We start from the raw sequence: 72089 nt of genomic DNA on the forward strand, positions 1-72089 counted from the left end.
ACCAGGAAGCATGATACTTCTAGCTTTGTTCTTCTTTCTTAAGATTGCCTTGGCTATTTGGAGTCTTTTGTGGTTTCATATAAATTTTAACATTGTTCTATTTCTGTGAGATATGCTATTGAAACTTTGATAAGAATTACATTGCAACTGTAAATTTCTTTTTGTAATATGGATATTTTAACAGTATTATTCTTCCAGTCCATGAGCATGGACTATCTGCCCCACTTATTTGTATCATCTTCTATTTCTGTAATCAATGTGTGTGTTTTTTAGTGTTCAGGTCTTTTGTCTCAATGGTTACTTATTCCTAGGTATTTTATTCTTTTTGATGCAATTTTAAAGGGAATACTATCTCATCTAACAAGTTTGGGATAGTTTTCTTAATTTCTCTTTCTGATAGTTCATTATAAGTGTATAGAAACACAACAGATTTCTGTGCATCGGTTTTGTATCCTGCAAAACATTACTGAATTCATTTACTGCTTCTAAGTTTTTTTTGATACTAACAATTTTCTCTCTGTGATGTGTACTTTTTAATCATTGGGTTTAGGGTTTTATATATGCTTATTAGCACATTCATGTATTAGTTCTAATTGAGGCCATCATGCTGGAGATGGTATCTTTGCTACATCAGATTTAATAGGATCTCTGAAACATGGTAATGTGACCACTGAGTTTGGTTGTCTTATCTCTTCCAGAAAAGAAAGAAGATGAGAAACAGTCATGGTAATATAGAACAATCAACAGTACAAATTTAATTTTTCTTCTAGCTGGTAGCTCATTTAGGGTAGACCTCAGCTGCAGAGAGCTGTCCTGACTGAAGTGATACCCTTTTTGGGGCATCCTACATCCAGTGTCTAAGAAAGACAGGGCTCTTCAGACATAATCATTCCAGCCCAACACAGGACAATGCTGACAGCCGGATGCCCTGTCAGGCTGGTGAGGCTCTCTCAGGCCTGCCACTTTGATATCTCTCTGTCTCTGCCCAATCCTGTTTCCTCTCCTTTCCTTTCACATGCACTGATCATGACTCTCATACATTTCCTCTACCCCATCCTCTGTCTTAGCACCTGCTGTTGCATAGAATCCAAACTGTGACACCCCACAAATGCAATGCAATAAACAAATACAGATGTGATACAATTGGAAAGTGGCTCCCAAACCCACAGACCTTTTAACAGGTTAGCTGTTCAAGCTCATCCTAGTCACATATTAAAATCCCAGGAATGCAATCTGGTATTTTACACCAGTAAATGTTTATGGACTCTATTTGTAGTGTCGTGGTGGGTTTTTGTTTGTTTTGTGGTGTTTTATTTTCTGTATTAATATAATCAAAAACAAGATGTTTATCCCCTGTTCCCTCAAGGTCATCCCCAATCGCTAGGACCAGTGACAGATAAGACAACTACCTTTAGGGAAGAAAGAATGGCTGCTACTCTGTTTCCTTTCTACCCTTCTCAGCTGGCTAACTGGAGCTGCAAACCTCCTCCAGGTTCAAAGCATGGGAAGGACCATCCCCAAGGCAAACAGTGCCCTTTCCTCCAACCACTGAAGGAGAACAGTTATCTCCCAGATGCTCACTGTGGTATCTAATGGTAATCATATCTGAGCACTCCAACTGAATTTCTAATTTAAAAACCTGTCCCATACAACTATTTCATCTTTCTTGTGCTTAATATTTGTCTGATATATTCTCTTACATTCTTTTATTTTTAATTCTCTGTGTCTTTATCCCCTAAGGAAGTCTCTTGTGGAAAGCATATAGGTGGGCATATTTAAATTCAGTCCATCAGTGTAGATGGCAAAATTTGCCAGCTTTCCAGGTAATTCTCACAGCAGCATGTGTGTGAGGGCTCAAGAGCCTCCCTGACTGTCTTGGAACTGGCAGGGGTTGCTGGTGTCAGTCTCCACCTCATCTTTCTTTTTCCCTCCATAAATTGCAGGATGCCCAACAAATCAGCCTATATCTTCAGTCTCTTCATTGTCTTTTCTCAAAATTCAGGAAATGACTTGATTGGTTCATTAACACAGAGACATCAAATAAGTGTTCACTTCATGAAAAAATTGCATCCTAGTGGACAAAAGGGTGATTTAAAGCTAGGAGAAAAAAACACCTAACTTTTGACTGGGCAAAGTATTATGGGCCTGTAGAGAGATATTACTCCAGGAATCTGCCCAGGCAGGAAAAGCCAACCTTTTGTTTGTTTCCCCATGAGGGATTTCTACAAGGAATAAACAGATATTTTGAGGTACTGTGAACACAAAGAAGTAGCATGAATAAAATGTTAATATGGAAGGAGTGAAATACACTATGGCGTTGAAAGGCTTTATTTTCTGTATTGGAAGACAAGACTACTATATCCATTAGAATTCTTCTAGCTGCACATAAAAGATTCTCCCACTGACAGTGGCTCAAGTACTATGACATTTCATTGTTTGACATAACAAGGAATCTAGAGGTACCAGTTTTAGGGCAGCAGTTCAAAAATGCCTGAAGTCCGAAGTTCCTTATCATCCTTCTGGTTTACTATCCTCATAATCTGTTTGTTTGTTTTGATCTTGGTGCATATGCCTCATGGTCACAAGACAGCTGCTGTAGCTCCTTGTCGTCATAAATACATTCAAAGGCAAAGAGGGTAAGCTGGTCAGAAAGGCAACAAAAAACAGCTCCCATTAGAGAAGAAAAATGTTTGATTAACCCATCCCTTCCTTGCAGACTTCCCTTTAGCTCTCACTGTAGAAAACAGAATCAGCTTTTTCAAAGAACAAAATTCTGCTCTTATTAATGGATTTTTATAGGGAGATGCTTAGCCAGTCATCAATGTTTGCAACTAAGATGTGCACTGCACTGGGGGCTCACCTGCCTAAAAAAACTTGCTACTGAACAGAGCATTGGGTAGAACCTGTATTTGACGTGGATATGCATAGACAAGAATAACAATTACAGGACCAATGGCTCGATCAGAATCAGCCAGTGGACTCAGAAATCCACTCGAGGATTTCTAAAATAAAATGTTTGCCTGGTTTTAATGACAGTTTAAACCTTAGTAAAGTTAGTTACTTTTCCTCTTCAAAATTCATTCTTCTCCTGTAAATCATCCCCAGAGGCACTACTAACTTATTTCCAAGAAACTACAGATTTCTGACATAATCTGGATATTGTTCCCCAACTCCTGGAACAAGGATAGCACTAGATAGCATTCAGTTTTGGACTGAGATTGCTCTCTCTGCTTGATTACTTGACTATCACTTCAGAATCTCTCTCAACATAGTGATTGGGGTAGCAATTACCAACAGATCAGAGTTTGGCACTCAGGATAAAATGACACCTGGCTTTTTGTATTAATGGTGGTTTTGTAGCTGTAGAAAAAAACAGAAATGGAGTGAGTTGTGATAGACAATGCATTCTTTTCTTCAATTCATTCATTCTTTTATTCATCCATTCATTTATTCAAAATTAATCAGCCTCTTATCAAATGTCTGGTACTTTGTTAAAGCCTGGACATATTAAGTAAATCAGTCATGTAAGAACTGAACAGAAATAAAATTTAAATTTTGGGCTCAACACCACTGCAACATTTAGTAAATCTGAAATAAATAATAAATGTTAACTATGACATTTTATTTGCTTGTCTCTTGGTTCTGAATGCATGAAGCTTTGCTGTGCGGTGATCATTTTCCAATGAAGCCTTTTGCAAAGAAGCTGGAGGGGAACAAGGGTTCCTGAAGCATTCAAATACTTCCCTTGTCCCTTTCACAACAAAGCAAAACCAAACACAGCACCATATGTCAGAAACTCAGGCTACGGAAGACAGGATCATCTCAGGGTGTCCGTGGCTGCCCCAAACAGCAAACCTGGTGACTCCCAGTTGAGCCTAACTGTGTCTGAAGATGGAACATTTGGTTTGTGACAGTTTCACAACAGTGGTTTGGGGTCACAGCAGAAATGCAGGGGAGGTGCACTTTGGTGAGGCTCGTCTCCTTTTTCATTTTATGCCATGCTACTGTCATCATGATTTTTTGGACAGTCCCAGGGAAAATGCGAGCAGAACGTACCTCTCATCGGCAGTGCTGTAACTGTGGGGCTTGTGCAGGCACATTGGCATCTGCAGGCACATCTTTAGCAAGTTGGCAGCCTCCGTGCCCTTTGCAGGTTGCAATCAAACCTGCCTTCTACAGCAGCCTCTTTCTGGTTGATTAACTTTAATGTAATTTTAATTAAAAACCACAGTGTCAAAGGGTTTAGCTACTCGAGAAATGAGCACAGACTGCGGCCCAGTGGCAGCAGTCACTTGGAAAATGGAAATGTGTCTTGACAACGTTGTGCAGGGGCCAGATAAACAGGGTCGCTGCAGAGCTTTGCTCGAGCACAGAATAAAGGGAAGGGAAGATCACAACCAAGAGGTTGACTTGTACATCAGGGACTCTCATGCATGAATTTCAGGTGCCATCCACATTTTTTAGACCTTGTTCAGTCCTGGTCTTGGCACAAAATACTCTCTACAATGGCTGGCTGTGACCATTCTGTTCTCCTCTTGGCATTCTAGGCCTAAATCAACACACAAATCTAGGTTAAATATGAATTAAATTTCAGACAGGAAAGAATAGGTACAGCTTACTGTATTATTTGATTGTAGAATGTCTCTCTTTCTCACTATACATGTTTTGTAGGAGGCTGGAGATTCTGAATATTAGAAATAGACTTTTCTTTCAAGGAAATGCGTCCTCTGGGAAAATGATGCTTTGACTTCTTTACAGATAGTGCCAAGGAAGTAAAACTGAATGACTTTTTAAAAAAAAAACTGTATTACTTGAACTGGAAGAATGAAAGGAAATAATCTTGCAAATATTCATCATGCTAAGCTTAGAAAATGGATTTTATCTGCCTGATCTTCGTGTGCATTAAAATATAAATATTTTAAAATTTCTAGTCAGACTGAAGATCTTACCTTTTTTCAATTCCTATTTTCTTTTAATTTTCTGGGTGATGTTCAATAATGTTCAGAACAGAAGACTGAAATGTGGCCTTGTGTGGGGGAGGTATTTTATTAATGCCAATGGAATGGCCTTTATTCTTCCTCAATGTAGCTAATTTTTCAGAGCATAACTCTCAGGAGAACACCTAGTGACGTCAATTCTTCAGAGGAGAATTTCCTCCACCAGGTTTGTGGGATGCTGGGGCGGCTCAGCTGACAGATGGGGCCGGTACAGGTGGGCCTGGAGCCATCTGAACAGAAGGGGCCCCTGGACCCCGACAGAGAGGATAGACAGAACGGTGGGGGAGAGTTTAGAGCAGTGGACGGGGAGGGGAGAGAGAAGGCACAGAGGATTTCTACACCAAATCCAGCAGAGAGGAAGAAAAGCAAAAACAAGCAGATGGGTGGACAGGGAGAGGTGATTTGAATTGTATAACTTGCTTAAGAGACTAATAAAAAAAACAATCTCTGGGGATAGGACTTCATGGTGGACAGTCTCAGAAAATTGGAAATTTACCTAAGATTACCAAAGCAAAGAAAAACACAAGGAAAACAAATAGGAAATGAAGGTATAACCATGAATTGTGTGTGAGTTTGTAGGATGAATCTTCTGCAGGCCCCTGTATGTATGTAGAACCATTCTCTGCCATTTCTAATGGTAAAGAGCCTCTCTTATTGCTCTCAGCTCCATTGCTTTCTCTATTAAAAGATAAACTGAATCTGGATTGTTAGTGCAGCAGGTGATATATTGATCAAAATGGTTATAGAACAGCTTAGCACATTTGTAAAGTTCCTGTTATGGCAATTAATAAAAACACCCACCAGAGCAGGATCTGAATCAGTTAAACCAGAGTATTTAAAACTGTCTTCCCCAGAACGCTCTTTTTTGCAGGATATTTATATGTGTGTTTTGGAAAAACGCTTCTATGGGGAAACGAATGTGGGGAGGCCTGTGTTACACATCAAATAGATTTTTTTTAATTGCAGGCCTTCTCAGAGCCTTCATGTGCTCTCTTACATATGAAGCCTTTCTTTTCTTTTCGTCAGGGAGCCTTTCAGGAAAGCATTTCTTGGGCTAGTGTACAAAGTACACCCCTCAGGAAACAGAGGTAGACCTTCTTGAACCAGGCGGGGCACACAGGGCTTCATCCTTGCGAAGTCACTTATCCGCATGGGTATACCTATGATGGATGTGAGCCTGTGTTTGCATTGCAGCCTGTTTTCACTGAGGGCTGACACTGCCATTCAGTGGAGGCGTCATCTTGTACCTAATAATATAAATTGAAACACTGAACACACTCTGTTTGCAAGTGACCAAGCAGGGGTGTTGTTTGTATCTATTTTGCAGTAGATATTTTGAATTAAAGACTTTCTACCTGGTTAGAAGCGATAATAAAAAATAATTTCTACAAGTTCTGGCCTAAGCACCAACTGGGATGGATTCTGGCCGTACACACAACTGTACCAGTGTGTTCCCACTGAATGCCAAGCCTGCTCCTGATTTTTTTTTTCATTTACAATTTACAGTGTCCTCTTTTACAGTTATCAACAAGTAGCCCCTAAGCTCTATGAGAGTAGAGATAAATGTCTTTGCTCAGTCTTGTGTCTCCAACACTTATGTAGTCTGAGCTTAACAAATATTATTAGAATTAATGCATTGTCCTGCTGGCTAATGTTGAATACTAGTTAGGAAATATCAGAAAGCGTGAGACTCTAGTAACACACAAGGTTAGAAATAACTTTGCTCAACATTGTCAGCTAAAACAATGTTTTCCTTTTATTTTCTTTTGTTGAAGGTAATATTGAGCACAGTTCTGCATAAGTCACTCTGCTATGAGTCCTTGGAGATAAAAGATGAATATAGCAAGGGAGAGCCTAGACAGCAGATCATCTGATGGTGTGTGACTTTAATACAAGATTAAACCAAATTGGTGGGTGGGAATGGGAGAGTGTAGAATTAGTAAAAAACTAGCCATGCTCAGCCTAAGCTTCCACATGGGGAAAATGCACCACATTTAGAGTCTGTTTCATCCACATGAGCAGTGTTGGAGTTGCCTTGGTGGGGACAGCAGAGCAAACCAGGGGAAGAAGGGAAGACACTAGATGAGAGAACATGTTTCTTCCATGTGAGCTCACAGAGTCCAGGTCTTGGCAGATGACCCAACAGGTATGAAAGAGACTCAGCATCTCCTTCTAGATTACAATAACCCTCACATTTCCACAGTGTATTTTCTCCATACCTTAAAATCCATTATTGCACCTAATCCTCACAATAGTTCTGGGCGAAAGGTATCTTTATTTGAATTTTACAGGTCAGGAAAAAGAGGCTCAGGAAGGCTAATGTCATGGTCTTAGCAGGCTCGGGAGCTAGTAGACTCACAGTGGGTTAGTGTGAGTTTCAATCTAACTGGTGCATCTCTGAGTGCTCTGTCCTGAGTCCTTTCCATCAGTGTAACCACCAGGAAGGCAGGTGGTTTTCTCTTTGTCCCAGAATTCCCACGGTAGCACTGAACAAATGAAGGTGCCCAGTCAATGCCAGTCTAAGTGAATCTTGCTTCGCCTGAGCCCAGGGGCTGTGTTTGATGATATCCCACATGCTGTGAGCATGCAACAAGGCTTAGGCTAGATCCTTCAACTTCCCTATACTTAGTAAGCAGTAATAATAGCATTTTTTTCCATCACTGAACATCTTATTTTGTGCCATGCATTGCTTGGTATGCTTTGTATGTTATTTGCCTATCTGCCCACTAACTAAAAGCTCCTGGAAGGAAAAAGTGTATGTTGCCAATACTTGAACCTTAAAAAAATTTGAGATCTCAATTGAAGTAGAAGTTACACTCTACCTTTCAAAGGCTGTAGGCCATTTCCCACATGTAAGCTTTGTTCAGGACTATGAAGACACTACCACACAAACACTAATTGGATCTTTAGTCTTGAGAAAAGTTTTGGTTTCATAAACAGTTCAATTTAGTACGTCCAAAATAGCCTGACCTTTCGTCTCTGTTGGATTATAAACTTCATTCCTTTATTCCCTTACTGCCAGAATCTTTCTTGCTCTGAATATAATAGGTACTCAATAATCGTTCAGTCAGTGATTAGCATTGCCTTTTTTTCTTTTAGGGGGAGACTGAATTTGGTAAGTGCAGGAGATAGAACATGGCAGTGGGTACTAATAGTAAAGTTTTGTTTTCCCAAATAAATTTGACTGCCAGTCTGATAACGTGCAAATGCTGGGCAAAATCCATCCTGGCACTTCCCAGATACCCAATGAATCTAGAAAGCAGAATGATGTGTTTAATTCTAATTGATATTTGCCATCAGCCAATTTGAGAAGAAAATGGATATTTCTACAAAGTTTGGGGTTCAGCATTCTGAATTCTTATTACATACTCATTAACCTTCTGTGCACTGAGGTTTGTATAATGCTAAGGGTGAACCACTACTACTTTGAGCCAAGGATTCTGAGCTAGACATTTTTACATCCATGATTTAATTTGATTGGTATTATTTGTTCCATTTTTATAGATGGAGAAATTAAGGCTCTGAGAGGCAACTAACCAAAGTACTAAGTATAACTTAGTCAGTGGTAAATCTGCTCAGCAATTCCTTTACTGACAAACTTAACTTTCTTTTTGCTCTGCAATTCTGTATCCTGTATATAATTCTAGTATTGCATACATTATAGTATATTGTACTTATTTATGTATATGCTTATTGCCCCCAGTAGACTGTGACTGTTTCTAGAGGAGGAATTAAGTCACACTCAACATTGAATTCCTCAGCTTCTAGCACAGTTCCGTTTCCATAGATTAAAGCAATGCTTCTGAATTTCTGGCATGCATGAGAATCACTGGAGGAGAATGTTAAAATTCATATTTTAATAATGAAGATTTCTGCTCCATTAGGTCTGGGATGAGGCCTGATATTTTGAATTTCTAGCAAGTTCCCAGGTAATGCTTCTGCTGCTGGTCTAGGGATCAAACTTTGGTTTAAAGCACTCAATAAATATTTATTCATTTTAATTGATTTGAGTCTACTATACAGATTGGGGAAATATAAGCCTCAGACATTTAGCAGTTCCTTGTAGGGATTAACAATCTCCTTGGTTATGACATCCTATCCATCCTAGTTAGTGAAAATGACACTTATGAAATTCGGAAATCTCAAATCAAAATATAAAGTGACAGGATAGAAAGAAATGTTACATTGCCTTTCCCCTCTTCCCATTCTTAAGGTGACCAAGAAGATTATGCCCAAACAAAGGACTTTGTTTTACTGAATGGGATGTTGGCTCTGTCATGAAAGGAGAGGAACAGATCAAGCTGCATGCACTTACATAGGACAAGGATGAATAGAGAACTGGAGAGGACGATTGGCATGGAGGGAGCAGTGACGATGGGGAGAAGCCATGGAGGTGAAAGAAAAATGGCAAAGGAGGCTACAGTGAAAGACAAGAAACTGAGAAAGAATAAAAAAGGGAATGATGCCAGATGACTCTAGGAATGGAGAACATTTGAGGAGAAGAAAGACATTTTAAGAGGCTTTTAAGAAAAGTCTCTGGTGTTACATGTTATATACCTCCTTCTTCTTTCTTTCCCCAAAATTATAGATAAAGATTTCCATGGTGAACTGCTCTTTTAGAATTGCAGTGTGAGGACCTCCATGGGTCCATTTCTTAGAGAACTAAATGTAACTCATGAAATTATATTTTAAAAGGAAACAATTTATGGTGGAAATTGAGGTCATATAGCAAATGAAACGTTTATTCAAGAAAATCTACAAAAACTAAGTAAGAAAACTAGAGTCCATGGCACTTGCACCAGGACCCACCCCTTTCCTACTTGACCCACCTCCCAACTCAGTTTTAAGAATGCTCTGCTCTGAGTGTGATTAAGAAGACAGAGCACCCTCAGCTCTCTATTAAGGGATACAGTATCTTGCCAGGAGAGGAAGGCCCCTAGTATTTCTCATCTCTTTCAACTCCAAATTTCAGAGGTTACATTATTGGTGAATGTAGCCGAGAGGCCAGGGTCTCCCTTCCTCCACCCAGCCCCCATTTTATGGGTTGAAGACTATCAGGTGTGGGTAGAAAGTTGAACCCCTGATCACCCTCGCCCCAGCTTGCTAGTCGAGTAAAAGTTCTAAGCCAGTCAGGAAAACTTAGGAGACCAGAGGCTGTGGTTCTTACTCAGTGCCCAAAGCAATTTCCCAGAGATTTTTCCCAAGTGGAGGGGCATCTCTCAAGCACACAGAGTTCTGAAGTTCACCAAAGGAACTGACTTTACTTGAAATGGAGTATGGGAGACATTTGAGCCTAACAGCCCTCTCAAAAACATTGGAAATTTTGGTGACAAATAATTAAGAGGAGGCAGATGATTCTATGAGAATAACAAGCTAAAACACTGGCCAGCCAATTTACATGAGAGAACCAGAGAAAGAGACAGCTGGGAGTAGCCCTACTGGAGTCAGAAGAAACCTCAAAGATTAGCCTCAAAAACTATCCCTGCTTGAATTCAGACTGTGGACCGATCTATACTTGAGGGCATTGTTGAAAACAATAGAATATTCAGCCAGCGATTAATAGAGCCTAGCAGCTGGGTGTGAGACCATGGGCAGACAACTTAACAGAGAGATCAGGGAAGGGCATGCAAAGTGAGCCCTGCCAAAGCTGGTCATCCCAGGCTGACTGTGTATGTGCTCAAGGCTGCACCACCCGAGAAATGGCAACACTGTAGAGGAAATGGATCTCACTAAAAGTGTAGCTAAGTCACTAAAAAAGCAAACAAGCAAACAATAATAAAAACCAGCCCTGGAGAATGAATGAATCAGTACCCTGAAGGTGAATCAGTACCCTGAGTTGCTGCAACACATTTCTCGTGTTTAACATTGACAACAACAAATCACACGATATGCAAAGAAACAGGAAAGGGTGATGTATAGACAGGAAAGGAAAGGGTGACCTATAGACAGGAAACACAATGGCAACAGACCCAGTGAAAAGACCCAGATTTCAGCTATAATACAGACTTCAAGGAAACCATTACACATATGTTCAAAGAAAACTATAGGAAAATAAGCCTAGAGAAGGTAAAAAGAAGACACAATTTAGACTCAAGACACAATTAGTTGAAAGTAAAAGGATGGTAGAAATAGATCATGTAAGCAGCAGCCAGAGGAAAGCTGGAATGGCAGTAGTAACATAAGACAAAAGAGATGTTAAAATTAAAAAAAGTCTCTAGAGATAAGGAGAGACATTTCATAATGATAAAATAACTGGTACATAAGGGAAAAATATACAACAGTGGTAAACATACATAGACTTAACAGCAGAACCTCAAAATACATGAATCAACCATTGGCAAAGTTTCAAAGAGAAATAGACATTTGAACAATAATAGTTGGAGACTTCAAAACCCTCCTTCAATAATGGATAGAAGAATTAAGCAAAAGATCAACAAGGAAATAGAAAGTTTGAAAAACCCCATATATAAACTACAAGGTGTGTCTATAGAACACTTTATCCAATAAAAGCAGAATACACATACTTCTCAAGTATAAATGGGATATTGTCCAAAATAGATCATATGCTAGGTCACAATACAAACCTTAATGTTTTTAAAAGAATGTAAATCATAGGAAATATGTTCTCTGATAACAATGGAGTGGAATTAGAAATCAACAACAGAAAGAAATTTGATAGATTCACAAATATGTGAAAATTAAATAAGGCAGTCGTAAATAACTAATGAGTTTAATGGGAAATCACAAGGGAAATGAGGCAATTCTTTGAAAAGAGTGAAAATGAATACACAACATACTAAAACTTACGGGATGCAGCTAAAGCAGTACTGTGAAGGACTTTTACAGCCCTAAATGCTTATATTAGAAATGAGAAAGACCTCAAATCAACAACTAAGTTTCTACCACAAGAAATAAGAAAAAGACGAACTAAACTCAAATCTTGATTTAAAAAGTCAATAGTAAATATTAGAATGGGAATTAATGAAACAGAGAATAGAAAAGCAGAAAAGAATCAACAAAACCACAATTGGTTTTCTGAAAAGATCAACAAAATCGAAACCATTAACTAAACTAACCAAGGTGGGGGAAAGAATGTTCAAGTAACTAAACTCAAGAATGAAAAAGAAGGCATTACAACCAACCTTATAGAAGTAAAAAAGAGTATATGGGATGCTATGAATAACTGTACACTAATAAATTAGATAATTTAGATGAAATGGATGAATTCCTAGAAAGCTGTAAGCTACTTAAATTTACTCAAGAAAAAATAGAAGATCTGATAATATTTATAAAAAGTAGAGATAGAACTAATAATCAAAACACTTCCCACAAGGAAAATCCTGGTGCCCAGTGGTTTCATTGTTGAATTATATCAAATGTTTAAAGATAAATTAACAGCAATTTTTCAAAAACTCTCAAAATAGAGAAGAAGAGGTAACACTTCACAATCCATTCTATGGGGCCTGTATTACCCTGATACTAAAACCAGACATAGACATTACAAGAAAAGAAGATTACATATCAGTATCACAATAGATGGAAAATCCTTCAACAAATATTAGCAAAACTAACCCAGCAACATATTAAAATTGATCATACTCTATGATAAATGGGATTTATTCCAGGAATGCAAGTTTGCTTTAACATCTGAAATCAATTAATGTGATACGTTACATTAATGCAATAAAGGACAAAAAACACACCATCATTTTGAAAAATGCAGAGAAAAATATTGTTTTTTGGCCAAAAATCCAGCGCTACTTTAGAGAAAAAATACTCAACAAACTAGGAATAGAAGGAACTTTCTCAATCTAATAAAAGGCAACTACAAAAACTCATAACTACCATCATACTTAATGATGAAAAAGTGAATGCCTTCCTGCTAAGGTCAGAAACAAGACAAGGATATATGCTCTCACCATTTTTATTAAACATTTCCTTGAGTTTCTAGCTTGAATAATAAGGCAAGAAAATGACATAAAAAGTATCTAGATTGAAAAGAAAGTAGTTGCATTGTATTTGTGAAACTATTTTTGTACATAATCTTGTATATAGGAAATTCTAGGGAATTCACTAAAATGATTAGAACTAATAAGTTCAGCAAAGTTGTGGGGTATAATATCAATATACATAAGCAATTATAGTTCTATGCACTTACAATAAGCAATCAGAAAATAAAATTAATAAAACAATTCTATTTTCAGTTACATCAAAAAGAATAAAATACTCTGGAATAAATTTAACAAAAGAAATGCAATACATATTCTGAATACTATAAAATATTTGTTGAGAGATATTCAAGAAGGACTAAATAAATGAAAATACTTTCCATGGTCAAGGATTAGAAGACTTAATATTGTAAGATTGTAATAATCCAAAAAACAAGAGTCACACAATTTCTCTCAAAATTTTACCTGACTTCTTTATAGAAACTGACAGGGTGATCCTAAAACTCATATGAAAATTGATCCAGAATGTTCCTTCCCTTCCCCCCCAAAATCTTGTAAACAAAGTTAGAAGACTCACAATTTCCTATTTCAAAACTTCAAAGTTATAGCAATCAGTACTGTGTGGTATGGGCAAAATGATAGCCACATAGATCAGTGGGATTGATTGAAAGTTCAGAAATAAAACCTCACATTTTTGGTCAATTGATTTTTTTACTAGAAAATGTAATGGGAAGAGTAGTCTTTTATACACATGGTGATGGACAACTGGATATATCTTTGCAAAAGAATGAAGTTGGACCTTACCTCAAATAACTCAAAATAAATCAAAGACTTTGCCTCTGTGATCTTCCTCCTCAAAACCCATCCCCCAGTTCAATCATGTGAAGACAGCAGACAAATTCTAATAGAGGGGCATCTTACAAAATGCCTAACCAGTATTTCTCATAAACAAGGAAAGTCTGAGTCAGTGTCATAACAAGGAGCCTCAGAAGATATGACAACTAAATGTAAGGGGAAATCCTGAAACATAAAAAGGAAATTAGGTAAAAAGTAAGGAAATCTGAATAAACCATGTAATTTATTAATAATATGCCAATACTGGTTCATTAATTATAAGAAATGTACTATGCTAATATAAAATGTTAATAAAGGAGAACTCTGTGAGACGTCCATGGAAACTGTCTATACTATGTGCAATATGTACTATATTTATACCATTTACAAATTTTCTGTAAATCTAGAACTATTTCAAACATAGTAAAAAAATGAATAAAAGATCTAAATGCAAGAGCTAAAACTGTAAAATTCTTGAAAGAAAATATAGGCATAAATCCTCATGGCCTTGGATTAGGCTTTTTTTTTTTTTTTACTTAAGATATCAAACGCACAAACTGCAAAAGAAGAAATAAATAAACAATACATCCACAAATTTTCCTGTCTCATTCCCCCTATTTGCCTGGTTGTTTCTGTGACAAATCATTTATGTATCAATCTTTGTTTCAGGATCTGCTTCTGGAAAACATAACTAAAGCAGACCACCTCTCCTCCTGCTCATTTTTCTCCCTGTCCACCTGGTCCAATTCCCTTAGCCCTGTGGGATCTTTCTTGCTTAACATTTCACTTTGATAACCAATAGATTGAATGTTTGTCTTTGATGTAAAGTTTTTAAATTTATTTAGGTTTTTCTAATTGTAAAAGTAGTTTTCTAATTGAAAAACAAATCAGACAAGTCAAAACCACTGTGTGTTCTGACTCCACGGCTGCTGACTTTCTTATTCCTGATTTGGCATTCACCCTGATACTGCTTCTGCTCTCAGAGAATTGAGGGCAACCCCCATCCCCTCCCCACTTGTGTTCCAGGATTCTCAGAGAGTAACCTGTTGTATAATTTGTGAGGGAGTCAATACTTTTGTGTGTGTGTTCTCTGCTCACAAGTACACTTGTTCCAAAGGCTGACCTAGACTTTACTCTTCCTTGATACAATTCCTTGAACTACCATGATCAGGGATCATAATTCTGGTGCAGTGGGAAAGAGCCATCTGTCTCAAAATCTTTGCCATTTCTCCCAGGAGGTATAGCAGGACTTCTGATGTCTCGGAGGTACAGAATTTTTAGATGGACACAACCTCAGGCTTGCAAATGAGACCTATACTTGCTCAATTTATACTGGCCTGCACTGAAGTTGTTTTCCTTCTAGGTTAAAAAAAAGCTGTTTGCAAAACTACTTCAAGAGAAACCACATCTTATTAGGAATCATGTTGTTAATCTCTAATAAATATGGTTGAATAGTTTGAAGCTTTGGAAAATTGTAAGAGCTACCAATAGATTTCAAGTTCTAGAGTACAGGAGATGTTTATGACTGTGATTCTCATCCTAGTACTGTGTCTGACACATACTCAGTACCCACTAAGTATTAGATTCAAGTCTTTCCACCCCACACTTCCATGTAGTTTCCAAGTTTTATTGATGGTAACTTAGAAATACCTTGAATCTAAGCTCTTTCTGTCAATCAAAATATTTGAATCTAGTCCTTGTTCTGGTAATGTAGTACTGGATGGCTATCCCAGTTTATAGGCTTAAGCACCAACCATTTTATGATGATTTCTTTATTATTATTTTGTGAATCAGGAATTGCACAAGAGTCAGCTGAGTGATTCTTCTGCTCCACTTGGTCAGTCAGTGGTATTCAGCTGACCTGGTCTAGAGGATAAAGAGAAGACTGCTCATATTCTCTGTAGCCTGTAGTTCCTCCATGCAGTATAGCTGGAATTCTTACATGGCAACTGTGGACTTGAAGAGGCCAAGATGACAGTTGCCACTCCTCTTTATGGCTAGGCTTGGAAAAGGTACAGTGTCTCTTTAGTCATGATCCATTAGTCAAAGCAGTCAGAGACTCAGGGGAGAGGCACAGACCCTCCTGCCTATCCAGCAAATTTTAAACTGCTGAAGTCCTCATCTCTTGTTTGACATCTCTCCCAATCCCAACCTATCAACACGCTTTTATGAGATTTTCTTTCTACTGCAGAAAAAAATAAAGCCTTTATTTTTTCCCTCCCACACTTAACATTATCTATTAATCTAGCTGCTGCTTATGTAATTACACTCAGGCTTTGTATCATTACATAAAAAACCTTTCACAATCTGGGATCAGTCTGTGTTCTGAACATCTGTCTTGCCAATGGATTTCAGCCCTGGGCAAGTTTGCTATGGATTCAGTGTGACCAAAGAAATTGACAGCAAAACGCTTTTGGGGTGAAAGGGCTATACCCAACTTTATTTCCAGGTGGCAGGTCAGTCCCTAGAATCCTATTCACTCAAAGCAAGTCTGCATGCAGCAAGCCAGTCTCTGCCTCTGGGCCTCTCTGTCCACACAGCCATCCTCTGGGCCTCTCTGCACAGTCATCCTGCACAACGTTCTCTGGGCCTCTGTCCTTGGCGCTGCCACCACTTCAGCCTCTGCTCTGCTCTCTTGCAGCTGTGCCACCGTGTCACACTCAGAGCACTGAATGGAGCTCTTCATATAGAGTCAACAGCCATGTATTGCCCACAGGTGTGCAGTGAGCTAGTCAACCAGGGCCATGTGATAATCCTGGCCACAGGAACTCTCATTTTATCCACAACGTCATTTTCTAGCACTTCTCTGTAAGAACCTCTATGAGTCACAGAACATACCATATCCTTTCAGGATTCCAAGGCATGCATTCTCCACCTCTCTCCTTGACTTCCCTGGGAAAAGGTGGTATTTACAGAACTCTGAATTTCTAGACAATTCTGTTCAGCATAGTTTTTGTCATATTATATTGCCTGTTTATGTGTCTCACTCTTTTGCTATATCTCTCTCACAGGTTTTAGCAGTGAAACAATATTTTTCCTAACCCTTTGACCTCTGAAGTTCGGTCAGAGTTTTGTTTAACTGCTGATAATGCATCTTTAACACTGCTTCTTCTGCCTTTAATGAATAGAGTCACTTAGTTTTTGAATGACTTCTGGTCAACCCATCAGAAGAGCACTTGCAACTTTTCAAAACAGAAGATGCGAAAGAAGAGAAACAAAATTGTGATGAGATTAAAAAAACACTTTCTATTGAGGTGCAGGGGTGGTGAGGAGATTCATTAAAATAATGAACATGATAGAAAGAGCCTGTACAGCTTCTGCTCTCAAACTAACTGTTTTCACACATAGCTCTTCATGTTAGAGGAAGGACTTTTTTTTTAATTAGCCTTGGGAATCAAACAATAAATGGAACCATAGTTTTCCACGCCCTGATGTGTTTGTTTTCTATTTTAGATTGTGAAAGGGAAATATAATGAGGATTCCCTCATGTATCTGATAAACACATATCATGAGCAATAACAGAAGACAAGAGCCAAGCAAGGGTGTGCTGATGTCCCATTATCCCGAGAGACCAAAGAAGTGATACGGTTAAGCATTCTACCTCCAGGCTGCCAGAATCCAGGCCTGATTCCAGGGTCCTTGGGTTTTTGCTGGATTAAGGTAGCAGTCCTTGGTGCATGGCTCCTCCGCATCGGTTGACATCTGCCAAACCTAGGAGATCACAGAAGGGGGAAGACAAGCCAGCTCCTGTCATCCCACAGTTTGAGCCCCTGGGCCCCAGGCTGGGAGGGGAACCCTTCTTTGGGATGCAGAAAAGGCATCCTATCACTGTGTAGGAACTCAAAGGTCTACTTGCCCCTCATTCTCACCCTGAGTTTTTCAACTTTGCCATGCTCAATAGTGTTTAATCTTGGTGATTTTTTACTCTTCAAGAGGTAGTCTTGCAACAATTTTATAGACAGGGTCCCATTTGTTTTTTTGGCTGGGTGTTCTTAACTCCTTACCTAGTGCTCCCCGTGCAAAGTGTGCTCAATAAATGGTGCTTAAAATTAAGTCATTCACGTGATCAAAACCGAAAGTTTCTGTGATGACTGCCCTTGTACTGTCTACCATGTAAGAACTTATTCACTATGTAAGAATTTGTTCACCATGTAAGAACTTGTTCGTTATGCATCAGAAGATCGGAGACTGATGAGAATTAGGCTTGGGGTGGATTAATGATTGTGCATTGAGTTCCCTGTACAGAATTTTATTGTTGTTAACAACCATTTGATCAATAAATATGAGAGATGCCCTCTCAAAAAAAAAAAAAATTAAGTCATTCACTCACGTATTTATTGAAAATCTGGTGACCAAAACAAGGATAAAGTTACTACTGACCTTCAAATCGCCAAACCCACTGATCATTCCTTACTGCTCGTCCTCCCCTTTGACATCTTAGTGGGCTCCTGTGGCCTGCCTCCACTTTGCAGACCTGCAGCCTGGCCCTTCTTGATAAGCTTTCCCTTCTGCCTTTGCCATTATTCAACAATTGTAAGGAACTGAATTTATCCCCAATAGTGCGTGGCTAGTTTGAGTCAGAGCCGGGATGAGAACCGAGGTCTGTATATAATCAAAGACCAAGAAACAGCCAAATCTTGATGATTCTATTCATGGAGAAGAAACCCAGATGGATCTACTTACAATGCATGCTTCCAAATCAAAGAATATTTTTCCCCCTAGGACATTGTTAGGACATGGTCTAGCCAGAAGATATTCAGGGAAAATTCACCCCTTTACCTGCCCTAGGGAAATGGGAAAATTCAATACTTGAGCCATTGACCCAAGAGAGTAATCCACACTGGAAATTGTGCTTAAAGTAGTCTTTTAAAAGGCCCTTCTGTCTTTATTATGACTGTAAGACTGCTGAGTCTGCCCAAGCATATGAGGTTGCAAAGAATATTTCTTTTTATTCAGACTTTGCATTCTCTATAAAGTGAAAGGGTTCTTGGCACATCGTTGGCAATTACTGTCAAGGTTTTCTGCATAACATAGGTTTTTTAACTAAGCTTTAACTCAATAGACATCAGGCTCCAGTGAAAATACATGTGGACTAACACGAGCAGAAATAAACATAATTCTAATCAATTTAGCTGCTGACAAAAGCATGTGGTTTCATTGCTTGGGGCCAAAGTTTTAAGAGTGGGCTCTGATTTCTCACCGGCACACCCTTCATTTATGTGTGCAAATAGGATAATTAACTATCCAATTACCAGATTTGCATTGGCAAATGGGGGCTTTGTGTGGGTAAGGTTCTCCATAGTTTGGGACCAGCTGAAACTTAAGTCTCTTATTTTTTAAATCAATCCTCCTACAATAACAGTGATGATGAAGTTCCCATTTTGCCGCAATCTGAAGCTGTGGTGGAAGATTTCCCTTTATTTTGGTGATTCAGTGAAGCAGAGAGCCAAAGTTGGAATCTCGAGCTTTTTCATCCATACTCTCTTCTATGAAAAATAATTAAGCATTTCAGATGCTTTCAGATTGAGTTTTTTTCCTGCCAGCTCTGTAGATTATGGAAGATTGTAAATATTCTTTATGAAGATCTAACCATATGTAACCACTAGGTTGAAAAATCATTCATGAAAGAACTTTATTCTTTTCTCTCCTAGTTCATAAAGAAAATCTAAAATACATCGCATGACTTTCTTGAACTTCAGGTAAGAAGTTTTTTGGAGACTCTTAGCCACAAAGCTGGTGTCCATTCAGTAGCTAAGATATTCTTTCTGGGTCCAGTTCCAGTCAAGACGGATCTTGCTCCTTTAAGTGAACGCAGTTAAAATCCCGGATGGAGTGCACAGAGCAGTGCTCTGAGGAGGCTGAAAAGTTAACGGCCACAGGCAGATTGGAACTCAAGTACCACTGAACCAGCTTGGGTTTTCCCTTTTCCCCACTGGTACCTCCTGCTCTAGATGCAGAGAGCTAGAAACCGGGACTATGTGAGGGTACACACAGAAACAGCTCCAAGAGGAACCCTTTCATTTGGGTCTGAGGAGAGAAAAACAGGACTCTTCGGAGTCAAAGAGAGAAGAAGACACCCCCTGTTTTTACTCTTTCTTTGCTTTCTCCACCAGTCCAGCTCCCAGGCAATCCTGTAGCCATGATGGTGGCAGTGGTAGTGGTGGCTATTCAGGCACCAGAAAGGCACCTTATCTCTGACCACAGCAACCATGGACAAATTCTCATTGTGTGTTTTCCTCTCTTTTCGCTTACCACTGGGTCCTGGAGGCAGAGACAGCAGGCCCCTTTCTTTTTCTCCGCTTAGCCTTTCATTTGCAGAGGGCTTGCCTACTTTTGATCACATTTTTTTGTTCTCCTGGGATATTCCTCTTCTACACTGACCACCAAATAAACTTTCATCCATATATTTCTTGTCCATGATAAAGCAACATCTTTGATAGAATCTTCCCTTTCCAGAAATAGCTTTATCTACCTCTGTTATAAGACTTTGTTATCATAGTCTCATAATTCTCTCTAGTTTGTAGGCTGTCGTCTTCATCTGTGGATTCATTCCCACCCTCCAGTGCTTGATTCAGCATTTTCAGTAGGTGTTTAATAAATGATCACATTTATTGTCCTCTAAACGAAATATCCTAAGAAATATTACAAGATATGCATTAAGTTATCAATTAAGCATTGAAAGTGCCTAAACAATAATGAATCTATATAAGTAATTTTTATAGTAAGAACTGCCATACAATTTATGGCTGAAACTGGGAAATATATTTGAGAGTGAAGAAGAAGAGGTATGAAAATACTTAAAATGTGGTATTTGATCTATAACAGATGCAAACTGGAGCGTATGTACCCCTCATTATGGACTTGGTGGCAAATGCCACCTCATCCCTTAATTAGGGTTTCTTCATGACTTCTTCTCTAATCATTGCTCTGGACTTGTACATATCTGGATAGACCTCTCTGGAAATGAACATTTTGACCTCATGTCATATGCTAGACCCAGCCCGCTAAGGAAAAGAAAGAGATGGAAGCTTTAATATTGCTTTTGTAAAATTACTATCTTTATGCAATGTCCACATTTCTTTTTGTCTTTGTCTCTTACCCTATTCCAAACACAATTTTTCCCAAGCAGAAGAGGACAATTTCCTGGACTTTGTTAATGCATTGCCTAGTTAGAAGATATGCAGAGAAAATTCACCCCTTTACCTGCCCTAGGGAAATGGGAAAATTTGATGCTGAGCCATTTACTCAAAAGAGTAATCTACACTGAAAATTGTGCTTCCAGTAGTCTTTTAAAAGGCCCTTCAGTCTTCATTATGACTCACTGCAAGTTTTAATTAGATGGATAATTATGGTTAAACAGGCTTACTTTTAGAATCATTCTCATGGGTTAAGATCTAGGTTTTGCTATTTATTATCCATGCAACTTCAGTTTTAACTCAGTTTCCTCATCTATAAATTGACAACAATAATGGTATGGTCTCTGAGGGATGTTGGGAGGATTTAATGAAATGATGTGCATAAAAGTGCTTAGAAGGGTGCTTAACTAAAGTAAGTAGTCAATGTCAGCTCTCTTTAGAATGGCCATATAACTTATTGTCCAATGTGGACACTTTTGAGATTGAAAGGTGACTCTAGTGATAATTTGTTGGAATAGCAGGAGAAAGGTGAGGTTAACCCAGTCAAATCAGAAAATATGTTTGCCCAGCTCCTGTTCTGTAAATAGCCTTCTATAGTAGCACTCTGATTACCAATTTCCACAGAATGCCACAGAAAGGGAGACGGTTGCCTACTTTACACAAGCCCCAAGGTCTAAGGGAGATTTAAATCTGAGGGACTTTCTCAGGGACTTTATCTCATCTAAAATAAAGTCAAATTCTTGCCAAAATGGGCAAGTTCAGTTTTCCCAACACTGAATTGAGAGATGCTCTAATTAATTAGTAAATGTTGTTTAAACATCTACTGCTTTGTAGGAGGGATACTTCTAGAACAGTCAAGAAGGAAGGATCTGGTAAATAGCTTAATAAATGAGTCTCAAACCAAACCCCTTAAGAAAGTTACACCACCACCACTACAACAACAAAAAAGAAAACATGAGAGAAGCTTGTTGAATCTCTGAGTGAAACTAAGTCTCTTTTTCAAATCCAGAATATTTTCCCCAGCATATGCTCTAATACCAATTCTGGGCTAAGCCTGAATCTAAGTCTTCTACAATTCTCAAACAAGATCAAACTTGGAGGACCATTTACCTAAAAACAAGCCAATGTTTAAATGTGTTTTATTTGCCAGAAAAATGGATTATTACATGGGCACACTTAGTGTCGCAAGTATCAAGGCCCATGAGTTAGACATTTCATGGGATGCACAACAGTATCCTGGGCTTGGTTTAGTTTCCTCCTGTCCTAATTGCTATGGCTTCCATTCTTCCCAGGACAGAATCTTAAAATGACTAGGAAACCTGCAGCTCTTCACCTTTCCATTTAGGACTCAGCAGTCTTATTGCTGAAACGATCTTCCATCCAAAGGCTGACTCCTTATAGTATCATTTGGCTGTCTTGCAGAGAGAACCAAGAACCCGAGAGGGGTCAGTGGGAGATGAAGAAAACACAGAGCTAGCAAGAAAGACACAGAAATCAAAGTTGGGACGACAGGAGGTCCACTGACTGCTGATGGCAGACCAGTGGGGCAGTTTTAATTCTTTGCACAGCTTATATACACAGGCTCACTTCCATATGCTGCCCACAGTGATCTCACTTTGGGGATGTTTAGCTGCCTGCCGCTATTCTTGCATCTCCCCTAAACTGGGGGTGGTGCTGGCAGGCAGTTCCTTGAGCAGAACCTGTGGGATGTGGCGGCCGTGCCTCTACACATCTGACTCTCCACACTCCCTGTTTCCATCAGCTCCTGCTTGACTTTCCCAATGCTCAGCTTCCTCTAGAAAACTAATGTGGGTTGTGGTTCCAGTTCACCTACTCAAACGATCACATGGTTCTCCCCATAATAACAAAAAGAAGTCATCCTAGGTGCCACAGTCTGTACTGGTAATTGTGAACAACCTATCTGAGGAATATTCCAGTTAGTTATATATTCTATTAACTTGCAAGTTAATGAAGCATCTTTCTGCTTCCTCCCTTCACCAACACTGCCTCTAATAATCTTGGTAAGGAGATAGAATTCATTTTTCTGTGTAAGAGAATACTCTAAGCATGTGTGTATGCATTTTTGTGCTGTTGTTCATATTCTGTTTTTTTCCAAAAGTAACTTATTTTTCCTTTGTAAGTACAGTTTTTTCCGTTATATTTTTAAATAGTAACATTCTTACAGTCTCCAATGCAAGGGTTGGAAAATAACAGCCTGTGGGTCAAATCCATCTGTTTTAATAAAGAAAATTTTATTAGAACATGAGTATGATCATTTGCCTACTTATTGCCTATGGCTGTTTTTACACTGCAACACAAGAGTTGAGTAGTTTTACAGAGACTTCATGACCTGGAAAGCCAAAAAAAATTTATTATCTGGCCTGTACAGAAAACATTTGTCAACCCCTTCTCTAATGTAATCATTCTAAACACTGATAGTCATTGTATATGAATGGCATATTCTGCTGAATATATTCTATATCTAGGACATATATATGTATCTTAGAATATATATTCTAGGACATAACTATATCTCTTAGAAATAGGTTTAAGAAAATTTATTCTTGACATCAGCTTTTGTTTTTCTTGCTAGGCTGAGTCCCTCTTAATCAAGATTTCTTATGTAAAACACAATAAATTCCCAGTAATGCATACTTCATGATTACATGTATTCAAATGTCCCTCATGTAAATCATGCCTCCCAGTTGCATAAATACTTGAGGCCACAATTTGGTACTACCACAAGAACAGACCCATAGATCAATGGAACAAAATAGAGAGTCCAGATATAAACCCACACATATATGGCCAAATTTTCAACGAACTAGAAAAAATAGTTCTAAAATTCATATAGAATCACAAAAGACCCCAAATAGCCAAAACAATCCTGAGAAGAAAGAATAAAGCAAAGGGGATTATGCTCCCCAACTTCAAGCTCTACTAAAAAGCCACAGTAATCAAGACAATTTCATACTGGCACAAGAACAGACCCATAGACTAGTGGAACAGACTAGAGAGCCAAGATATAAACTCAAGTATATATGGTCAATTAATATATGATAAAGGAACCATGGACATACAATGGGGAAATGATAGCCTCTTCAACAGCTGGTGTTGGCAAAACTGGACAGCTACATGTAAGAGAATAAAACTGGATTACTGTCTAACTCCATACACAAAAGTAAACGTGAGGAGATTGGAGCCAAGATGGCAGCGTGAGTAGAGCAGCGGAAATCTCCTCCCAAAACCACATATATCCTTGAAAATATAACAAAGACAACTCTTCCTAGAATAAAGACCAGAGGACACAGGACAATATCCAGACCACATCCACAACTGCGAGCACCCAGCACCTCATGAAGGGGGTAAGATACAAGCCCCGGCCCTGTGGGATCCGAGCGCCCCTCCCCCCAGCTCCCGGCGGGAGAAGAATAGGCAGAGCGGGAGGGAGACGGAGCCCAGGACTGCCGAACACCCAGCCCCAGCCATCCGGACCAGAGCGCAGACACAGTACATGCCCAGGGGGCCCTGGATGCTAGGGAAACAGAGCAGCAAGAACAATGAGCAGGTACCGGAGGCCTGGCGCTGGAGGACACAAGAAAAGCGAGCGGCCATTTTTTTTTTTTCTGTTTTGTTTTGGTGAGCACTTTTTGGAAGTCTTAAATGGATAGGGACCCCAATACTAGGGAAACAGAGCAGCAAGACCAGTGAGCAGATGCCTGAGGCTGGCGGCGGAGAATAAAGAAAAACAAGCAGCCATTTTTTTTTTTAATTTTACCATTTTTTTTTTTTTTTTGTGGTCGCTGTTTTGTTTTGGCGGGTGCTTTTTGGAAGTCTTCAAGGGGCAGGGCGGGACACTTAATCCAGAGGTAGAGAATCTGGGGATCTCTGGGCACCCTAACCCCTGGGCGGCAGGGACCAGGGAGGACCCTTATGGAGATAAATAGCCTCCAGGCCGCTCCCCCTCCAACGCAACTCCACCATTTTGGAGCAGGGGCCCGAGCCAGGCCACGCCCACAGCAACAGCGGAGATAAACTCCATAGCAGCCGGGCAGGAAGCAGAAGCCCTGTCTGCGCGCAGCTGCGCAGCACAAGCCACTAGAGGCCGCTGTTCTCCCAGGAGAGGAGGGCCACAAACCAACAAAAAGGGAAGTTCTTCCAGCCATCACTCATCCCAGCTCTGCAAACTATTCCTATCACCATGAAAAGGCAAAACTACAGGCAGACAAAGATCACAGAGACAACACCTGAGAAGGAGACAGACCTAACCAGTCTTCCTGACAAAGAATTCAAAATAAGAATCATAAACATGCTGACAGAGATGCAGAGAAATACGCAAGAGATATGGGATGAAGTCCAGAGGGATATCACAGATGCCAGAAAGGAGATTACAGAAATGAAACAAACTCTGGAAGGGTTTATAAGCAGAATGGATAGGCTGCAAGAGGCCATTGATGGAATTGAAACCAGAGAACAGGAATGCATAGAAGCTGACATAGAGAGAGATAAAAGGATCTACAGGAATGAAATAATGTTAAGGGAACTGTGTGACCAATCAAAAAGGAACAATATCCATATTATAGGGGTACCAGAAGAAGAAGAGAGAGGAAAAGGGATGGAAAGTATCTTGGAAGAAATAATTGCTGAAAACTTCCCCAAACTGGGGGAGTAAATAATTGAACAGACGATGGAAATACCCCAACAGAACCCCCAACAGAAAGGATCCAAGGAGGACAACACCAAGACACATAATAATTAAAATGGCAAAGATCAAGGACAAGGAAAGAGTGTTAAAGGCAGCTAGAGAGAAAAAGGTCACCTATAAAGGAAAACCCATCAGGCTAACATCAGACTTCTCGACAGAAACCCTACAGGCCAGAAGAGAATGGCATGATATATTAAATGCAATGAAACAGAAGGGCCTTGAACCAAGGATACTGTATCCAGCACGACTATCATTCAAATATGATGGTGGGACTAAACAATTCCCAGACAAACAAAAGCTGAGGGAATTTGCTTCCCACAAACCACCTCTACAGGACATCTTACAGGGAATGCTCTAGATGGGAGCACTCCTAGAAAGAGCACAGAACAAAACACCCAACATATGAAGAATGGAGGAGGAGGAATAAGAAGGGAGAGAAGAAAAGAATCTCCAGACAGTGTATATAACAGCTCAATAAGCGAGCTAAGTTAGGCAGTAAGATACTAAAGAGGCTAACCTTGAACCTTTGGTAACCACGAATTTAAAGCCTGCAATGGCAATAAGTACATATCTTTCAATAGTCACCCTAAATGTTAATGGGTTGAATGCACCAATCAAAAGACACAGAGTAATAGAATGGATAAAAAAGCAAGACCCATCTATATGCTGCTTACAACAAACTCACCTCAAACCCAAAGACATGTACAGACTAAAAGTCAAGGGATGGAAAAACATATTTCAGGCAAACAACAGCGAGAAGAAAGCAGGGGTTGCAGTACTAATATCAGACAAAATAGACTTCAAAACAAAGCGGAAAGTAACAAGAGATAAAGAAGAACACTACATAATGATAAAGGGCTCAATCCAACAAGAGGATATAACCATTCTAAATATATATGCACCCAACACAGGAGCCCCAGCATATGTGAAACAAATACTAACAGAACTAAAGGGGGAAATAGACTGCAATCCATTCATTCTAGGAGACTTCAACACACCACTCACCCCAAAGGATAGATCCACCGGGCAGAAAATAAGTAAGGACACGGAAGCACTGAACAACACAGTAGAGCAGATGGACCTAATAGACATCTATAGAACTCTACATCGAAAAGCAACAGAATATACATTCTTCTCAAGTGCACATGGAACATTCTCCAGAATAGACCACATACTAGGCCACAAAAAGAGTCTCAGTAAATTCCAAAAGATTGAAATCCTACCAACCAACTTTTCAGACCACAAAGGCATAAAACTAGATATAAACCATACAAAGAAAGCAAAAAGGCTCACGAACACATGGAGGCTTAACAACACGCTCCTAAATAATCAATGGATCAATGACCAAATCAAAATGGAGATCCAACAATATATGGAAACAAATGACAACAACAACACTAAGCCCCAACTTCTTTGGGACGCAGCAAAAGCAGTCTTAAAAGGGAAGTATATAGCAATCCAAGCATATTTAAAAAGGACGAACAATCCCAAATGAATGGTCTAATGTCACAATTATCGAAATTGGAAAAAGAAGAACAAATGAGGCCTAAGGTCAGCAGAAGGAGGGACATAATAAAGATCAGAGAAGAAATAAATAAAATTGAGAAGAAGAAAACAATAGCAAAAATCAATGAAACCAAGAGCTGGTTCTTCGAGAAAATAAACAAAATAGATAAGCCTCTAGCCAGACTTATTAAGAGGAAAAGAGAGTCAACACAAATCAACAGTATCAGAAACGAGAAAGGAAAAATCATGACAGACCCCACAGAAATACAAAGAATTATTAGAGACTACTATGAAAACCTATATGCTAACAAGCTGGGATACCTAGGAGAAATGGACAACTTCCTAGAAAAATACAACCTTCTAAGACTGACCCAGAAAGAAACAGAAAATCTAAACAGACCAATTACCAGCAACGAAATTGAAGCGGTAATCAAAAAACTACCAAAGAACAAAACCCCCGGGCCAGATGGATTTATCTCGGAATTTTATCAGACATACAGGGAAGACATAATACCCATTCTCCTTAAAGTTTCCCAAAAAATAGTGGAGGAGGGGATACTCCGAAACTCATTCTATGTACCTAACATCACCCTAATACCAAAACCAGGCAAAGACCCCACCAAAAAAGAAAACTACAGACCAATATCCCTGATGAATGTAGATGCAAAAATACTCAACAAAATATTAGCAAACCAAATTCAAAAATACATCAAAAGGATCATGCACCATGACCAAGTGGGATTCATCCCAGGGATGCAAGGATGGTACAACATTTGAAAGTCCATCAACATCATCCACCACATCAACAAAAAGAAAGACAAAAACCACATGATCATCTCCATAGATGCTGAAAAAGCATTTGACAAAGTTCAACATCCATTCATGATAAAAACTCTCAGCAAAATGCGAATAGAGGGCAAGTACCTCAACATAATAAAGGCCATCTATGATAAACCGACAGCCAACATTATATTGAACAGCGAGAAGCTGAAAGCATTTCCTCTGAGATCGGGAACTAGACAGGGATGCCCACTCTCCCCACTGTTATTTAACATAGTACTGGAGGTCCTAGCCACGGCAATCAGACAAAACAAAGAAATACAAGGAATCCAGATTGGTAAAGAAGAAGTTCAGCTGTCACTATTTTCAGATGACATGATACTGTACATAAAAAACCCTAAAGACTCCACCCCAAAACTACTAGAACTGATATCAGAATACAGCAAAGTTGCAGGATACAAAATCAATACACAGAAATCTGTGGCTTTCCTATACACAAGCAATGAACCAACAGAAAGAGAAATCAGGAAAACAACTCCATTCACAATTGCATCAAAAAAAATAAAATACCTAGGAATAAACCTAACCAATGATGTGAAGACTTATACTCTGAAAACTACAAGTCACTCTTAAGAGAAATTAAAGGGGACACTAACAGATGGAAACTCATCCCATGCATGGCTAGGAAGAATTAATATCGCCAAAATGGCCATCCTGCCCAAAGCAATATACAGATTTGATGCAATCCCTATGAAACTACCAGCAACATTCCTCAATGAACTAGAACAAATAATTCAAAAATTCATATGGAAACACCAAAGACCCCGAAGAGCCAAAGCAATCCTGAGAAAGAGGAATAAAGTAGGGGGGAATCTCACTTCCCAACTTCAAGCTCTACTATAAAGCCATAGTAATTAAGACAATTTGGTACTGGCACAAGAGGAGAGCCACAGACCAATGGAACAGACTAGAGAATCCAGACATTAACCCAGACAGATATGGTCAATTAATATTTGATAAAGGAGCCATGGACATACAATGGCGAAATGACAGTCTCTTCAACAGATGGTGCTGGCAAAACTGGACAGCTACGTGTAGGAGAATGAAACTGGAACATTGTCTAACCCCATATACAAAAGTAAACTCAAAATGGATCAAAGACCTGAAAGTAAGTCATGAAACCATTAAACTCTTGGAAGAAAACATAGGCAAAAACCTCTTAGACATAAACATGAGTGACCTCTTCTTGAACATATCTCCCTGGGCAAGCAAAACAACAGCAAAAATGAACAAGTGGGACTATATTAAGCTGAAAAGCTTCTGTACAGCAAAAGACACCATCAATAGAACAAAAAGGAACCCTGCAGTATGGGAGAATATATTTGAAAATGACACATCCGATAAAGGCTTGACGTCCAGAATATATAAAGAGCTCGCATGCCTCAACAAACAAAAAACAAATAACCCAATTAAAAATTGGGCAGAGGAACTGAACAGACAGTTCTCCAAAACAGAAATACAGATGGCCAACAGACACATGAAAAGATGCTCCACACCGCTAATTATCAGAGAAATGCAAATTAAAACTACAATGAGGTATCACCTCACACCAGGAAGGATGGCTGCCATCCAAAAGACAAACAACAACAAATGTTGGCGAGGCTGTGGAGAAAGGGGAACCCTCCTACACTGCTGGTGGGAATGTAAATTAGATCAACCATTGTGGAAAGCAGTGTGGAGGTACATCAAAATGCTCAAAACAGACTTACCATTTGACCCAGGAATTGCACTCCTAGGAATTTACCCTAAGAATGCAGCAATCAAGTTTGAGAAAGACCAATGCACCCCTATGTTTATTGCAGCACTATTTACAATAGCCAAGAATTGGAAGTAACCTGAATTTCCATCGATAGATGAATGGATAAAGAAGATGTGGTACATATACACAATGGAATACTACTCAGCCATAACAAAAGGGCAAATCCAATCATTTGCAGCAACATGGATGGAGCTGGAGGGTATTATGCTCAGTGAAACAAGCCAAGCAGAGAAAGAGAAATACGAAATGATTTCACTCATCTGCAGAATATAAGAACAAAGGAAAAACTGAAGGAACAAAACAGCAGCAGAATCACAGAACTCAGGAATGGACTAACAGGTACCAAAGGGAAAGGGACTGGGGAGGATGGGTGGGTAGGGAGGGATAAGGTGGGGGAGAAGAAGGGGGGTATTAAGATTAGCATGCATGGGGGGTGGGAGAAAGGGGAAGGCTGTACAACACAGAGAAGGCAAGTAGTGATTCTACAACATTTGCTATGCTGATGGACAGTGACTGTAAAGGGGTTTATATGGGGGACCTGGTATAGGAGAGAGCCTAGTAAACATAATATTCGTCATGTAAGTGTAGATTAGTGACACCAAAAAAAAAAAAAGGCAGTTCCTGTGTGGAGACCTCCAATGAGTTCTACACAAGTGTATAAAGGGCATATAAAAGTGTAGGCAAAGGGTCTGTTTGTGTTTATACAGAGGATCAAAGCCTAATTTGGCTACCCCGAAAATGAACTAAGATACGATATGAAAAAGAACTTCCAACATCAGCACTCTGTGGAAGACTCATGCCAGAAGATGATCATCAAAAATCCCCAACAAAGATCCACGCACTGCTACAGGTGTAGATGCACTCATCCCACCAGTTCCTGGACTTGCCATGGGAATGAGGAAGGAGATATCTAAGCTGGCCTGTGCATACAGTAAAACAACAAATTTGACTGGATCTATACTGTTGGAGCTCAACCAAGAATTAGGAGAAATGCAAATTGCAGCGCTCCAAAATCTTACAACTACAGACTATTTACTGTTAAAAGAACATATGGGATGTGAACAGTCCCCAGGAATGGGTTGTTTTAATTTGTCTGATTTCTCTCAGACTGTTCAAGCTCAGTTGGACAATATCCACCGTATTATAGATAAGTTTTCACAAATGCCTAAGGTGCCTAACTGGTTTTCTTGGTTTCTCTGGAGATGGCTGGTAATTACAGGTATGCTTTGGTTATGTAACTATACTCCTATTATGTTAATGTGTGTGCGCAATTTAATTAGTAGTTTCAAACCTATACATGCTAAAGTTACTCTACAAGAAGATGTGTCAAAGAAATAATCAATCTTCCCATGTTTTCTTCCGCCTGCTACTTCTATAGCTTTTCTTCTTCCTTCCTAATTACAACCCTTAAATAGAATTCGTGCCTCATATCAAATTTACCGAGTATCATAATTCTTCCAAGTGGTAAAGATACCTCAAGACAAATGCTGGGCATAGAAGCCACAGGGCATAAATATGCAAAGAAGTAAAAAGCTAACCTTTTCAAACAATAAGGCTTCTCTCTCACTTACCAACTTTACATTTCCCTGTATGGCCCCGGAAGATGACTGGTTAGCCAGAGACGGGTAAGATTCCTCAAGGGAGGAACAACCTAAGACAGGCACAGTCGCAGGGGACCATCTGGTGAGAAAATGGGGATCAGCAGAGGTGAGGCTTAGAACCTCACCCCCCCTGTTCTGAGAGAAATCTTCTGCATACGTGGATGTTTTATTGCCCTTGTCTAGCTTGGATTAACACATAGTCTACAGGCACACACCTGATCATCTACATTTGCTCTCTTACAACACTAAACTATGTTTTCTACCTTTATCTCGTATCTACCTACCACTTCAGCATTTTATTAAAAATAATAATAATGAAGAGAGAAATGTGGTATCCACATATAAATCAAGTATAAAAATCAAATGAGTGTTTATATTTGAACTGACTGTTTATAGTTCATAATGCATGAGCAAAACCAAAAGTTTCTGTGATGACTGCCCTTGTACTGCTCACCATGTAACTTATTCACTATGTAAGAATTTGTTCTCCATGTAAGAACTTGTTCGTTATGCTTCAGAAGATTGGAGACTGATGAAAATTAGGCTTGGGGTGGATTAATGATTGTGCATTGAGCATTGACTCCCCTATACAGAATTTTATTGTTGTTAACAACCATTTGATCAATAAATATGAGAGATGCCCTCACACACACACACACACAAAAAAAGTACACACTTCCAATTGTAAAATAAATAAGTAACAGGGATGTAATGTATAGCATAAGGAATATAGTCAAAATATGGTAACAACTTGGTATGGTGATAGCTGATACCTAAAATTATCATGTATATAAATGTTGAATCCCTGTGTTGTACAACTGAAACTAATGTAATGTAATACTGTGTGTCAACTACTTTTCAATAAAAAATAATTATCTACAAAAATAAAAATAAAAAATAAACTGAACTTGAAATGAATCAAAGACCTGAATGTAAGTCATGAAACCATTAAGCTCTTTTACAGGAAAACATAAGCAAAACTCTCTTGAATATAAACATGAGCAACTTTTTCATGAACATATCTCCCCAGGCAAGGGAAACAAAAGCAAAAATAAACAAGTGCGACTATATCAGACTGAAAAGCTTCTGTATAGCAAAGGACACCATCAATAGAACAAAAAGGCACCCTACAGTATGGGAGAATGTATTCATAAATGACATATCCCATAAGGGGCTGACATCCAAAATATATAAAGAGCTCACACACCTCAACAAACAAAAAGCAAGTAACCCGATTAAAAAATAAGCAGAGGATCTGAACTGACCCTTCTCCAAAGAAGAAATTCAGATGGCCAACAGGCACATGAAATGATGCTCCACATCACTAATCATCAGAGAAATGCAAATTAAAACCACAATGAGATATCACCTCACACCAGTTAGGATGGCCAACATCCAAAAGACAAACAACATCAATTGCTGGTGAGGATGTGGAGAAAGGGGCACCCTCCTACACTGCTGGTGGAAATGTAATCTAGTTCAACCATTGTGGAAAGTAGTATGGAAGTTCCTCAAAAAACTAAAAATAGAAATAACATTTGACCTGGGAATTCCATTGCTAGGAATTTACCCTAAGAATACAGGACTCCAGATTAAAAAAGGCATATGCACCCCTTTGTTTATTGCAGCACTATTTACAATAGCCAAGAAATGGAAGCAACCTAACTGTCCATCAGTAGATGAATGGATAAAGAAGAGACAGTACATATACACAATGGAATATTACTCAGCCATAAGAAGAAAATAAATCCTACCATTTGCAACAACATCAATGGAGTTGGAGGATATTATGCTCAGTGAAATAAGCCAGGTGAAGAAAGACAAATACCAAATGATTTCACTCATCTGTGGAGTATAAGAATAAAGCAAAAACTGAAGGAACAAAGCAACAGCAGACTCACAGAACTGAAGAGTGAACTAACAATTACCAAAGGGAAAGGGACTAGGGAGGGTGGGTGGGAGGGGAAGAATAAGAGGATTTAGGGGCATTATGATTTGCATACATACTATAAGGGCAGTACAGCACAGAAAAGCTTACTATGCTGATGGTCAGTGACTGTAATGGGGTATATGGTGGGGACTTGATAATAGGGAAAATGTGGTAACCACAATGTTGCTCATGTGAGATCTGAACATAAGAATGTACATCAATGATACCTTAATAAAAAAAACTTGTGGCTAGTTAATGAAATTTACAAGGAATATATATACTCCTTGTAATATATATACGGAATATATATACTCCGTGTTCATTAGTATGTTATCTATTTGGATGAAGGAAGGAATAAAAGCATTAAATGTTTCCCTACACTCAAGGGCCTTGTAGTCTTGATGGGGAGACATAATCCTAATAATTAGGATGATTAGAAACCCTTTAACAACTGAAATGTATAAAAACAGATCAATAGCACACAGAAGCCAGAATTTGAGCTTTCATTTATTATCATTAATTTACTAACATTAGTTGAGCCTCTGCCTTGGGCCAAGCCCTTTGCCTGACCCAAAGACTAAGGTAAAACAGAACAAGTCATGGCTCCTGGCCTCAGGAAGCATATAACTAGAGACGAAATCAATTACCAAAGCAGAATAAGATTAGTCTTTAGAAGAATTATCCAAGTCCTTCAACAGCTGTCTCGACGTGTTTCTCTTAAGCATCAATGTCCTGTTTTTAAAGGCTCAATCTGAGGGGAAAAGAGAGGGCATCTTTTTATCTTTTTTTTAGATTAGTGGTTCTTAGATTTACTGAATGTTGCAATCTTTGAGTGAGTCCTGTGTGCAGCCAACGTTGTGAGCCCCTGGTTTAGAGCAATTCTTCTCAAATTGTAATGTGCATGGAAATGACCTGGAGTCCTTGTTAAAAATGCAGATTCTGAACACAGTATGACATCCTCGACCAGAGGAGACTTTCCATCTTGTCTGTGGAGGGTGTCTGATGAACACCCCCTCAAGGCCCCTCCTCTCTGACTCATGCACACAGAAGCCCACGTTGGCTGTCAAGACAGTTTTCTTTGCTGTTAGCTCCAGTTTCTGCTCCGATGTACAGTGCTGCTAGCTCCAGAGGGGCTCCTCTGATAATGGCATCTGAGGGCATTCAATTAGCACATTTCAGGTCTGTCTGGTCAGAGACACCTCATAATTTCTTCACTAATGCAGGTGGATCTTTTCTCTCTCCAAGTCATTAGGCATCCCTTCCATGTTACTTTTCACTCTCCAGCCTGTAGTAGGTAAGGATTCTATTTTAATGCCATCTCAACACATCTGCGTATTAGGGTAATTTAGGAAGAAACCAGGTGTTAACTTATTTTTTTGAAGAAAAGTTTTTTTGTTTTCTTTTTTCTGAATCCCACTGAGACATTGATCCTGCCTCCTGTCTACTTGAATCTGAGTATGAAGCCTTGACATTAACAAGTAGGGGTACTGAAGGCTGGGTCTGGAGATGGAAACTGAATCTAGGGAGATGGGGGAGGCAAGAAGAGGGGAGCAAAGAGAGAAGACTCCTCAGGTTCAGGCCTGGAGAGTAGAAGGTATGAACCACTCCCTTTGGGGGAAGGACAGATGTGGTGAGTTCCTCATTTTGTCCTAAGTCCTGGTCTTTTAGGAAGAAGGAGGTCAATGGGGGAAAATGAGATTTGGTGATGCTTCTCCACATGTGAGCTGGGTGGGCAGACTCCCAGTTGCAGGGTCTCTCAAACTTTAATATGCACAGGACTCCTCTGGGGATCTTATTAAAAATGCAGATTCTCATCATTTGGGTGAGGGTGGGTCTGAGTCTGTGCCTTTCTCACAAGCTCCCTGATGATGCTGAAGATGCTGATCTGAGGACCACTCTGAGGTGTAAGGCTCTACTGGCACACATCTAGAGCCATGGTGCTCAGCCTTGGCTTCTCACTAATTCATCCGGAAAGCTTTAAAGAAACCCTAATACTCGAGCTTCGCCCTAGACCTATTATTAAATCAGAAATCCAGGCTATGGGTTCCAGGCATCAGTAATTTTGAAAGCTCCTTGAGTGGCTCCTGGGCTAAGGAGGAGCCAGAGGACAGCAAGAATCAGTTCTCAAAGTGTGGTCCCAGGACCAGAAGTGTCAACATTGCCCAGGAAATTGTTAAAAATGCAAATTATTGGGCTCTCCCTTAGACCTACTTAAGTGGAAACTCAAGAGCTGGGGCCCAGCAATTGTGTTTTGGTGACTTTTCCAGATGATTATAATTGTACCCTAAGATTTGAGGACCGGTATTTAATATATCTGGCCTCTCAGACTGGTGTGATGGTGGGAATAAATACATTGTAAATAGTAAAATGGTTCCAAGTAGCCTCTGAAGGTGAGTAGGAGCTATTGTGTACTTGCTATTTGCTACATGAAATACCAAGCAATTGACTTACCACACCTCATGTATTGGCATAACACCCTTGACAGGTTAATATTAATGTCTCCATAACATGAAATGAGGAAACAGAAAATCCCAAAGGTTAGGCAATTTGCCAAAAGTCACAGAGCAGGTAAATTAGGACTCCATCCCAGGCCTTTCTGATTCCGTGTGCTATCTCCTAATGCAGGCTAGTTTTCATGGGGAATAAACAGAAGTGTAATTCACTCATTGTGCAACCCTTGTGAGCATGTAAGACATGCCAGGTCAAGCTACAGCTGTTCAGAAGTGGTCCTTGTCTTCATGAGCTCAGGAGCCAGTGGCCTTCAAAGAAATCTGGCCATTATTGCATAGAGGGATGTATTCTGTGATAGTTAAATACCTTGTGCTGTAAGTAAAAGTACCTTCTTGGAATGGAAAAAGATCCCCAGAAGAAATTACATGTGAAATAATACCTGAGGTATGCTTATAAAGAATGGGATCCTAGGAGGTACGATGGCAACTGTTTCTGGAAGAAGAGAGACCAGTATATTCAAAAAGCCCAGAGATGAAAGAGTGTGGTATCCCAGGGTGGTTGGGATATTACCTTGACTTATAACAAATCACATTGATTTTAAATTCCTTTTGTAACTGCTGCAGTTTGATCAAAACTACTAATTGGATTTTTTATTTAAAAGCGATTCCTTTTCTGCCAAATAATGAATTTCCTGTGATCCTAACACCCAACCAAATTATTCTCCATTTTCACCCTTGGCTTTCATTGAACTGGAATGAACCTTACAATGGTTTTTGTTTGCTTGTTTGTTTTTCAGATCAAGAGGTAGAAGATGGAAGCTTGCCAAGTCCATGGAATAAATTTTTTGGAAAATTACAAGTGTCCAGAATGTCAGGATTAACTGTTAATATCATTTGGAACTAGATCCTATAGCTTCGTTTGAAGCAACAGCAAAGAAGTGATGTTCCATAATACTATGGTCGGGTACACAAATGCCTTTCTTTGGAACACATGTCCTAATTATTCAGCATCTTGGCAGCACCAGGGGAAATAGAAACTTAACATCTATATTCTCGTCAGTCTTTGAAATAAACCCAACCACTCCTTTACTAGAAGTTTAAAAACCTAAAAACTTAGGAAAAAAGGCCCTATCGTATGCTACTCATTCTCGTTCAGAACATTCAGTGAAGCTGGTATTTGTTTGCTGTCCCTGGTTCCCCATCTCCTCTGTTTCTCCTCATTTTTCCCCTCTTACCCTTTCCACCTCTGAGGAGTCTTCCCAGATACAATATTACCCAGTTTCCTGAGTTATCCGTAGCTGGCCTTGAACATTTATGTTAGGGGTTTGTGATTAGGACCTGCACTCTGGGACTGCACAGACCTGGATTCCATTCGCAGATTCAGCCCCTACCAACAGAGCTTAGGCATTCAACCGCCGTGCTGCACGGGCTCCTTGTCAGTGAGATTCAGTGATAATGTGGGCAGGATTTATAAAAGTAGCAGGATAATAGTCTGAAACCATTAAATCAAGGAATTGTAAATCATGTTCTTTTGTAATCTGATTTTTAAGGCTGTATGAAAGGCTTATCACCTTCGAGGAGAGCACACTCGCTGCCTGGGTCAAACCGCTCATTGGGAATCTTCTACTCTCAGAGCTAACTTCCTTCCTCCCCTCCCCCCTGCCATCTTTCTATCCTTCCTTCCTCCATTCCTGTTTATTTTTAAATGTACATATAGTAAAGTTGACTTTCTTTTATTTGTGTACAGTTCTAGACATTTTCTTAAAATAGACCTTATTTTTCAGAGAAGTTTTAGGTTCACAGCAAAACTAAAGGGAAAGTACGGAGATTTCCCATAAGCCCTGTCCACACACAAGCAAACCCACCAGGACCTCCTCCACCACAGTGATCTCCTTGTTAGAATTCATGAACCTACATTGACACGTAGTTATCCTCCATAGTTTACATGAGGGTCCCTCTTGGCTGTGTACCTTCCATGGGATTTGATCAATGCATAATGAAGTGCAGGCAGCATTATAGTATCATACAGAATTGTTTCTTTTCCCTGAAAATCCTTTTGCTCTGCCATTCATCCTTCTCTCTCTCTTAACTACTGGCAACTGCTGATCTTTTTACCATCCCCATAGCTTTTCTTTTGCCATACGGTTAGAATCATATGGTATGTAACCTTTCCAGATGGGCTTCTTTCACTTAGTAATATGCATTTAAGCTTCTTCCACCTCTTTTTATGGCTTGATAGCTCATTTGTTTTTATTGCTAAATAATATTCCATTGTATGGATGTACCACCGGTTATTTATCCATTCACCTACCGAAGGACATTTTGGTTGCTTCCAAATTTTGGCAATTATAAATAAAACTGCTATAAATATCTGTATGCAGGTTTTCGTGTGACAAAAGTTTTCAAATGATTTAGGTAAATTTAACTATTGCTGGATGGTATGGAAAGAGCAAGTTTCCTTTTGTAAGAGACTGCCAAACTGTCCTCTGAAAGTGGCTGCACCATCTTGCCTTCCCACCAGCAGTGGAAATGTGCTGCTCTGCATCCTTGTCAGCATTTGGTATTGTCGGTGTTTTGGATTTTCGTCATTCTAATAAGAGTGTAGTGGCATCTCCTTGGTTTGGTTTAATTTGCATTTCCCTGATAACATATGAAGTCGGTCATCTTTTCATGTGCTTATTTGTCATCTGTGTATCTTCATTCTGTGAGTTTTAAGACATTTGTGAGAATGGTTCCATCATTCTAAATGGAATGATCTTCAACCAAGTGACAGGAATTGGCACAAAAATGTGGTCACTTCCTTAAGCCTTGAGTGGATAACTCTGAACATATGCTTTATACTGCAACCCTGAGTTCTCCCATGGGACTAGGTCAGTTGCCCACTGTGGTAACTGACCTATAATACATCATTTACTCACTGCTTTCCTTTCCCTCTCCCCCTTCTCCACTCCTCTTTTGGTGATTTCTACTCCTCCCAAATAAACTACATCCATAAAATCCTCATCAGCTTCTGAGAAACCTAATTAGGATTTTTGGAGAACAAGAACTCAGGGTATGAAGTGAGGAAGTCCAGCTAGGCAGAAAGAGGAAGGGGCAAGTCCTGCTTCTGGGCCAAGCACAGTGTTGAATAGAAGAGAGGCAGGCAGGTAAAGAGCAGAAGTCAGATGTCAGGATTCTGATTCCCTCACCCTTAGCCCTGCACTTAAAGTGAGAGGACAGTAGACATGGTCAGGTAGGCCTAGGAGACTCCCACAACCTACCACAGTTCCTGGTCCCGAACATAGCTAAGATCTCAGAGAAAACCACATTTTCATCCCTGCACCATGGCCTCATGGAGGGGGATGACAATATGGCTGGCTGGCAGAGGGACTGGAGAGTCAGCCCTGGGGAAGTGGTCTTGCTCTGCCTAGTCTGCACGTGGCATGGAGGGTCTCCAGATGTTCCTTCCAGTCCTCATGTGAGGACACAAAAATTCAGAGAAAGGACATGGACTGGAATACACCCTGAGATAATCCAAGTGTGCTTGTGTGAGGATTTCCTGAACAGAGTCAAAAGGCCAAGACCACAGTTTCTAGTGGTAAGTCATCAGGAAGTTTTGAATGGCCAGGGAAGCCCGTCTGCTCTTGAGTCCATGCAGCCGCTCAGACAGCCATCCCGGGTCAAAGGCCTGTAGGGACCCAAGAGATACCACATGTGTCTGGAGTCTCCATTCCGCAATGGCACCTGACATATAAATTATAGACACTTTGTTTCAAAAAGAGCAAGTATCTGAGAGATACCACACATCCTAAGAGGCTGTTGAAACTCGATGAAAATAAGAAACATAATTTGGTGATTCTGACATGTAATGTTGTTTCTCCACTGAAGAATCATGAAGAAGATTCAATCAGCTATAAATAAAGAAGCTCACATTTCTTTGCACATCTGTGAAGCAGTGTGAGAAAACTTAGAACCCACTACATAAAGATTAGAGCTAATGGACCGAAAGCATTGAACCGAGCACATGGCCCGTGGTGAGAGCTCTCAGTAAGAGCTTGGGTCTGTCACTGACACCACAGTGGTGATCTGAATGAAAGCTGCTATCATAAGAACCTGTAGTAGCTGGTCTGGGAGGAGCAGAAGGTGACACAAGTCTTAGTTCTATTGTCATTCTTCCCCAAACATCCCAGCGCTAGGGCAGCATAGTGCTCAAGATTCTAAATAATGGTCTTGCAAGATAGATGGAGCCCTAAATTGGGTCTGGGGCACTGGCTCATTGAAAACCTTTTCCAAGTCTAAGAGTTTGATTTGATTCACTAGTATTGAAGGGTTGAGATAGGATTCATTTATATGAAGAATTGCTATTCAAATTAACTAAGCCAGCCCAGCCTCCACCAGGACTGCATTCAGAGACCATGTGCTTGCTCTTTCCTCCATGGAGTTTAAATTCAACGGCACAAGAGGCGTAAAACAACAACAAAGGCCATCATATGCAGCTGAAAGATTTCGGTCCAGTTTCTTCCCGTTCTCCTGCCAGGAAAGGCAGATTAAAAAGGCATCGTTTTCTTTGGCATATGTAGTGTACAGTCACCTTGCCTATTAGATTCAAACAGGGCAGAAGAATAGCGAGGGAGGGAAAATTTGCATATACATTTCCATTAGGGTTAAAGACATTTAAATCTGCATTATCCAGACCATAGGACAATGAATGCCCCATTGTGGACAAGGCTGAGTGCGCGTGGCTGCTGTATTGGCAGCTTCTAGTCTTGCTCTGGGTGTAATATTTTGTGACTCATTTTTCCTCAAGCATAGAGTAATAGGCTTTAACTTTGCTAAGCTTTTCTGCCAGGCCTTCGCCCCCTGCTGTTCCATTATATTGAACTTGTAAGCAGGACGTTCTGTCCAGCTCACCCAGATTACCGGCAATGCGGCCCCGCTGAGGGGCTGGTGTCAGGATAAGTGTTAGGGAGGGAGCTCCCCATCTTGGCATGCTGTTCTCATCTTATTAAATTCAGCTTTGTGGAAGCAGGGAGCCTGCCTCTCAGCCACACTGGCTCACGCCCGATCCAACTGCTACTGTCAGACAATATGAAAATAGGAACCACCGCAGCTAATGGCAGGTGCTGCCTCACCGCTGAGAAAACAACGAGCAGCAGCAGTTCTGAAGGTTTTTGATGATGATGATGATTTCACGAACCTGTGTGACTGTGTGTTTTATTCTCTTAGACACTTCGCTGAATTGGGGCTGGATTCAGAAAGCTCATGCTTCTGCGAAATGAAACAAGTCACTGTGCTTTCAGTGGTGATGCATAGGTGTTGGAGAGGCCAAGGAGGAAGGCTGCTATTTCTGCATTCCTTGCTCTAGGTTCCAGCGGATCTGAAGGAAGCTCACATTTAAATTTAAAAAAGAAAAGAAGTACACTTAAATCCCTGGGACAGGAGTCCTTTCCCATGAACTAATTAAAGACTTGTATGTTAGTATAACAAGATGACAGAGACTCTGGTTAGAGAGATGAAAACATTGAACAAAACAGAAAATCTGATCTGGAAGTGAATCATTATGTGGGTTTGAGAGTCGCCATCTTCACTCCACAGTCCTGCCCTCACAGGTGCTTTGGGTATATCCTGCTGCAGAGCAAAGCACTCCAATATTTACTGCCTTAAAACGACAGCCACTTTATTATTCTCTCTGTTCTGTGGGTTGGCATGCTGGAGAGTGGGCATTTGAGGGAAAAAAGGCAGCTTAAACCTCAACAAGGTTGGAACTCAGAGACCACTTGAATGCTGTTTCTCCCATTGGTTTTAACATAAGCTCTGGTAGGTGGTTCTTCTGATCTCACGGTCAGGTTGTGGAAGGGCCGGAGCATTCGGGATCCTTCACGCACGAGTCTGATGAGCACCTTGGCAAGGACACCTAAGCCAGGGGTCTCAGCTGGTGGGAGCAGCTGGGACGGTTGCTCGCTCTCTCTTTTCTCCAATAGATTTTTACATACGATGTCTCCACGTGGTCTCGCCAAGAGACCAAGAAGGGGCCAAACAGGATGACTGCAATAGCTGGACATCTTACATTGTTGCTCAAGGCTGCTAAGGCCTTTTAAAAGGCGTAGGCCTTAGAATGGTCCCAGTGCCACTTCCCCTGCATTCTGTCCATTGAAGGGAGTCTCGGGCCCAACCCAGATTCCATCTCCAACTGGACTACATGAGGGTGGGAAGCCTGGGAGGCATGGTTCATGGGGCACCATGTTTGGACCCCAGCTAACATATCTTAGGTCTAATGTACCTGGGTCTTCAGCCTCCCACAAAAACTGAGTGATGTCATCAATCCTGCATGATACACCTTCTTACAAAATAATTTGTCTATTATTCTAAAACTCTTTCTGTTGAATTTAAGTTTTAAGCCTCTTGGCTTATCTGTCTATGAAATGGAATTTCCACTGCAGTGTAAAGTTTATTTTGAGATAACTGAGGCTCCATTTAGTAAGGTGTATGGTTGGTTGGAGAATGTGGACGCCAAGGTGTTAAGTGCTTGAGCCAGGATGAAGCCATAGATGTATCTTTTCAACAACTTCTTTATCAAGTAACACTGAGTTTATTAAGCCTAATAACCTGGAAATGTGAGAGAGGGGAATTGTGGGAACATGTGACCAAATCCAGCCCTTCGACTTCATCACAATTCCAATCTGTTTGCCCCACTCAACCCAGAAAGCTGGGGTGGTGAGACCCTGTGATGAAGTGATGTGAGGCTTTCTTCCCTGTTGTCCATGGAGCTCCTTTGCAGAAACCCAAGAAAGAATTTACCTTGTGGAGGTTTTCCAAGGGAAAGTTCATCACTGGCCTTCCATGAGAAGGCTGGGTATCCCTAGGCCCCAAGAGGCCAAGAAGGGGCCAAACAGGATGACTGAATGTTGAAGAGAAAACATAGAAAGTGGGGAGCAGGACTATTCCTCAGCCCAGGTGTCTCAGCAGCTGGCCAGCTACTAACCTGGAGGCCATGGATAGGGTCACGTCACTTCCCCTTGGTGGGAGAACTGCCATCCATCAAACAGACCTGAGCCCCATGAACCCTACAGAGAAATGTAGCAAACTTTTATTTAAAAAATGTATAGACTTAATAAGAAAATTTGGTAAGGTGGTATATATGATATTTTAAATAAACTACAGCTCTCATAGATGCTAGCTTCGAGTACTTAAAATTGGGAATGGAAAGCATTTCACTCATAATAACAACAGAAACAATAAAAACACCTGAAATAGTTTCTCCCCAAATTTTTATTTAAATTCCTCACAATTCTATTTAAAAATCAAATTCCTCCCTTGGATTTAGTTGCAATTATGTTAAAATTTTTGAGAAAGCATAAGTCCTCGAGAATAACCAAGGTAATTATACAAAGAGAAGGTGTTGCCTTATCAGATCTCAATACCTACCATAAACTAAGGGCTGGATAATATCCCATTGCAGATTAACCATAATTAGTTCAGCCAGTTGCTGAATGATGGCTAACGATTGGCTGGAATGAGTGAATATCCTTGTATACACGGCTCACGACTAGTGTGTATATTGCTGTGGGACGGACACCCAGGATCGGTGTTCGCTGATTGCTCATTCCTCTCTGAACTCAGCTAGAATTAGGAAAAGCTCTCTTGTTGCATTGCTGGCTGATGCAGAATGTGCATTCATTGCACCTCTTTAATAACTTGCACAGCTCCTTTTTTATTGTTTTGTTGAGGGTATTCAATGAATTTTCATTGGATGAAGGTAAATGGGCAATCCTTTTTTAAAGGACTGTTCCTTTAAAATTTAGAAAGATCCCAAATTCAGGAGAGTTTTGAGAACAAAAACATGTGCAAGAACTGAGTCTGAACTCTTCCTTTTGTGTTTAGGGGCTTTTAGACAAGCCTTAAAAACAGCAAAATGGTGAATAATTTTTAAAACAGATTATCAAAACACTTGTTTAGCTCACCACCAAAGGCTCTTGTACTCTTGTATATAACCTTTTTTAAACATTACCTTGAATTATCTCAATGATACATAAAAGCATATTAAAATAACTGTTACTCAGGTACCAACTACCCAGCCTTGTTAAATCTTAGTATTTTCCTCTATCACTTTATAATTTTAAAATCGAACATTTTAAATACAATTTAAGTACTTCTGGGTTCTCATTTCCCTCCCTCCTTTCCTCTCTCATCCAGAGGCAATCATTACTTGGAATTGGAAGTTTATCATTTCAATGCAACTCATATGGATTTTCCACATTTATATGTACTAAATAACATTTACAAGATTCCTTCTTGTTTTCTAACTTTATAAAAATAGTCTTATACTCTGTCTTACTATTTTACCTGCCCTTTTTAGACAATATGTTTCTGAGATTTATCTGTTTGACACATGTAACTTTACCTAGTTAGACAGCTACTTGGTATGTTATACGCTTGAACAAATCTATCTATCCTCTTATTAAATGCACAATTTTTATTGTTGCCAACTTTTACCTATTCTAACCAATAGTGCAGTAAACATTCCTGAAAATATTAAACATTCTTAAACCTTGTAGCAATGTGGAAAATTTTCCAGGGTAGTAGTTAAAAAAGTGTGATGCAGGGATGTATAGTTTTCTGAGATGCATTCAGAATCTGCTGGGTTAAAACAATTTTCATAACAACACTAAGACCCTATTTGATTCTTTCATTCTTATTCCTTCATAAGTGTACAGTGCAGTTTTCCAGAAGCTACATGAAATGTGATATCACAACAGATTGGATATGGAAGCAGGTATGAGAATCCAGTTGTTTTCTATCAAACCAGACATTAAAGGGATTTGAAAAATGCAAAACAGAGTCAGTTTCATACTGATTTTTTTGGAGAATATTGTTATTTTTCATAAAAATATGTTATTTAGGTTAATAAGTAATGGATTTATTACTATTTTTAAATGAATGAATGAATGAATGAACATTTTTAAGTTTCTCAGTTATAATTTTTAATTTAGTAAATATTAATAGTGTTTATATTTACAACCCACATAAAACTTCTTTGGAGTTCTTAGTGATTATTAAGAATGTAAAGGGGTCCCCAAAAGTTTGGGAATCTTTGTGCTTTTGTACAGGGCTTCCTTGTGTGAACGTGAGCATGTGTTTTCATTTCTCTTGGGTGAATACCCACAAGTGGAATTTCAGGGTCAGGGATTATTTGTATATTCACCTTTTTAAGAAACTGTCTCACAGTGTTTCAAAGTGGTTATACAATTTTACATTCCCTCCAGCTATTTATAAAAGTTCTAGTTCCACATCCTTGTCAAATTCACTGTTTAAATTTGTCTCTGTAATTTTAGTCATTCCAGTGACTATGGCATGATAACTCATTGTGGTTCTACTATGAGGGATATTATTTCAGAGACCCTTTCCTCTAGGCTAAATCTGGCCTGTCTTTTAAAAATGCAAAGACCCCAGGGAATGAAACAGAACCATCAATTATGGTCTTTTGTCCTTCCTTGCCCAGAACCATTTATCAGGTAATTGTCTTACATGACAAATAGTGAGGATAAAGGCAGTAAGGTGTGAGCCAACGTGTGAAGTTCTGACCAGTGATGAATACATACTGAAAATACAGTGCCCTCATATCACATCCCAGAGCGGATTGTTTGGACTGAGACGAAGTTAGAATGAGTGGATCTTTTAAACAGTAATATTACTATGTTAGTATGGTAAATAGCATGACAGCAGGGCATGCTATTTAGGAACCAGCGGTGTGACAAAAGTACACTAGACTTGGGGTCCACTGGAGATTGGGTTTCAGTCACTCACTCTAGAAGAATTTTAATGTCCCTGAATCCCAATGTGTCATTGGAAATATGTTAATAATAAAACTTACATTTCAGAGTGGTTTGAAAGCATTGAATAAGATTAAAATTATTTACCGTACTTACATTAGATTAAATTAATGGCATAACGTGGTTTCTCAGTTCATCTCCTATTACAATTGCATTAACATTTTCCACCCCTGCCTACAATGACCCTGAGAAGGTGGAAGATTTCAGACCCTTGGGGGGCTAAAGTGTGAAAGGAATGTTAAATCCATGCAAAGATGATGGCCTTAAGGGCTTCAGGACAGGAATGAGGGAGAAGGTCTGAGGGAGAAAGTCCGTTCTCTGAAGGCATGTGTGGCCAAGACTGGTTAATTCTTTCCCAAACCCATTTCCTTCTTTTCCTGGGGAGAATTAGACCACAGTCCTCACATTTCTCATTACAGTTGTCTGTGGCTAAATGACCGAGTTCTGACCAGTAGAATGGGAACACAAGTGACAGGTGCCACGTCCACGCTTGGTTCTTGGGAGACTTCCCATGATCCTCAGCTTTTTCTTCCTCCATCTGCTGTTTTGATCAAGAGAATGAGGTGGAGGCTCCTGAAACCGTAAGACAGGATAGAGTGATGAGATGGAAGGAGCCCAGGACCCAATTCCCACACTACAAAGTTACATGAGCAAGAAATATACTTTTATTATGTTAGTTCCATGAGATATTGGCCGTGTTTGTTACAGCACGTCTCCTCCCCTAACTCATAGAGCAGGCATGTCTTCCTATAGCTTTCTGTACAACTACCAGAGATTTTAAACTGGTGCCTCCCAGGTGCTCATCACGTACTTGTTGAATTGATGATCAAGGAATAAGTGAATAATTGATTAGAAAAAAGATATGGATCAAGGAGTGGAGGTTGGAAGAAAAAATGTTTGTTTGCTCAGGCCTGGCCCATTGTAGAAATAATTTTAATTTCCTTTCCCACTGGGTTTTAACCTGCTTTCTCACAGGCTTATCAAGACTTGGGAAAGCTAGAGAAGGTGACATCCAAAGGTTATTTATTAGCAGTTTGTTATTTCCCTCCCTAAGTTCAATTCCTCTCCTTTAAAAGTTTCTATTGCTATAAGGAGGGTGTGGAGAAGTTGGGGTTCCTATGGCCAGGATCCTCACTGAACTTAAACCACCTGGTGATGTAACTGGCCTGTTGCTGGGCTGCCGCTTCCACACCTTTAGGCAATAAGCTATTATTGTGCTATATGGAGAGCTCGGCCCAGTGCTCTGGTGGAGGCAGAGATGCTAGTGCTTGACCTACTGTCGGAGAACAAGCTGGGTAATAAACCCTTTCACCCCAAAGAACGTTTTACTGTCAATTTCTTTGGTCACAGTGAATCCATAGCGAACTTGCCCGGGGCTGAAACCCATTGGCAAGACAGAGGGACACCTGGTATATATATGTATGTGTATGTGTATATATATATATACATATAAATTCAAATCAAACCAAGCAATATAATAAATTATATTTGAAAAGATATTTCCTTGGCTTTTATTCCTGGAAATGAATGTCTCTACAGTCTAAACATCAAAGACAGAATGAATTTTGAAAAGTGCTGTACAGCCTAACCCTACTTATTTACTGGTTCTCACCTCCTTAATAATCTACAAACTCAGTTCATCTCACAGAAAACCCAGTAGTCTCACCCAGCCTCTCCACCAAGATTTCATAGCCAAGAGCTGTAATGAGGTCTCCTGCAAGTGTAACTCCCATTATGTTTACCAAATATGTTATGGTATCTTTACTGAAAGATTGTTGTCAACAGTGTGCCTCTCAGGGCACAGTTTATAGGGTGATTTAGTAAACTTACATCAGTTTGTTTTTTTTTTTTCAATTTATCTTGCCTCCCAAGAAATGTGCTAATCTGTACTGGGCCTCCTTGTCATTGGTGTGAATTATCTGATTTTTACTGTTTCCAAAAACATTTTGCATATTCATAAAATGTTATCATTCAAATGTACAATATTAACCCAGAGTGGGTTTAAAGCCAAAAGTAATTAATTCTGTTTCAGATGATTCAATTAGAGTTGGAGTAGGGACTATATGCTGGTTTTGTCTTATTACATCTAGAGAAGCACAGGCAATATATATTGGACTGATAATTATGTTAGATTCTTTACAAAGTCATACATTTTCTGATTCATCTGAATAATAGTAAATTAGTCATAGAACATAGTACATAGTATATGGTACAAAGGTACGTCCAGCTTTAAGAAAATTCAATATGAAGAGCCAAGCTAATGAAGAATTTAAAATATGGGGCAATGATTTGCATCACAAATTAATTATTTGCTTTATAGGAACCTAGTAATTTATTAGTACTTTGACCAAAGTTGCTGAGGGGTTAACTTCAAGCATGGGTCAGAAACATCTTTAAAAAAAAAAAAAGTAAACATTTTAGGCTTTGTGGGCCTGTGGTCTCTATCACAGCTACTCGATTCTGCTTTTGTATGGTATGTATGGAGTAAAATCAGCCACAGAGAATAAATATATGAAAAAGTATGGCTGTATTCCAGTAAAAATTCATTTATGAATATAAAATCTGAATTTCATAAATTTTAGTATGTCATATAATAGTCTTCTCAGGATTTTTTAGAGAAATTTATTATTATTATTATTATCATCATCATCATCATTATTAGCTCCTAGGCCATATACAATCAGGGGACAGCTAGTTTTGGCACATGGATTATAATTTGCTGGCCCCTGATTTGACGTATGGTGAGCAAGTCTCAACTGGTGATAAGAATGAAATAAAGATAAAAGGCTGGATCATCACAGTGTGTAAGGAAAAAAGGAATCAACATAGAGGCTTAGTTTGGAAGGCAGTTTAATTGCTGGATGGGGCTTTGGTGGTGCGGCCCAGGTGTAAACAGAGAGAGTCCCTGTGACCCTCTGGGGCACTGACTCTGCCTGCAGGGGAACTCACGTCTAGTGCTCTTTCTCTGTGTCTGTATATTTCCTACTCTCTATTTACTTGGAGCTCATGCTGAAGAGCTGATGGCATTTTGAATCTTTCAGCCTTCTTGTTTTCCAACTTACCTGTCTGCCTTAGACCATATAAATTTTAGTCATGGGTGACTCAGAACACCAAGACAGATTCTGGGTCTCCCCTCCGGAGATTCTGACTCAGAAGTCGTGGGGTGGGCCCTTGCAATCTGCGCATTTAACAAACCACCCTGAATATTTTGAGGGGTCCTTCAGCTGGTGGGCAAAGTACTCATTACTTTCTTTTCTGGTCCAACTCTTGCTTTGGTCTTAGTCCGTTTTTCCATGTGCTTCTCCGCTGATTGCTTGGTTTTAAGGCTCTGCTGTAGCTCGCATTTGGTCTCTTTTGAGGGACAGCTTATGGGAAGAAGTTCAATATATCCTTATCTCCCCAACTGTGGCCAAAGTAGCTTTTCAAAATAGCACACTTCCCATGCTGATACCTTGCTGAATCCTTCAGTGGTTTCCTGTGCATTCGGGATCAAAGTCAACTCCTTGACAAGGCCTGCCCAGTCGGTACCTCATTCAGATTTTCAACTTGACTTCTGTTGCAGTCACACTGATTGCCTTTTTTCCCCTACATCCTCTTTACGCCTCTTCCTGCCAAAGGGCCTTTGCACCATAGTTCCCTCTGCTTCTTCCACTTCTCCTCCTCCTCCTCCTGGTTGATACGTACAAAGGCTTCACATTGCACTTCCAGTGACATTCCCTCAGGAAAGTTCTTTCTGACCTCAGCTATTAGAAAGTACTCTGTTACTAGGGGGCGCTTGTCTCAGGGACAATTTTACACTTGTTTTTGATTATTTGACAAAGGTCTGTCTTTCCCACTAGACTATGAGGACAGAGTTTAAGTTAATATTTGGCTTACATTTGTATCAGCACATTGCCTGCATCAGTAATCATTTGTTGAATGAATTAGCTAGTGAATGAATGAATGAAGGAGAGCACATTCTATGTTAGGTACTGTGCTCCAGGCAATTAGAAAAATTGAGTAAGTGTTCTGCAACCACAAGATACACCAAGCCTCCCATGTGAAGCCAGCAGTGAGGAATCTGAGAGGGCTTCTTGCCATCCTGCTACCTTCTGTGTGTAAGGAGGTTGTCCCCAAATCAGCATGGTGCCACAGCCGAAGAGGCTGCTGGGACCATAGGAGAGGGGCATGGCCCCACTTGTAACTGACCAATATCGGGGAGAGCAAGTGTAAAGGAGGAAGGATTTCTTGAAAGGATTGTAATAAAATTATGGTTACCAAAGGCCAGTGAGAAGAGAGAATGAGGCAGGCCAGGCCTTACGTGTCATATTTGTATAGCAAGAAAATACCAACATTTTTTAGCAGAAGTTGTGTGTAAGGGTTCAAACGTGCTCTACCAAATTGCTTTGGAGAAAATCTAATGATGAATGGCCAGATGTCTGCTTAACTGCCTGATTCTAGATTTTCCACTTTTTGTACAAGTAGGTTTCATTATATTTATGATACATAAATTATTTGTGTATGCTCTAATAACATTCTTTTAACTAATTTGTTTTTCATGTAAGATTGTTAATTAACTTACATGGCTACTATGGAAATGCAATCTATTTCTTTAAAAAAAACCTTTGATTTTGGACATCAGGTAGTGAGCTAAATATAGTTAAAATACATTTGTCACAATTTTAATTTATTTTTTAGCAGAGCTATTACTTCATTTTCTTAGCATTTAGCACATAGGAGGTGCTCAATAATGTTTATGATTAAAAGATTAAGCTGTTTGGTTATGAACAGAAAATAACCCTTTCATTGGAGCTTAACCTTCCATTTAACAATTTGGAGACACATGTGTGTTGGAACAAAACCTCTAACATCTTTCTCTTTCTTTTTATTCCATATAGTTTCTTCTAAATGGTTCCCAGGGGGAGGTACCTACACTGTCTTCAAGGAATTTTAAGATCAAGGATACCATAGTGTCCCAAGGTCAATTAGCTTTCACTGTGTAGCAAGCCACCCCAAACCTGAGCTTGAAACAGCAGTATTAATTTAGTTCATATTTCCAGGTGTCAGTTCTCTGGCCTGGGCTCAGCTGGGCTTGCAGAGGTACCTGCAGCCAGGTGCCAGTGAGACAGACAAACTCCTCCTGAGGTTACTGGCTGTCGTCTGGGGCAAGAGGGTGACTAGCTCTCTCTCACCCCCCAGCAGGCTAGCTTAGGCTAACTGGGCAGACTTCCAACAGCAAAAGCAGAAGTTATAAAGTGTCCTGGGGCCTGGACTCTGAACTGGCACACCATCACTTCCACTACATTCTATGCGTCAAAGCTAGCCACAGGGCCACCCTGGAATCACCTGGTGGGAAGAGAGCCTCCACTTCTGGCTGAGTTGCTGAGTTACCTCACAAGGGCCGCTGATACAAGGAAAGGCGCTGGAGTGTGGGTATTGTTGCCATCAGTCACACTCCTGAAGAAACCCTTCTCTCCACTATCAGGACTGCTTCTCTAAGTCAAGTCAAAAGCATGTTCCAGCTTACTGACAGCTTGTTAGAGCCACATCTTTGATGGCCACAAAGGCCAATATTCACTATCCTCCCTACAATCGCTTTTCCTCAAGTTAATGGCATTAATTTCCTCTTTAGCTCTCTTTTATCTTCAAAAATATGTTTGATATTTTGAAAAACTGAAAAACAGATGCTTGAGAAGGAAAGATAGCTATATGTACTAGATACCTTTGAATCTTGGAAAGTTCACCACATCTGAGAATAAGGCCTAGTTGTCAGTCCCTTATGCTAAATAATCATAATGGATGATGATAACAAATCACAGCTAATGCTTATACCGCACATATTTGTTTCAGGCACTTTTCTCAGTATTTTACCTTGAATCCTCACAACAACCCCCTGAGGTAGGTACTAGAATCATCATTCTCATTTTATAGATGAACAAACTGGAGCACAGAAGGATGAAGCCAAGTTCTCAGGGTCAGACAGAAGGAGAGTGGAAATTTGCCTGCAGGCCGCCTGACCTCAGAGCCCATGTTTTGAATCACTACCAAGTCCTGCCTCCTGTGTGACTTTGTACAAGTCACCCCACTCCTCTGAACCCATATCAGCGAAGTGTTGTTAATACCTGTGGGTAATACCTACCCACAGATGTATGGTGAGACTGAAATGAACCAGTATACCGGAAATTCCTTGGGGAGATGCAAACGTAAAAATGTAAGACATAGTTGTTATTTTTATCAGTGACCTGACAAGGTCATGTGCTTTGCTAAGAACTTGAGAGGTCCAAGTAATGCACAAATTGTTGTGTGGTTCCTATGAGCTATTTAAAAACAGGAGCGGATGGTGTCTGTTTAAATGCAAATCAGTCTACAGTGTTAACAAAGTCAACACAGGAGTGTGATTTTGGGTTAACTACTCTGGTAGGGAGGTCTTATTTTCCTGCACATGCCCTTCCCATAGTCTTTCTCCAAAGATGAAGGCAACTTTCCTTGTGACATTTGAGGGAGTAATAGAGAACTCTAGCTCCCCTTGAAGGCTGTGCACCAACTCCCTTGTTTTGCTGGAAATTGTAGGGCCAAATTTATGTGCATTTCCCCCCCTCCACCACATATATTTTCTAATTGATATGTCTTTATCATCGTGAACCCAATTTACAGCACCAGGCATGCAATGTGTTATTTTTGGAGCAGTGCTGTATACACTGGAAAAAATTTGCACATGGGGGCAACAGACAATTGCTTTTGGGGACTGCACAGATTAGTACATCATTGCATACTAACAAAGTGCTAATTGCTCCTTTTGACCATGGGCCCAGTTTACAAAGCTTTTGCACAAATGTGCTCTGTGCACTAAATTACAAAACTAACACTGCATTATTTCTCAGTACAGCTTGCAAATTCTTGTAGGGCAGTATGCATTAGCATTAATTAAAGCAGAAAGGGAGGGAAAGAGAGAGGAAGAGAATGCACTAGCAGAGAGAGGGAGATGCTCATAATTTCGAAAGAACAGACAGGATGCTAATTACTTAAGTTACAAATATTGCACTTGTTCTGGGATATACTAGTTAAAGCAAATGTATTCCCAAGGCTTATCTTTGGGAAACACAGTTTCAAGTCTGCAGTAAGTATGAAAATTGGTGATTAATAGTTAAAATATAAAGAGGGACTGGCCTTAGCTGTCATACACTTTATATCAAATGTGTGACTAATTCTTGAGGGAATTGTTTTGTATTAAAGATTTCAAATAAATTCTTTCAAAGCAACTGAGAGAATCTGCCACGTGGTGAATGAATGTGGTTTCAACTACAGAAAGCATGAAAGGTTCATGTATAACTTCACCCTATTTCTTCTTTATTTAGTGTAGTAACTTACATGTAGAGTTTAGTACATGTAAGAATAGATTCACAGTACTGGTCCATGAGCTAAAGTACTTGAAAATGCCTTAGAGTCAATAATTTCTTTATTTAAAAAGTTTTTTTGGAGCACCTAATATGTGCTAAGCACAGGGAGTGCAACTAGCCTTTATCTTCAAGTGGCTTTGAGCCTATCTGGATAGATGGATCCTGTAAATGGCTAACAGTAGCATAAAAGGACAAAAACCTCACTTGAAGAATGTACAGAAGTGCTGCTATGCGAAGATAAGGCTGATGACCATTTTTGCCTGAAAGGGTTAGGAAAGACATGGAAGATGGGGGGACTTTCATACTGCACCTCAAGATATGTACAGGTGACAGACAGAGCTTGGATTGCCACCAAGTAGGGTATAGTGAAGTAACGTGGGGTAGTATAACTCAGAACTTGGACATGGCGAGGTGATGGGCAATGGTAAACAGATTTGAGAAACTTTGCAGAGATAGACAAATCTAGCTACTTGTCTACCTAAAGACAACAGAAAGGGCAGAATGAAGAAGATAAATGGAGACTGTAGCAGGATTGGTCAGCTCCCTGCCCAGCATCTTCTAGGATTGCTTAACCATTTCCAGGCATCCAAGCTCCTGGGGTATTTTTACCCTCAGCCAACATCCATGAGCAGCCAGAACCTGGGTCTCAGGGGCCAAGCTTAGCCTACTGAAATTCCTTTGTCTGCACAGAGAGAGGAAAATGGCTGGGAATTAAGGCACCTAGGACCAGCCCTTAACCAAAGACTGATAGCAGTGGGTTATAAACCCATCACCATCCTCAGTCCTAATTGGAACAACTTTGACATATGACCTACACCAGTGTTTCAAATTTTGGTGTGCTTATCAATCACCTGAGGGATCTTGTTAAAAATGCATATTTCGATTCAGCAGGGCTGATGTGGGGGCTGACACTCTGATCTTCTAACAAGTTTTCTGGTGCTATCCAATGCCACTGGTCTGTGGACTACAATTTGAGTTGCAAGGAATCATCACGGTGTCCAGAGTCCCCTGAGGGACTGAACCAAAGTCATCCCCATAGAGCTTTCTCGACATTGCTTAGCTTCTCTCTCTTCCTAGTGCTGCATCTCTTACTAGGTTTTTCTGGGAACACTTCCTAATAAATCACTTTCACACAAACACTTAGCTCAGAGTCTACATCTGGGGAATACAACTTAAGATCAAGTGCATGAGTTTGGCTTTGAACAAGTCATATTTGAGGTGCAAAGAAATACAGATGGCAAAATGTGCAATATGTCATAAGCACTAGTAGTTATCATACCTTCCTTCTCTCAGTTGTCCCCTCTCAGTGTCCTGAGAACACAGAACATTTTGCAGACCTCCACTGACTTGAGTTAATCCCTACAATTTAAAAGACCAAGTTTGTTTTGTTGGATGCTAGTTTAAAGTCTTTTGAAAACTGATCATCTGTAGTGGTTTATGTGGCAAGTCCCATAACCAGAATATTCTATTATGTAAGTGCTTCTCAAACATTAATGTGCCTAAGAATCACCCATGGATCTTGTTAAAATGCAAATTCCGATTCCATAGATCTGGGGGTGGGGGTAGTGGGGGCCAAGAATCTGCATTTCTAACAAGCTCCCCGGAGATGCTGCTATTGCTGGTCTCCAGACCACACAGGACCACACTTTGAGGTGAAAAGATCTAAAACACATTTCACTTATTCTGAAGTGTAATTTTTTAAGGAAATACTCTGAGGATGAATGAGACACCAATAGGAGTAACGGCTGCTGTTCATTACATACATTCAGGAGGTTGGTAGCGCTTGCTCTGTGTTGGACCTAAATTGTTGTCCATACCAACTCATTGATTTCCCACAATGACTCTAAGAGGTATAAGAATAAATAATGGTTCATCTCTTCATAAGGCTGATCTCAGTTCTACGCTGAGAACTGCAGGATATATGGGTGTTAAGCTATATCTGCCCAAATATTTGGGGTTGTTTTGCTAGTAACCACATTATTTCTAAGAGGACAGGACATATTTGGGAAATGAAGAAAGCCTAACATATTCTTATCTGGGAAACCATGGAAAGGAACCAGAGAAAGTGTCTGAGGCAGCAATGAATGAAGGTGCCTCCACGGATGACATCACAGGTGACCACCTGTTAAAATTGTTGGACTGATTTCAAAACTCAGTTTAACCCCCTTCCCCCACCCCTGTGACTCAGCTGTAGGCAGTTGAGTCTGGAAATGACAAGGATGACTCAAGCTTTGAAATCTCTGTGAAAAGAGGAGACACCTCTTCCTGCCCACAGCGGTAGCTTTTTCCTTCCAAATGTTAAGAACCCACACTTAAAGAGATTACAGAATTGTAAAATATGTACAGAATCTTTTGACTTAATCAAAATGAATATTTCTCCAAATCTGATCCATTTCTTAAAAAAAGAAAAAACAAAACCAAGGTTCAACTGGCACCCAAAAGATGAACACATAGCTATATTTTCCTTATTTTCAGAAATCAAAAGTTAATGTATAATCAGGCCGATTTCTAATTGTGAAGAGAAGCTGTTTTCTTTTAAATGAGGCTTTAATTTATGCTATGACTTGGAAGAAAAGTAGGGGCATATCTGTTTCTGTCTTCACATTAAATATCCAGGATCTTTCATAAGTATGTGTTATAGCTACTCTCTGTGACACAGATTTAAAGATGATTGTTTAAGATAGGACAGAAAGAAACAAGCTGGCTATATGGTGGGGAGATAGCATACTACGTCCCTGGGCTATGAATTAACTTTGGAGAATGCGAGTGCACACTTTCTGGTGTTACCCTATGTGTGAAGTAATCATAAAGTAGAGCTGTAATGAATCCAGTCTGCAAGTCCACTCTTCTGTAAAGCGAGGTATCTTTTTTTAGCACCCGGGAAAATGCACATGATGGCAAACTCAGGCAACAGAGATTAGATTCAGCCTGTCAGTTATGCCTCTTTAGCTAATGAGCTGAGAGTAGGTGGAATTCCAACCAGAGGATGGAATAATAGTGTTGGATGTTTAGAACAGAAAGTAGTCTCTCCTGCCATTGGGAGGGAAAATTATCTTATGAGCTTGACGGAAATTCCCAGACTGTGTTACATGGACCAACAGGTGCTGTGGGTGGGAGAAGTGAAAGGGCTCCGTGGCCAAACAAGCTTGGGAAACTGTGTGAGCCATATCTGCTTGTGGAGATGCGCTAGGCACACGAGCATGCCAGCGGCTCTGAGGAGGCCTGCATCATGTTTATGTTCATTAAAAAAGGATTCTAACGTGGTATTCTGTGGAACTTGGCTCAGGAAATGGGAGAGAATTTTTGGAAAAGCAGTCCTTGTGGAGAGAAGTGTCGTCAGTTGTCCACAAAAAAGAAACAAGGAAACTTCATTAAAAAGTACAGCCATAATACTTGACTAGAAACGTACTCCAGGCAAACTGAAAGAGACAAAATTGGGTTGAGAAACTATGGGTGAGTTAAGAGTTTTGCACAAAAAGCAAAGCCAATCACTTGTTTGACTTTAGGAAAAGAAAAACAATTGCTTGACTTAAGAGATAAGGAATCTGCTCAATAAGGTCATTTCTTCCTATGCCTTTGGAGGAGTGTGTGGCAAGAGGTGGTGGTGAGGGGTGTACCTCGACCTTCTGTTTCCTTGCAAACAAAGTGTTCATTCTTATTTTGCAGAAATTCTAGAAAATTATATTCTTTCCTATGTCTTGGAGGTAAGATTAGATTTTTCGAATAAAAAATGACAAAATCAGACTATTTGAAATCAAAAACGCCCAGCTTCAATTCTTGGTCAGCATGGCAAAGAAAACCGAGGTGCCCAGCTTCCAGGCAGAGTTGTAGCAAACCCAGAGCTACAGCTGGAGAAACTGGCTAAGATTTGTAGAAAGAAGTAAAAATGCAGCTAGGAGAGCATGAAGTTGGAACTCTCCTCTTTCCCCCAGGCTTCCCTTCACCATCTTTTGTCAATCTTTTTTTGAACTGTCAATGCCTTCACTGACACTTGGGGACTTCTCAGCTACTCTGGAAGGGAACAGGGGGTTTCTGCCTCACCACTCTCCTTTTTTCCTTCCTGTCTTTGTTCAGTTGTGACCCTAGTGCCATGCTGATGTTGAACAGTCACTTCGGGCTTGTTAGTCAAATTACAGTGATTAATGCAAACAGCCAACGTGAACTTCGGGCTGCTCAGATGTTATATAACCCACAAGCTGTCAGGGAGCCATCTTTCTACATATCCTAAGTGACTCAGACATCTTTCAACACCCAAGAAGATCTTCCTCAAGCACAGAACTCTGTGATTCTTAAATGACTCAGACACCTTTCAAAACCAAAAGACAGCCCTCTGGTATTTGATATAAATGTGACGGCCAAGCTCTTTTCAGATGATAAAATTAATGAGACTGTTCAAAAACAAATGACTTCTGGTGAAAAGGGGTTGAATCATATTGTCTTCTTCGATACCCATGATGCTGATCCTTACTAAAGGTTTTCAACACAATCCAAGCCTCCACAATCTTTCCTTCTAACTGTGGTCATTTTATTGAACTGAGTTTGAAAAACAACTAAAAATCCCCTCCATCCCTGGTTCACCTTGTATATGTGGTAAATGGTGATGTGTCCATTGCTTTCCTAATTTCAAGCAGATATTTTAGAGACCAATAAGAAAAATAAGTAGAAGAGACTTAGAACTTTGCAAGAAATTTCCTGTAGAAATTTGAGAGGCGATTGATTATTACATACGAAGGAAGCCTCAATTCTGAAATTCTCCAGAGACTATGTCACCAAACTTTCTTATCTAATATGAACTTACAGCTCTTGCCACAAGGGATTTCCTCCCTAGATTGGTATAGAGAAAGACAACTATGAGAAAAAGGTCCCATCAACATAAATTGAAGTTTTATTGCTGGGAGGATACCCTATGAAATTAATGCACCATTTTTTTATTCAATAGAGTATGCTCAGAAGATCTGACTCACAAAATTTTGATACAGTGGCTTTGTCCATCTGTTTCTTTCCTGGGGGCCCATCAAGCAAGGCCAGACTTGAGAACCCAGTGCTTCATTCCATCCCCATTCCTCATAGCTAGTTGATACTATGTTATTTACTCCATCATGAAGAATGGTCTGTCTATGATGCCATCATAGGGAAGTGAGATAATTAAATCTGGTATTGTTTTGATCTGATTTTTATACCTAATCCATTATTTAACATGGAAGTATGGAGTTAAAGCTGAAGATTAATTTATTGGGAGATAGTGGGCTGACCTAGGAAGGTCATCTAAATGTGACTGTTTTTTAAAGTTAGGTTTAATGAGGTATTATTTATGTAAAGAAAAATCCATCCTTTTAAGTGTACATTTCTATCAGTTTTGACACAGTTATGTAACTGCAATCACTATCAATACCTATAACATGACCATCACCCCATTCCCTCAGGCCACATGTAGGCAATCACTCCCCACTTTCCTAGCACCTAAGCAGCCACTGATTTACATTCTGTCTCTGTATCACACAGACTATAGTCTTGTGAGTCTTTCTTTTACTTAGCATAATGCCTTTGAGATTTATCCATATTATTACACGTGTCACTAGTTTATGACTTTATACTGCTGGGTAGCATTTCATTATATAGATAAACCATAGCTTATTTATTCATCCACTGATTGAAGGGACTTTGGCTTATTTTCAGTCTTTGGCAATAATGAATAAATCCCTATAAACATATGTGTACAGGTTCTTCTGTTCATGGTTCATGATTACTGATTTTTAAGGCAAATGTATATTTTACTTCATAAGAAAATGCCATGGTCTTTTCCAACATGAGCAACTTTTAAAAATTCCATCACCAAATTTCTAAAATAAATTTTAGCCATTCTCACACTGGTGTCGTGGGATCTCATTGTGGTTTAAATTTATATTTCCCTAATCATTAATGTTTAATCTCTGAATATGTATGGAATTTTCAGATATCTTTTTGTTACTAATGTCAAAGATAATTCTGTCACAAACAGACCACATATTTTGTTTGATTTCAATTCTTTTAAATTTGTTAAGGTTTGCTTTACAGCTCAAATATGGTCTATCTTGGTGAGTGTTCCATGTGCAATATAAAAAGGACTCACATTCTGCTGTTGTTGGGTAGAGTGTTTCAGAAATGCCAGTTGTTATGTCAAGGTTGCTGGTGGTGATGCTGTTCAGGTTTTCTCTAAACTTGCTTATTTTCTGTACCCATATTCTATCAACTAATGAAAGAAGAGTGTCGAGGTCTTCAAGTACAATTATGAATTTGCCTACATTTCTTTTCAGTTATCACTTTTGCTTCATGAATTTTGAAACTCCTTTGTTAGGTGCACACATATTAGGGACTGTTATGTCTTGTAGGAAAATAGAATCCTTTATCATTATGATATTCCCCTTTTTATTTCTAATAAAATCTTCCTTGTTCTGAAGATACTTTCTCTGGTATTATTATAGCCACTTCAAAGTCTATTTTCAAATAACATAATATTACTTCACTAGAATCTTACTTTCAATTCTTTCCTTCCTTTTTTGTGCTATTGTTGACATTTATTTTACTTTTACACATGCTCTTTATTCACAATGCAATGCTGTCATTTTTGTAGTCAGTTATCTTATAAAACAATTAATAATGCTAATATATATATGTATCTTTTATATTTACCTTCATTGTTTACCTGTTTTCAGAGCTCTTCATTTGTTTGTATAAATACAAGTTTCTGTCGAGTATCATATCTCTTTTACCTGAAGAATTTCTTAAAATATTTCATGTAGCACTAGACTATTGATAATGAAATCTTTCTGATTTTAGTTGTCTGAAAAAGTCTTTATTTCACTTCCATTTTGAAAATATTTTAACTGAGCATAGGATTCTGGGTTCATCATGTTAGTTTTTAGTAGTTTAAAGATATCAATTGTCTTCTGGCTTACATACTGTTTGTCAAAAAATCTGCTATAATTCTTATCTTTGCTTTCTGAAAAGTAACATGTTTTTTTTTCTTTTTCTTCTGACTACCTTCAAGATTTCCTCTTTATCTTTGATTTTCAACAGTTTGAACTTAATATAACCACGTGTTTGTGTATGTGTGCATGCATGTGTGTGTGTGTATCTGAGTGGGGAATATTGATCCAGCTTGGGGTTCTCTGATATTCTTTGGGTCTGCATTTATATCTGTCATTATTTTTTGAAAAATTAACAGCTATTTTCTTTTCAACTATTTTTTTTTTCTTGATTTCTCTTTCTGGGATGCATTACTTGTATATTAGAATGTTTGATATTGTCTCACAGCCCTTGAATGCACTGTTATTTTTACCCCTCTCTGTGTTTTCATTTTGGTAATTTCTATTGACCTCTTTTCATGTTCACTGATTATTTCCTTGGCTGTATAATGTCTGCTCCTGAGCCTGTCAAAGGCATTTGCCATCTTTGTTGTTATGATTTTATCTCTAGCATTTCCCTTTTATTTTTCCTTATAGTTTCTATTCCTCTGCTGAAATTCCCTATCTATGCATGAATGGTGTCTCTTTTCTCCACTGGAGATTTTAACATATTTATCTTAGTTATTTTACATTTCCAGTTTGATAGTTCCAACATCTGGTCATGTCTAGGTCTGTTTCTGTTAATGGCTTTCTTTCTTGGTTTTTCTTGCTTTATATATGTGTAATTTTTATTGAACTAGACATTGTGTGTAGGATTGTGTGCTGATAGGCCTTGTGTGTGTGCTAGGCCAGTAATATGGGGTTGGGTCAATCAGTCTAGAACTGAGCTGGGTCTGGGTTCTGTCACTGCTATGGTCTCATTCACTACACCACTGGCTTCAAATTACTATCCTATGCTTGGAGTGGTGGCTGAGATACTGACAATTTTTCTTAATGATTCTGCTCCCCGCTCAGCTTTCACAGAGAGGGTTTCTCTTTCTGAGTCAGTCGCAGTGTATCCTGATAATGCTTGTTCCTCAGTGCTGGCTGGCTTGGGGAAGCTCCCTATTGTTCTGCTCTAGCCTTAGCCCCGGGGATTTTGTGTGCTTCAGTCTTGTGTGTGTGGGGAGGTGGGTGTATCTCAGGGATCCTTCACCTCCTGCATATGCCAGGCAGACTGACCTGTATCTTTGCCAGTCTTGTGCAGATTTTTGCCCCTGTCCCAATAGTGGAAGTCCTCTAATGTCATTTGTACAGGATCTTGAGCCCACAAGACTGCTCTTCCCTGGGGATAGAGGGAGTTTTTCTTGTCCTTTTCCTTCCTGAGACATAATGGGTTTTCAACTATGATGTTGGGGTGCCACAGTTGCTGTCTCTCCTCTAGCATGTTAAGGCTCATGTTCTGTAGGATAGGAGGGTGCAGGTGGGATTCCATTCTTCTCTCCAGCAGCAGCCACTCCCCTTCTTGAGGCTTTTGTGTGAGTGCTTGGAAGAGTAGCCATGGGAAAACTCTGTGAGTTAGGGGGAATCCTCAAATGTCTGAGCATCCCATGGGTTCTGCGCTGTCATGATCGCCCTCACTCAGTCTTCAGCGATTTGTTTAAAACTTTAGCTGACTTCTTTGTGCCTGCTCGTATAGTGCCCAGCGTCTTCACTGCAGCTTCTGCTTCAAATGAGCCAGAGCTCTTATCCCGTCTTTCCCTGGAGGAGACTCTCTTTCCTGGGATTTCAGGCAGTTTGCCTTCAACCTTAGCAATCTGAAGAGGTGAAGAAAAGTTATGATGTTGTGATTTATTCAGTTTTCTTGTTCGGTTAGCAAGGATAGTCTCTCTTGTTTTCTAGGCCACAGTGTAATTCTGAACCATGATTTTTTTTTAAAAGCGTAGGGAATGGGTCAGGAAGGAGTTGGGAAAATTCCATTCAAAGGCACATTCCTAGTAGAACTTGCCGATAATGTACCTTTGGATCTGAACTTGAATTGACCTGTCAGAACAGGAGGGGTTTATTCTCTTACTTCTGAATTAGTTTTTAAAATCCTAAGGACGTTAGGTTGATTCCAGTTTGAATCTGATTCCTAACCTTATCCCCTCAGCTGACCCAACAATTCAGGATGGGTACGAAGTGTATCCTCTGGCTCTGATTACTACAGTATGTTTTCAAACTCTTTTACCCACAGTAGCCCAGCCCTTCCTGGTGTGTGTCTGTAAATGTAATCTAGGCCATCTGGTCTTTTCCTCCTGGGAGACCAAATGTTATCTTTCCTAGTGCCTCCATTTGATAACACTGTGTGTTCATGAAGCGATGACTCTGCCTGAATGGAAATGAAAGGATAATAGAGTATCAATGAGAAAACATTGAAAACCAATGCTACTGTTTATCAAGCACTGCCCATACCAGGACTATAGAATGAAATCTTGGACTGCACTGTCTCATTTGATTTTCACAACAAGCTTATGGGTAAGTGCCATTACCATCCCACTGTAAATATAAAGAATCAAAAAATGAATTCAATAGATGGATTTTGGTATCCATATGCAAAATAATAAAGTTGGACCCTTATTTATATACAAAAATTAACCCAAAATGGATTAAAGACTTCAATGTCAAACCTGAAACCACAAAATTCCCTCAGGAAAACATAGGCAGTAAATTTCTTGACATCGATGAGTCTTGGTGATAATTTTTTGGATCTGACTTAAAAAACAAAGGCAACAAAAGAACAAAATAAAAAAGTCAGACTACGTCAGACTAAAAAGCTGTGTACAGCAAAAGAAATAACCAAAAAAAGAAAAGATAATTCACTGAATGGAAGTAAATGTCTGCAAATCATATCTGACCAAGGATTATTATCCAAAACATATAAATAAAACACACAACTCTATAGCAAAAAAAAATAATCCAGTTAAAAAATGCAGCAGAAGGTCTGACTAGACATTTTTCCAGAGAAGACATGCACATGTCCAACAAGTACATGAAAAGATATTCAACATTACAAATGGTCAGGGAAATGCAAATCAAAACCACAATGAGATATCACTTCACACCCGTTAGAACAGCTAATATACATATATATAAAGAAACAACAACAAGTGTTGGCAAGGCTGTGGAGAAAAAGGAAACCTTGTTGTGCACTGCTGGTAGGAATGTAAATTGGAGCAGCTGCCATAGAAAACAGTATGAAGATTCCTCAAAAAATGAAAACTAGAACTACCATGTAATCCAGGAATCCACTTTCAGGTATTTATCCAAAGAAAATGAAAACCCTAATTTGAAAAGATATATGTACCCCTATGTTCATTACAGCATTATTTACAATGGGCAAGTTATGGGAACAACTTAAGCATCCATCAATGGATGAATGAAGGTATGGCATATATATATGCAATGGAAAACTATTCAGTCATAAAAAAGAATGAAGTCCTGCCATTTGCAACCACATGGAGGGACCTCAAGGGCATTAGACTAAGTGAAATAAGTCAGACAAAAAAAGACAAATACCATACAATTCACTTATATGTGGAATCTAAACACAATCACAAAACCAAAAGCAAAATAAAAGCCCCTCCAAACTCATAGATACAGAGAACAGACTGGTGGTTGTCAGAGGTAAGGGTAAGATGTGGGCAAAATGGGTTATGGGAGTCAAAAGGTACAAACTTCCACATACTTCCTGTAGTAAATAAATAATCCATGGGGATGTAATGTGCAGCATTATGACTATAGTTAATAATGCTGTATCACATGTTTGAAATTTGTTATGAGAAAATGAAAGAGAATCTGAGGCATAAGAAATGGAATTAACTTACATAAGTTTGCAGATCTAATAAGAGGAAATTCCAGAATTACAGCCTAGTATCTTAACTACTCCTACAGTTATTAGTTGATGCCAGTTTGAACTGCACATTTCTACTTATATACAGCATTTTTTCAATTAATATATTGGAAAACTTCTTGAAGATTTTTGACAATTTGAGAAAACATTTCTTCCTCTCTAGTATACTCTATTGTAAAAATATAGTATATAATACATATAACAGTATGTTTTAATCATTGGTTTATGTTGTTGGCAAGGTTTCCAGTCAACAGTAGGCTATTGTACTTAAGATTTTAGGGAATCAAAAGTTATACATGGATTTTCAACTTCACAGTGGGTCAGCACCCATGACTCCCACATTTTTCAAAGGTCAAATGTATGTTGATATGTGCCTGATATTTTCAATTGTTCAATTTATAGAGTGATGATTCTCAGTAGAATGTCTTGGGTTAATGGAAGTTTTGTGTGGAAGAGACGACTTTGGAGATGATACCAAGGGTCATAGAGAAAGAACAAGTTTCATTCCCACTGAGAAACCCTGTCATCCCTGGATTGTGAAAATCTTCTCTCTCTCCCCAGCGGCAGAAGCCTGCTCAGATGTCACCCTCAACAACAACAGTAGCTGTGACAGTAAAAGGCAAACAATGGAGAGTATAACCCAAATCCTGAGTCCCTGCCTCCCACTTCAGGGTTGACAGGCTACACTGAGACCTGTGGCCTGGGTTTGGGACCCAGCTGCTAAAAGCACTTTCTTTGGTTTCTCCTAAGTGGGATCTCTAAGAAGGTCCGTGATTGTGAGTGCTTTAGACAGGCATAGCTGTGGGGGAGCAGGGGAACTTAGTGTTGCATTTCTATGAAGAAAACAGGCTGACCATATATTTGGATCTATCCAAGGATGCTGGATGCACTTCTTTGACTTAAAGGATTTTTTTGTAAGTTTTAAGGCAGAATAATAACATTCAGGAGATGGTAGCCTGGTTTTGTCCAGTCTCATACACATTTCATTTATCCTGAGCTTCTTATGGGCACATGTCAATACATTTCATTCTTATTATAAAAGAAATGCTAATGTCACACACTGTGTAGCTTTTTACATTCTGCAAAACATTTTACATATATTATCTCATTTCATCTTATGACAGCAGTAAGGCAGATGGAAAAATTGAAGCATTTTCTGGCAAGAAGGCCTGCATTAGAAAACAAAATAAGAGAGACTCAGAGCTGGATCTCCACCCTTTGTGATGATGTGACTTGACACAGCTTGTTTCTTGGGGACCTATGGTCCAGGCCCCCTGTCTTCATCCTGGAGATGAGGCGGTGGGACCATACCATTCTTGTTCTGGCTTCCTGTTTCCCTTCCCCTGCGCCCCCATTGCTTAGAGAATCCTGACCAGTTTATAGTTCTATCAGCAGTACCTGTCTCCCCATATCTTCACAAATTCCAGCGTAATTGGTTGTTAAAAGCTGTGCCCATCTTGTTACAGGCGGAAAATGGCATCTTGTGTTCTTTAAATTCATCTTATTCTTATTAGAGGTTCAGTATCTTCTCATATACTCATAGACCATTTATATTTCTTCCTTACAAATTTCCTCTTTATTCTCTGATTGATATATGTTAAAAGATCTCCATATTTTCAATATTTTCAAGTCAATTGTCAAGTATTTCCTGTGCAATCCACATATATGCATTTTTTTTTAAAACCTAATCTAAAAGTTTTGTCGTTTGTTGAGAAGATTCAAGCCATTTCATCGTATTGTGGTTACAGGTATATTTGACCTTATTTCTGCTATCTGATTTTCTTTTCTATTTGCTGTGATCTTATTCCTGCCACTGGAATGGTTGGATTTTTTTGTTCCTTTTCTAAGTTTGTGTTGTGTTTTGCTTTGTTTTGCAACCTGGGGCTCTGCTCTCAGTGGGAAGGACAGAATTTAGGCTTCTCTAGCGAACACCCAAAGTATGGTATCTCCATTTATGGTTGCCAAATTTAGGAGACAAGTTGCTTTAATATGTTGCACTTCAAGAATGAGCTGCTATGCTACTTTACATCCAAATTTAGAGTTGCAGTCCACTTTTCTTTCCTAGTCCCATGCTCACTTTTCATCCTCAAAACAGTAGCCCCTGACTTATTTAGAGACCATTCTTGTAGTTTTAACCTGGGCACAACACCGTGGCCAACTGCTGAGTATGGGCTGATGAATGAGGGTGGAGATCAACTGGCATAGCTACTCAGTGTCCTTCGATTAACTGTGTCAGAGATCATCACCTGACTCAGCCCTTGCCGAGTTTCCGTGCAGAAGGGTCGTACTGCCTTAGGCAGCATCTTTAACTCCCGGCATGATTTGAGATTGCCAGTCCGTTCTTTGATTTTTCTATCAATAAATCATTTCTGCTTCTGTCTTCCAAATATCCCCCAAATTTTGGATCCAGAAATGGTACCTTTCCTCAGATACCACCTTTAACTGGAACTACTGACATTTCACATACTTAGAGGCTTAGAGAAGGCAACCTTGAGGAGTAGGAGACATCCTCCAGAGATAACATGTGGTTTACAGGACTGGTAAAATAGGGAGGGAGAACCAGTCTTGGGAGGCAGCTCTACTTATCCCACCCTTGTGCATATAAACAACAGTCCCACTTTTTAAATGTTATTCTCTTCTCTGTCCCATTCTTTAAGAAGATGCTGTTCACCTAGTCTGATCCAGCTATGTGAGATCTGCCAGGAACCATCAAGAACACAGTGCTGTCTTTGGGTAATTGGGGAAACCTGGCAGCTGGGGCATATAAAAATGTCTGGGGAACTCCTGCTCCCCTCACCCTTTTGTTAATTTATTCAGCCAAAGCCTGTTGAGTGCCTACAGTTACCATATACCCTGGGTTAAGCTGGGTTCACTGTAATAAATACAATAGGCAAGCTTTCTGTTTTCATGGAGCCCATGGTCACTGTGGCTTCACATTGGCCTTTAGCACTTGGCTTCTACTTTTGCTTCTTTATCTCAAGTCACTCCTGGAAGAGACCATACTAATCAACGCAATTAAGCAACTGCTTTAATGGAACTTTGAAACTGTCTCTACTACTGTATTACAAAAGCAAAGGATTTTACCAACATATAAGTTGGGTCAAGAGGTTCATACATTTTTAATGACTTTTGTTCTAGGTCTCTTTAATGCTAGTTCAAAGTTAGTATGTTGATTCAGTGAAAGCTTCTGAACCACCTTTCTCTCACTGAAGGGTGTATTTACCTCTTAATCAAATGAGGGCATATAAAGCATGCAATAAATGTAAGAAATGGAGTGAGATTCAGAATGGGATCAAACCCTGAGATAATGTGTGATTTGGGGGATATCCAGGACTCATTCCTGGGCCTCGTTCTCCTTGTCCAAAAATTAAGTAGATGGCCTTAGATGATTTCTACGGTCTTCTGGCAGTAATGTTTATTGGGCCTATGCTAATAAAAATATAATACAACAAACTCTGCTTTCATCTCTTTTATTTCCACCCACATAGAACTTTCCTTGGGGTAAGTGGAAGTTGTATGGATAAACAACAAAGGAGAGAGATGGCAATTGGACCTACAAAGCAGTAGTCTTATAAATGCCCCAGATGGCTGTTGGGTGGTACATCTTAAATTCCCTAATAAGGTGTTAGAATAAGATACTTTCTGAAGAAGGGCTCATGCTTTAATAACTAGATAGATGCTTCCTGTGTCATCTGTGAAGCCCTAAGGATGATAAAGATCACCGTGGGGGGAGAAGCCAAAGCAGTATGATTAAGTTTCCTTTTATCAGAATGTGAGATGCAGAGATTCTTTCTGGGCTTGGGGTTTGTTCCCTGCTTCTCCTCTCTGCTCTCTCTCATCCCTCCCAGCTCCCACTCCTGCCTCCTCTCAGAACACAGCTGGAGAAAGCAAGCTTTGGGACTGGAAAAGGCTAGGACTTACTTTTACTGCAATTTACACCTTTCCCAAGTAAATTCCTTAGAAACCTCAGTAATTGGTGAATGATGTTTATTGACGTGGTCTCCTCAAATTGTCACCAGGACAGGGTGAGACCTGGTCATCCATCCTTCCAGCAACCTTTTGCTGTTGCTCTGTTTAAAGGGTCCCCTGTAGACTGTACATGGAGTGTGGGTCCATTAAGAGTTGTCCCAAGGCTCTAAAGATGTTTCTCTCTCTTTCTACTTCTTTTTGTTCTTGTGTCACCCCTTGCACTCCCCTCCCAAACCCACCTATATACCTGTTGGGTATGCACACACACATACACACACATGTATTTATATGGAGCCTGTGGAATACACTGAAGAGCCTACGCTCAGGAGTCAGATGGCCTGGTTTTTCCATTTAGCAGCTGAGTGATCTTGGGCAATTCACTCCATCTCTCTGTGTCGCAGTTTCTTCTGCCTCTCAGGGTTGTGAGGGTTAAATAGCCCATCCTTGAGTGGTATTTAGCACAGGGTCTGGCACATTGTCAGCACTCTATCAGCGTTAGGTATCATGCTCATGATGAACTGTCATTGTGTTTTCATCCCTTTGGAGTCCTGGGGAATGGACACCTTTGGCAATGAGAACGGTGTTCTCAAAAGACCAGCCCAGACTGAGCTAGGTTTCCATGTGTGGGGACAGGGTAGGTAAAGTACCATGCGGCTTGCCCTTTGTTCTCACATGAGTTCAAGTCTTGAAAGCAGCTAGGGGACTGGTTGGTAATGGCCTCCAAGTGCCCTTTCAAAGGAGGCAAAGTTAAATGTCACTTGCCAGGTGCTCAAATTTAACTCTAAGGCGAGTCAGTTAAGGGAGCTCGTTGTATGAAGCAGAGCTGGGCAAACGATCTGCTGTGGTCAGAACCATTCTGGCAAAGCCCCATCGTGCTCTCTGTCAGGTAAGTGCCCCCACTGCTTCTGCATGAGTTTCCCTCAACATCGCTTTGGAAAGAGGGCGGGTGGGTGGGGACTTCTGATGTGATGCTGACAAATACAAGCAATGGGAAACTTGACAGTTTCTGTCCACATGAGCAATTTGTTTCCCTTTTTTCTCAGTTGTGATGGGCTTTGGTTTCAATTAAGTTTAGTTTTGAGTTTCAACCTTAAGTCAACTCTGGTTGCAAGGTCACTGTGATTGCCGTGGACCAGAGCTGTGGCTGATGCACAGGGCTGCCGGGGATGCCAGCCTGCTGGGGAAGGACCCGCCCTCCATCTCCCAGACTTGGCTTCCATCGGGGGAAACTAAAACACTACTCCTCTCAGATTCCTTCTTCTATATAAAAGTCATCCACAAAGACAGCAAATGAGAGATTCTTAGCCTGCATACACCTTGTTTTTGTGGACAGTGAGTCACAAATTTTCAATACTGCTGAGAAGAGGAGAGAAATACTCAAGCAGAAGACCATGTATCTTGTACAGTTTAGGGAACAGTAGGAACAAAACTATCCTCCCTCCCATTCCATTTAATTTAATAAATGATTCTAGCTAACATGCATAGGGCTTGCCACATGAATGTCCCATAGCTTAAACATACAGGTCCTGAAATAGATGTATTTTATAAGAAATCAAAAGAACAGAAAATAGGAAAAGTGTTCCACCACATGAAGTACACAAAGCTTTGTGTAAATGCCAAAGAAGCTATCAAAAACTGGTGATTGGAAGCTATTATGATTTTATCAGGGTTCTGTACACTATTTAAGGTAGAAAGTCCTGAGCTTTCATGATTACAAGCTCTTCTTCATTTTTGTGAGTCCTGATGCCTGGAAGGGGACAACAGTGATGACGGTAAGCCCACTGGGCTGATGTCTGGTGGAGCTGTTGAGTGGAGGTATGAGAGTGGTGTCTTGTGCTTGCATCGTGGGCTTCTGCCAGTCAGCCAGCATTCGTTCATTCATTAATCCATTCATACTTCTACTTAATGGTACTACCAAAAAGTTACAGCCAGAGCTGTCAGCTAGAAATAAAGGGGAGCTGTGATAATGGCTAAGAGGCCAACTGTGACTTCCTCCAGGAGATCTAGAGATGCCCAAATGCTGTCCTCTGAGAAAAATAGAATTTAGGAAAAATCTGTGCATTCAAGGTCATCAACTTACAGGCATGAAGCTTTGCTTACAAGATTTGCAAATTTCTGCAAGCCATGGAGGTTGTTCGGGACTTTGTCTGTTGATGGGAGACGGGACATAATAAGATTCTGGGAGCTGCCTGGGAAATTACCTGTTATGTCTTTTGCATTTACTGGAAAATCCAAGTGTCCCTTCCAAGGACCCACCCCAAGTCCTCCCCGAGGAGGCAGCCTTTCTCCCATGGGCCCTGCTCTGTCAAAGTCTGTGAATCCCATTTGCAGTAAATCTTATACCCAGAAACATACTCTCTAATTGATCTTTGTCTTTGAAGTATGGGTTCACCCACAAAATGTGACTCAAAGACACATAAAAGAAGTGGCAACCCCCTCGGCCAAGGCTAAAGTCATTTACCTTGTGAGAAAAGTTAGTTTCGAGATTAGTCACACTTTATGCAAGATAACCTTTGCCATCCCCTGCCCACCTTCCTGACAGTTAATTTCGAAATAAAGCCTTTTCTTTTACAAGATGTTTTGAAAAAAATAATAATAAAGGAAAACCTCTGGCCAATTTACATATGTAGTCATATCAGCCTTCATAAGAGTTTTGAACTATGTCCTAGGCTCATAGGTGGAAATATGTTTTATTAAGTGACCTGCTGGTACACCTCTGATCCTTGCTTCCTCTTCATTACATCTCTAAATGCGATGAAGAGAATTTGGGAGCTTTAATGTTAACTGATTATATTTCAGCCTCCCAAAATAAGATGATCATGGATTTGCATATCTCTTCTAAAGGTGTTAATGTTTGAACTCCAAAAAACTCATCCTTACTTTCCAAAATGTGTGATCCAATTCCATAATAGTCTTACAGGATGATCAACAACAAAGTGAAAACAAATCCATCTATTGGACTATGTGTTCACCCACACCCACGTGAAGACTAAGAGTTGTTAGCTACATCTGGGGGACTTTATCACAATCCAGATGCCACTAGTTCAATGTGAGAGGAGCAGAAATAAACTTAAATTAACAGGCCCAATGCATGTCTCTTAAAATACGTATTTGCTGTCTTTTGTAAAACTATGAAACACTATTTTGTAAATACAATTCAACTATCCACAGCCAATTTAAAAATTAAGATTAGCCAGAAATAGAAAATGAAAAAATGTAGTTTTCCCTCTCTGCCTCTTTAGTAAAATCCCTTCAGATACTTTTTCTCTTTTTACATACTGGTGTTTTTCTCAATCAGTCAGCAAATAAGCAATCACAAATATTTACCAGGAACCGTATCTATACGTATAGCTTGTCCTTCTAAACCGTATTAGATCTTCCAATCCCCCCAGGTGGGATGTGACCTATCTATGAAGGTATCTATGTACCATTGCAGGTAATCTTTCTTTCTCTGTTTTTCCATAGCACTTAGTACATTGATTTATGCTAAATTGCATTCATATGTGATTTTTCTAGTGCATAGGCCACCTTGCACAGATTCTTATACTGTATCACCTCACATGCTGGTTCCCTTGGCAGGCACGCAAATGTTTCAATTGGCTTGTAGATGAGTGCATCTCAAACTCCTCTTCTTATAAGGAGACCAGTCCTATTGGGCTGGGCCCCCACCATTACAATTTCATTTAACCTAGTAGCAGAAAGAAAAAAAAAACAAAAAGATTTTATTTTAAAGAAATTTGATGCAAAGGAGATTCTCTGTTGCTGAGGTGGGGAGTCACATAGCAAGGGCTCAAAACTGGTCTGTAGAAGCAGAGTGGTACTGGGCTGATAGCTGGCAAAATAATAGGAACCTCAGTCCTACACCTATAAGGAATTAACTCTACCAACAACTTGAGTGATGTTGGAAGTGGAGTTTTCCCCAGAGCATCCAGATGAGAACTCAGACTGGCCAGTCCCTTGATTTCAGCTTTGCAGTGTCCTGAGCAGAGGGCATTATGAGCATGGTCTGTAGGACTTGCAACCTACAGAACCGTAAGACAGTAAGGGGGTGTTATTTTAAGCTGCTAAGCTAATGGTAATTTGTTTAATACATTACTGATATACCCAGGTATTAATAGGTCATCTGGGTCACCCACAGACCCATGGAAACAAAACAACTGAAGCTATTTTTTCTGCTGCCACATCCATGTCTTTTGTACCAAGCTTCTTAGTGTTTCTCACACCTTAATATAACATGCACATCTCCTGGGGATCTTGTTAAAAAGCAGATTCTGAGTAAGCAGTTCTAGCAGGAGTCCTGAGATACAGCATTTCCAGCAACTCCCAGGGGAGTTTGTTGTGGTCTGTGGGTCACACTTAGAGTAAAAATTATATTCTTAGGAAACTGGTTTTATCCCCAGAGCTGTGGACAGGCTGGGTCTATTTTCTCTTTGCTTTTCAGTAACTGGTCCTATTTCTAAATGTATTTGGTTT

The sequence above is a fragment of the Manis pentadactyla genome, chromosome 14, assembly GCF_030020395.1.
Source record: "Manis pentadactyla isolate mManPen7 chromosome 14, mManPen7.hap1, whole genome shotgun sequence".
In the NCBI taxonomy this organism is placed as follows: Eukaryota; Metazoa; Chordata; class Mammalia; order Pholidota; family Manidae; genus Manis; species Manis pentadactyla.